Source organism: Lissotriton vulgaris, chromosome 4_1 (genome assembly GCF_964263255.1).
Source record: "Lissotriton vulgaris chromosome 4_1, aLisVul1.2, whole genome shotgun sequence".
NCBI lineage: Eukaryota > Metazoa > Chordata > Amphibia > Caudata > Salamandridae > Lissotriton > Lissotriton vulgaris.
In genome coordinates this window covers 375901214-375973302 of record NC_141691.1, presented here as the reverse complement: position 1 = coordinate 375973302, position 72089 = coordinate 375901214, and positions in this window count along the sequence as shown.

Sequence of the window (72089 nt, the reverse complement as noted above, 5' to 3'; positions counted from 1 at the left end):
GTTAACACCCTTCCCAAAACCGTTACTTTTTTTCAATCCCAGTAATAAAAAATTTGTTATGTAACATTTTCTTCAATTACGAGACAAAATAGGGGGTTGTGTATGGCATCTGAAAATATGACATGTTTTTCCTAGACGTCACAACATCTGATGCGGCACAGATGACCACCAGTGCAGGGGCCAGCAGTGCGGAGGGGTCCACTCTAGGGCTGGATGCGGCGGCGCCAACAGGAGGAGCTGGAGGGGAAGCCTCAGCAGCGGCAGACGGTGGTAAGTTATTATACTCCTTACTTCTTGAAATTTTTTTGAGTAGGCTCGCGAAGGAGTGTATGATGTCCTGTACAGTAGTACACAGTACACTAGTATAAGTACACTGTACTGTTAAGAACAGTTACTAGTTTAGAACTACTTTTTGGGCTATCACAGAGAAGACAGTCAACCTTGACTTGTAATAGCATTAGCGGCTGTACTTCTCGGGTAAGCAATGGCCCCCTCTATTTCACTTCAACTCAGCTGGCAAATTTTTATTGTGAAGCCAAGTCATATCAGATGTAGTTTAGGGATGTGAAGAACGAAAAGTGAAAGAAGGGTGAAACGAAGGACGAGCGAGTCTTAATATTTATGACTGTAAAGAATGTTTTTTTTAATGCAAGTCAAGATAAGAAGACGGTGGATTCCAAAATATAATGAAAAGGGTGTTAGTTGGTTGCTGACAAAAAGAAATTTTGGTAGATTTGAGACATTAAGAAGAATCATAGACGTACTTTGGAAGCCTAGATGTTATCTTCTTTTTCCTCATCGATAGTAGAGGTGTATGATGTAGTAGAGCAGACGCTGAGTGGATAAATATGGCCAGTGGCAGTGCCAACCCTATAGAAAAGTAAGACCTTCCTATCCCCACCTGCATGTACTGCTTAAAGTACTGCAAGTCTGCGTCATCATGGCTTGTGTCTGTATTTCTTGGGTGCAAGCTGAATGAGCTGCCATTATGCCGACTACCACAAGTTCACGTACTAGTATTTCTTTTGCAAAGCAAGAGAAAAAAGTAAAAAAGGACTTTTTTAGTACTCTCTGACTATGTATGGAGTTTTGAGTCCAGCCATAGTGCTGCTAGTGGAATTCCTGAAACTCCCAGTAATGTCACAGGCTTACAAAGACGGTGGAAAGATACATGCCAAAACATTATACTGTGTTTGCTACTTGCTGGTGTTATTGAGAGTCAACTTTCCGTTGAATTATTTTAACTTTCTGTTAAATACTATTGGCTACAGTATTTTTCTTTCTTTCTTCATAGATGCTACTCCAAAAAAGCTCACCCGCAAGGAGATGGCTGTCCGGGCCAGGGCCTGTAAACTGGAGGCTATTTGTGCCGAGTATCGGCGGCTGTGGGCTCGGGAGCAGGAGACAGCAACCACTATATCCTCCTCCAGTGCCCCCGGGTCCACCAGCCAGAAGCCTCCAGCTAAACGGAGCCGTGGCCCGACAGCCTCCCACCGCCGCCGCACAGCAGCAACAAAATCAGCTCCCCCCCCCGATCCTGGATGGTATGTCAGCGCCGGCTCCATAAAAGAGTGGAATACCTGGAGCGGTTGGGCAAAAAACATCAGCGCCAGCTACGGGACCTCGGCAAAGAGCTGAGGGACGTGCAGCACCAGCTGTCCACACTATGCCACCGCAGGAAGTGACTGTCCCTTGCCCCTTTTTTAAAGACTGTTGGAGGGGTGGGGATTGGGTTTTTGGGAAAGGGGACTTTTGGATTTTTGGACATTGGTTTGGTTAGTCAGGGGGGTGAGTTGGGGTAATTTATTTTATTTTTGTGACAACATCAATAATATATATTTCTTAATAATTATATTTTTCATACCAAAACACAGTATACACATTCATATTATTTTGTGTGGGAGTTGGCGGTGGTTACTGGACGTTTGGTTTCTTCAAACTTACCAGCATGAATGAAACATCTAGTCCTGAAATGTACCAAAATGCAAGTAACCGAGTTAGTGAATTCAGTAGCCCTACTTCTGTACTTTACTAGTAGTACTGTCAGTTTCTGCTCTCCTCCCAGTCCTAGCCCATTATTCGACCTCTCCAAAATGCTTATCTTACCTGTGATTCGTGTTTGAGAATAGGGGTAGCCACAGGGCTGCATGCATTGCAAATATTGATTAAGGTTAGTTGTTGACTTGAATCCGTGACGGATGCAATATCATTGTTGTGCTGGTAGCAGTAGTGGTACACACTGGCAGTAGCAGCATATCAAAAAATAAGGAAATGAAACATTGAGTGGCCTGAGCGTAGCATTAGAAACAGTACAATAGATAGTACGGTAGAGAACAGTGCCATAAATTGTAGCCTAAGCAGTGCTAAATTAATGTAAATATAAGTAGTAGTTGCGTGTAGTTTGACTGCTATGAGAAATTAAGCTAAGGACACATCAACGTAACGTAAGCATTAAGCATTTGATTCTTCACGTCGTGTAGGAGGAGAATGTTCTTGATGATCATCAATCCACAATGGCGCACATGAACTTCTGATTGGAATGACTTCGGTTATTTTGACCTTATCCTCCCCAGCAAGTGTGTGGAATTTATTGTTGTTGTCAGTCACACCTCAATGAAATACCACACAGCCCAGGGGAAGAGGGTTAGGGTATGCAAATTAGATGGGAATGGGGTTTTTTGGGAAAGTTTGGTAGAGACGGAAAAAAACACAGCATGGACAAACAACAAATGAAGAGAGACAAATCTTAGGATTTGAAGATATTGATAAATCTTATGGACATAAAGGAAGTGCATTATTGCATGCATGAAGTTGTTTGCTAAATGGATGGTTGAGTTACTGAAAAGTAGTACTACTACTTACTGCAACCTACTACGAAGAAACAAGTTGACAGTACAGGGCTGTAGTAATTACACAATTTCACTTGCCTCTCTGCCCTCAGAGAGAATAAAGACTTATTATTAGAACATTAAATTAGTTTTAAAAATAGCAAGGACGTATCAAAAAGCTAGAGGGATGAATCTGAAGCAGAGATCAAACAAACGCACAGAGTCACACTCGTAGAAGTAAGTTCAAGTTCACAACAATATCATTTAAAAGATAAGGAGAATTTAAGAGGATACTGTAACTGTATGTTGTAGTTGTCCTGTTGAATTTGTGTGAAGTTGATGCATCCAGCCATTCCTCTTATTCGCTGTACTCCTTTATTCCATCGGATGCTCCGTGGATCAATCTTGGTGACCAGACACACTGTCCATGCCAGCCTGATGCGGAATTGCGGATCGCTAATGGTAAGCCTGAGTACATTGTTCGATGGCACAGGCTAAAAGCCTGCCGGTAATTGTTGATGGAAAAACACAACAGTAAGCGATAACAAACACGACGGATTAATAACAATATAAGGTACGCTGTGTAGTGCAAAAATAACACTTTCAATTTCAGAGGTGACAGTATCACTCCCCAAAATCTAGAATACCCCACATTACCTCCCAAAAACATGCAGAATACTGCTACCTGCCTACCTCGCAGAGGCCTAATTTCAAATCGTGCCAAAACGTACTCAGAAAGTATGCCCAAAACCCCGCTTTCCCACCATGGATTTTCTTCAAACAACTTGCAACCAGAATAAGACATTCCCACGAGTGCTCAAAGACCCCAGAACCCAGTCGCAAAAATCTAGAACACCCCCAAACACATGCAATACTGCTAACCCTAACGAGCCCTAAGTTAAAAATAGTGTCAAACGCTTTCTGCAACTAGGACAAATCCCCCCTTTTCCACCATGGATTTTCCCCAAAAGACTTACAACCAAAATTAGGCATGCCCAGCATTGCTCCAAGACCCCCCAACCACCCCCAAAAACCAGCAACCCCTCCAAACAGCCCCCTGAAAACACGAAAGTGAGCGAAAAGTCTGAAAAGTGATTCAGTCCAAATGCACTCTGCAGCTAGGCCCTAACTCCCCTTTTCCACAATGGATTTTCTGAAAAACAAATGCAATCAAAATTAGATTGTGCCAGAAGTGCTCCCAGAACCCAAAACACAACCCCAATAACCTAGAAGCCCCCCAAACAGCCCCCCAAAAACAGGCAAGTGAGCAAAAACTGAAAACGTTTTCACCATGGATTTTGTACATATTAGACCTTCCCAGCTATGCCCCCAGACCCCTGCAGCCACCCGCAAAAAAGCAGAACACCCCCAAACAGGCAAAAAGCAAAAATGCAAAAAGGGACACTTAATAAAATGTAGGCCTAGTTCCCAGCTCTTTCCTTGCGCGCTCTGCTGCTAGGCCCTAACTACCCTTTCCAACCATGGATTTTCTTCAAACCGCTTGCAACCAAAATTAGGCATGCCCAGCATTGCTCCAAGACCCCCCAACCCCCACCAAAGACCAAGAACCCTCCAAACAGCCCCGCAAAAACACAAAAGTGAGCGGAAAGTCTAAAAAGTGAAAAACTTTTTCACCATGGATTTTGTCCAAACCACTTGATTCCGATATTAGACCTTTCCAGCTATGCCCCAGACCCCTGCAGACACCCGCAAAAAAGCAGAACACCCCGAAGCAGGCAAAAAGCTAAAATGCAAAAACGGACACAAAAAAAGTAGGACTATTTCCCAGATCACTCCATGCGCGCTCTGCAGCTAGGCCCTAACTCCGCTTTCCAACCATGGATTTTCTTCAAACCACTTGCAACCAAAATTAGGCATGCCCAGCATTGCTCCAAACCCCCCCCCAACCCTCCCCCAAACACCAGGAACCCCCCCAAACAGTCCCCCGAAAACACAAAAGTGAGCAAAATTTCTGAAAAGGGAAAGACTTTTTCACCATGGATTTTGTCCAAACCACTTGATTCCGATCTTAGACCTTCCCAGCTATGCCCCCAGACCCCTGAGGCCACCGCAAAAAAGCAGAACACCCCCAAACAGGCAAAAAGCAGAAATGCAAAAAACGGACACACAGATCACTCCATGTGCGCTCTGCAGCTAGGACCCAACTCCCCTTTCCCACAATGGATTTTCTTCAAACCACTTACAAAATTAGGCATGCCCAGCATTGCTACAAGACCCTCCAAACACCAGGAACCCCCCAAAACAGCCCCCCGAGAACACGAAAGTGAGCGAAAAGTCTGAAAAGTGAAAAACTTTTTCACCATGGATTTTGTCCAAACCACTTGATTCCGATATTAGACCTTTCCAGCTATGCCCCCAGATCCCTGCAGACACCCGCAAAAAAGCAGAACACCCTGAAGCAGGCAAAAAGCTAAAATGCAAAAACGGACACACAGATCACTCCATGTGCGCTCTGCATCTAGGACCCAACTCCCCTTTCCCACCATGGATTTTCTTCAAACCACTTGCAAACAAAATTAGGCATGCCCAGCATTGCTACAATACCCCCCAAACCCCCCCCAAACACCAGGAACCCCCAAAACAGCCCACCAAAAACACGAAAGTGAGTGAAAAGTCTGAAAAGTGAAGAACTTTTTCACCATGGATTTTGTCCAAACCACTCGATTCCGATATTAGATCTTCCCAGCTATGCCCCAAGACCCCTGCAGCCACCCGCAAAAAAGATCACCCCAAACAGGCAAAAAGCAAAAATGCAAAAACGAACACAGAAAAATTTAGGCCTAGTTCCCTCATCACTCCATGCGCGTTCTGCAGCTAGGCCCTAAGTCCCCGTTCCATCCATGGATTTTCATCAAACCACATGCAAACAAAATTAGGCATGCCCAGCATTGCTCCAGGACCCCCCACCCCAAACACCAGGAACCCCCCCAAACAGCCCCCTGAAAACACGAAAGTGAGCAAAAAGTGTGAAAAGAGAAAATCTTTTTCACCATGGATTTTGTCCAAACCACTTGATTCCGATATTAGACCATCCCAGCTATGCCCCCAGACCTCTGAGGCCACCCGCAAAAAAGCAGAACACCCCCAAACAGGCAAAAAGCAAAAATGCAAAAACGGACACAGAAAAATTTAGGCCTAGTTCCCTCATCACTCCATGCGCGTTCTGCAGCTAGGCCCTAAGTCCCTGTTCCACCCATGGATTTTCTTCAAACCACATGCAAACAAAATTAGGCATGCCCAGCATTGCTCCAAGACCCCCCAACCTCCCCCCCCCCAACACCAGGAACCCCCCAAACAGCCCCCCGAGAACACAAAGTGAGCAAAAAGTCTGAAAAGTGAAAAACGTTTTCACAATGGATTTTGTCCAAACCACTTTATTCCGATATTAGACCTTCCCAGCTATATCCCCATACTCCTGCAGCCACCCGCAAAAAAGCAGAACAACCCCAAACAGGCAAAAAGCAAAAATGCAAAAACGGACACTTAGAAAAATTTAGGCCTAGTTCCCAGATCACTCCATGCGCGCTCTGCAGCTAGGCCCTAACTACCCTTTCCCAACATGGATTTTCTTCAAACCACTTGCAACCAAAACTAGGCATGCCCAGCATTGCTCCAAGACCCCCCAACCCTCCCCCCAAACACCAGGAACCCCCCAAACAGCCCCCAAAAACACAAAAGTGAGCGAAAAGTCTGAAAAGTGAAACATTTTTTCACCATGGATTTTGTCCAAACCACTTGATTCTGATATTAGATCTTCCCAGCTATGCCCTCAGACCCCTGCAGCCACCTGCAAAAAAGCAGAACACCCCCAAACAGGCAAAAAGCAAAAACGGACACAGAAAAATGTAGGCCCAGATCACTCCATGCGCGTTCTGCAGCGAGGCCCTAACTCCCCTTTCCAACCATGTATTTTCTTCAAACCACTTGCAACCAAAATTAGGCATGCCCAGCATTTCTCCAAGACCCCCCAACCCCCCCCCCCCAAACACCAGGAACCCCCCAAACAGCCCCCCCAAAAAACAAAAGTGAGCGAAAAGTCTGAAAAGTGAAAAACTTTTTCACCATGGAGTGTGTCCAAACCACTTGATTCCGATATTATACCTTCCCAGCTATGCCCCCATACCCCTGCGGCCACCTGCAAATAAGCAGAACACCCCCAAACAGGCAAAAAGCAAAAAAAACACTTACAACGAAAATTAGGCATGCCCAGCATTGCTCCAAGACCCCCCAACCACCCCAAAAAACAGCAAGCCCCCCAAACAGCCCCCTGAAAACACAAAAGTGAGCGAAAAGTCTGAAAAGTGTTTCAGTCCAAATGCTCTCTGCAGCTAGGACCTAACTTCCCTTTTCCACAATGGATTTTCTGAAAAACAAATGCAATCAAAATTAGACTGTGCCAGAAGTGCTCCCAGATCCGAAAACCCACCCCCAATAACCTAGAAGCCCCCCAAACAGCCCCCCCAAAACAGGCAAGTGAGCAAAAACGGAAAAACTTTTTCACCATGGATTTTGTACAAACCACTTAATTCCGATATTAGACCTTTCCAGCTATGCGCCCAGACCCCTGCAGCCACCCGCAAAAAAGCAGAACACCCCCAAGCAGCAAAAAGCTAAAATGCAAAAACGGACACAAAAAAGGTAGGACTAGTTCCCAGATCACTCCATGCGCGCTCTGCAGCTAGGCCCAAACTTCGCTTTCCAACCATAGATTTTCTTTAAACCATTGCAACCAAAATTAGGCATGCTCAGCATTGCTCCAAGACCCCCCAACCCCCCCAAACACCAGGAACCCCCCAAACAGCCCCCCGAAAACACAAAGTGAGCGAAAAGTCTGAAAAGTGAAAACCTTTTTCACAATGGATTTTGTCCAAACCACTTTATTCCGATATTTGACCTTCCCAACTATGCCCCCAGACCCCTGCAGCCACCTGCAAAAAAGCAGAACACCCCCAAACAGGCGAAAAGCAAAAATGCAAAAACGGACACTTAGAAAAAATGAGGCCTAGTTCCCAGATCACTCCATGCGCGCTCTGCAGCTAGGCCCTAACTATCCTTTCCCAACATTGATTTTCTTCAAACCACTTGCAACCAAAACTAGGCATGCCCAGCATTGTTCCAAGACCCCCCAACCCTCGCCCCAAACAGCCCTCGAAAACACAAAAGTGAGCGAAAAGTCTGAAAAGTGAAAAATCTTTTCACCATGGATTTTGTCCAAACCACTTGATTCCGATATTAGACCTTCCCAGCTATGCCCTCAGACCCCTGCAGCCACCCGAAAAAAAGCAGAACACCCCCAAACAGGCAAAAAGCAAAAATGAAAAAAGGGACACTTAGAAAAATGTAGGCCTAGCTCCCAGATCACTCCATGCGCGCTCTGCAGCTAGGCCCTGACTCCCCTTTCCAACCATGGATTTTCTTCAAACCACTTGCAACCAAAATTAGGCATGCCCAGCATTGCTCAAAGATCCCTCAAACCCCCAAACACCAGGAACCCCCCCAAACAGCCCCCGAAATCACGAAGTGAGCGAAAAGTCTGAAATGTGAAAAACTTTTTCATCATGGATTTTGTCCAAACCAATTGATCACGATATTAGACCTTCCCAGCTTTGCCCCCAGACCCCTGCAGCCACCTGCAAAAAAGCAGAACACCACCAAACAGGCAAAAAGCAAAAATGCAAAAACGGACACTTAGAAAAATTTAGGCCTAGTTCCCTCATCACTTCATGCGCGTTCTGCAGCTAGGCCCTAAGTCACCCTTCCAACCATGGATTTTATTAAAACCACTTGCAAACAGAATAAGGCATCCCCAGCATTGCTCCAAGACCCCCCAATCCCCCCAAACAGCCCCCGAAAACACATAGTGACGGAAAAGTCCGAAAAGTGAAAAACTTTTTCACAATGGATTTTGTCCAAACCACTTTATTCCGATATTACACCTTCCCAGCTATGCCCCCAGACCCCTGCAGCCACCCGCAAAAAAGCAGAACACCCCCAAACAGGCAAAAAGCAAAAATGCAAAAAGGGACACAAAAAAATGTAGGCCTAGTTCCCAGATCATTCCATGGGCGCTCTGCTGCTAGGCCCTAACTCCCCTTTCCAACCATGGATTTTCTTCAAACCGCTTGCAACCAAAATTAGGCATGCCCAGCATTGCTCCAGGACCCCCCAACCCTCCCCCCAAACACCAGGAACCCCCCCAAACAGCCCCCGAAAAAACAAAAGTGAGCAAAAAGTCTGAAAAGTGAAAAACTTTTTCACCATGGATTTTGTCCAAACCACTTGATTCCAATATTAGACCTTCCCAGCTATGCCCCCAGACCCCTGCAGCCACCCGCAAAAAAGAACACCCCCAAACAGGCAAAAAGCAAAAATGCAAAAACGGACACTTAGAAAAATTTAGGCCTAGTTCCCAGATCACTCCATGCACGCTCTGCAGCTAGGCCCTAAATCCCCTTTCCAACCATGGATTTTCTTCAAACCAGTTGCAACCAAAATAGGCATGACTAGCATTGCTCCAAGACCCCCAAACCCCCAAAATACCAGGAACCCCTCAAAATCAGCCCCCCGAAATTACGAAAGTGAGCGAAAAGTCTGAAAAGTGAAAAACTTTTTCACCGTGGATTTTGTCCAAACCACTTGATTCCGATATTAGATCTTCCCAGCTATGCCCTCAGACCCCTGCAGCCACCTGCAAAAAATCAGAACACCCCCAAACAGGCAAAAAGCAAAAACGGACACAGAAAAATGTAGGCCTAGTTCCCAGATCACTCCATGCACGTTCTGCAGCGAGGCCCTAACTCCCCTTTCCAACCATGTATTTTCTTCAAACAACTTGGAACCAAAATTAGGCATGCCCAGCATTGCTATAAGACCCCCCAACCCCCCAAACACCAGGAACCCCGAAACAGCCCTCCAAAAAAACAAAAGTGAGCGAAAAGTCTGAAAAGTGAAAAAGTTTTTCACTATGGATTTTGTCCAAACCACTTGATTCCGATATTACCCCTTCCCAGCTATGCCCCCAGACCCCTGCAGCCACCCGCAAAAAAGCAGAACACCCTCAAGCAGGTAAAAAGCTAAAATGCAAAAACGGACACAAAAAAGTAGGACTAGTTCCCAGATCACTCCATGCGCGCTCTGCAGCGAGGCCCAAACTCCGCTTTCCAACCATAGATTTTCTTCAAACCACTTGCAACCAAAATTAGGCATGCCCAGCATTGCTCCAGGACCCCCCACCCCAAACACCAGGAACCCCCCCAAACAGCCCCCTGAAAACACGAAAGTGAGCAAAAAGTCTGTAAAGTGAAAATCTTTTTCACCATGGATTTGTCCAAACCACTTGATTCCGAAATTAGACCTTACCAGCTATGCCCCCACACCCCTGAGGCCACCCGCAAAAAAGCAGAACACCCCCAAACAGGCAAAAAGCAAAAATGCAAAAACGGACACTTAGAAACATTGAGGCCTAGTTCCCAGGTCACTCCATGTGCGCTCTGCAGCTAGGCCCTAACTACCCTTTCCCAACATTAATTTTTTTTAAACCACTTGCAACCAAAACTAGGCATGCCCAGCATTGCTCCAAGACCCACCAACCCTCCCCCAAACAGCCCTCGAAAACACAAAAGTGAGCGAAAAGTCTGAAAAGTGAAAAACTTTTTCACCATGGATTTTGTCCAAACCTCTTGATTCCGGTATTAGACCTTCCCATCTATGCCCTCAGACCCCTGCAGCCACCCGCAAAAAAGCAGAACACCCCCAAACAGGCAAAAATCAAAAATGCAAAAACGGACACTTAGAAAAATTGAGGCCTAGTTCCCAGATCACTCCATGCGCGCTCTGCAGCTAGGCCATAACTACCCTTTCCCAAATTTGATTTTCTTCAAAAAACTTGCAACCAAAAGTAGGCATGCCCAGCATTGCTCCAAGACCCCCAACCCTCCCCCCAAACAGCCCTCGAAAACACAAAAGTGAGCAAAAAGTCTGAAAAGTGAAAAACTTTTTCACCATGGATTTTGTCCAAACCACTTGATTCCGATATTAGACCTTCCCAGCTATGCCCGCAGACCCCTGCAGCCACCCGAAAAAAATCAGAACACCCCCAAACAGGCAAAAAGCAAAAATGAAAAAAGGGACACTTAAAAAAATTTTGGCCTAGCTCCCAGATCACTCCATGTGCTCTCTGCAGCTAGGCCCTAACTCCCCTTTCCAACCATGGATTTTGTTCAAACCACTTGCAACCAAAATTAGGCATGCCCAGCATTGCTCCAAGACCCCCCAAATCCCCCAAACACCAGGAACCCCCCCAAACAGCCCCCAAAATCACGAAAGTGAGCGAAAAGTCTGAAATGTGAAAAACTTTTTCACCATGGATTTTGTCCAAACCAATTGATCACAATATTAGACCTTCCCAGCTTTGCCCCCAGACCCCTGCAGCCACCCGCTAAAAAAGCAGAACACCCCCAAACAGGCAAAAAGAAAAAATGCAAAAACGGACACTTAGAAAAATGTAGGCCTAGTTCCCAGATCACTCCATGCGCGCTATGCAGCTAGGCCCTAACTCCCCTTTCCAACCATGGATTTTCTTCAAACCACTTGCAACCAAAATTAGACATGCCCAGCATTACTCCAAGACCCCCAAGCCCCCAAACACCAGGAACTCCCCAAACAGCCCCCCGAAAACACAAAAGTGAGTGAAAAGTCTGAAAAGTGAAAAACTTTTTCACCAGGGATTTTGTCCAAACCACTTTGTTCCGATATTAGACCTTCCCAGCTATGCCCCCAGACCCCTGCAGCCACCCGCAAAAAAGCAGAACACCCGCAACCTGGCAAAAATGCAAAAAAGGACATTTAGAATAATTTAGACCTAGTTCCCAGATCACTCCATGCCCGCTCTACAGCTAGGCCCTAACTCCCCTTTCCCACCATGGATTTTCTTCAAACCACTTGCAACCAAAATTAGGCATGCCCAGCATTGCTCCAAGACCCCTGAACCCCCCCAAACACCTGGAACCCCCCAAACAGCCCCCCAAAAACACAAAAGTGAGTGAAAACTCTGAAAAGTGAAAAACTTTCTCACCATGGATTTTGTCCAAACCACTTGATTCCGATATTAGACCTTCCCAGCTATGCCCCCAGACCCCTGCAGCCACCCGCAAAAAAGCAGAACACCCCAAAAAGGCAAAAAGAAAAAATGCAAAAACGAACACTTAGAAAAATGTAGGCCTAGTTCCCAGATCACTCCATGCGCGCTATGCAGCTAGGCCCTAACTCCCCTTTCCAACCATGGGTTTTCTTCAAACCACTTGCATCCAAAATTAGGCATGCCCAGCATTGCTCCAAGACCCCGAACCCCCCCAAACACCAGGAACCCCTCAAACAGCCCCCTGAAAACACAAAAGTGAGCGAAAAGTCTGAAAAGTGAAAAACTTTTTCACCATGGATTTTTGTCCAAACCACTTGATTCCGATATTAGACCTTCCCAGCTATGCCCCCAGACCCTTACAGCCACCCGCAAAAAAGCAGAACACCCCCAAACAGGCAAACATGCAAAAATGGGCCTACCTTCAATTTAGTCCAAATGCGCTTTTCAGATAGGCACTAACTCCCCTTTGCCACCATGGATTTTCTGAAAAACAAATGCAATCAAAATTAGACTATCCCAGCAGTGCTCCCAGACCCCCCCAGATCCACCCCCACAAATCTAGACTACCCCCAAAGAGCCCCCCAAAAACATGCAATAGTGGTATATTCAAAACATGGCAAAATACGCTGTTCACAAAAAATTGCTGTTTTCAGCACTTCCACTACTTCGATCCTCTTAAAACTTACCTGGACACTTGATCCAGCGATTCCCAAGAATCTCAGCAAGGAAGAACAAAATCGAACCACTGCACTCTTTGAAGAAGAAGAAGAAGAAGAAGGTCTACGACTAGTTTTCACTTAGTTTTCACCCAAACACACGCGCCCGCAAAACACCAAAAGTAATTTTGCGAGATTTGCGAAATACCGAAAAACAGCAAATTTCGCAAACATAACGGATGTTTGGCCCAAGCTTGAGGCAGTGCCATGCAGACAGTCAATCTGTAGAACAGTGAAGGTTTTGGATCCAACGTCTGCCCAGCCCGGATCTCAACAACAGGGAAAACAGAACAAGGTGGCTGGACAGGGAAATTAACAAAAACAAATTTCTGTCACGTAGTCAATATATACCACGTGACCACCGGGTAAGAATCCCAAAGTAAATTTATTTTCTTTTGACTCAAATTATTGCGAATTTCAAAGGCACGGGCACAGACAAAACAACTGTTACGACAGTGAATTCAGTGATAACACTATCTACAAATATACAAATTTTACAAATATACAACACTTACAACGATGAATCAAGCAAGACAAATGAGCAGGACACACCAAAACAATACAGAATTCAGTGAACAACATCAATTGTCATTATATACAGTGAAAAAACTTTTAAGTGTAAAGCAAATATGTGACCAGTCCATAGGAATATGAGACCATGGGACAGGCGGAGGAGATGGAATAAAATGCCTGCCTGTCAACCAATCCTGTGGTTAATTGTTTATAGCGGGTTTGCACAACTCGGATCCAAAGTGATTAATAAAATTCTATCCTAGGGACACCCTTAAGGTTTGCCACAGGGTGGAAGTGTCGACGCGTTTCGAACCAGCGTTATTACAGGTTCTCTTCAGGACGGGGACTGGGAGCTGTGATTCTGCACAATGGCATAGGAATAGCCGTGGTGTCGGTTAAACTCAACCAGGGAAGATTTCTGTGCTTCAACCAGGAATAGGCTGGAGGTGAAGTGCCCGAGAAGCGGTGCATGATTGAAGTCGGAGACAGCTCACATGTTGAAGCGTCTCTGTGTAGGAACTGAAGTCCCACCAATCAAGGAAGTCTAATCCGCGCCAGCAAGTGGTTAGTAACTTGAGCTGGTACTGTAAAAGAGGGAGTAAATCCGGCATTCCGAGCGGCAGCGCTGTCAAAAAGTCATTGACAGCGCTGCCGCTCGGAACGCCGGATTTACTCCCTCTTTTACAGTATTGATTGGTGGGACTTCAGTTCCTACACAGAGACGCTTCAACATGTGAGCTGTCTCCGTTATTACGCTGGTTCGAAACGCGTCGACACTTCCACCACTGAATTCACTGTCGTAACAGTTGTTTTGTCTGTGCCCGTGCCTTTGAAATTCGCAATAATTTGAGTCAAAAGAAAATAAATTTACTTTGGGATTCTTACCCGGTGGTCACGTGGTATATATTGACTACGTGACAGAAATTTGTTTTTGTTAATTTCCCTGTCCAGCCACCTTGTTCTGTTTCCCCCATGCAGACAGTCAAGGCAGGCACCACTGAGTGAAGCAACCTGATGTAGCATACCTAGGCTCTTTGACAAAGCATATCTAATTGTATGCAGCAAGCCACAAATCCCCAATTTTACATGAACTGCTGTCTGGCCTGGCATAACAACAACAGCACACTGCCTCGCCCTCGACCACTACATACCACGAATAGACAGACATGTAGTTCTGCTGTAGTAGTTGTTGTAGACTGGTTTACCTATTTGCCACTCACAAATTGGCCATAGTTCTTCCGTAAACCGACGCTGATGATCCATCCATCCCAGTGAGTGACTGTAAAGAAAAAAGATATATTATTTAATCAATCATCATGGTATATTTGCAAGTGAGTCCACTCCAAGGACATTTTGCATATTGTGAAATGCAACATAGTGGCCCCTGAATTTGAAGTACAATTGAATTAAACAAGGTAAAACAACAGAGTTGTTGACATGAGTTACAATTACTGTGTAAAAGATTAAATAATAACTAAGACAAGACATATGATTCATCATTTCATGCACAAAAAACAAACAGCAATTGGTGTCATCAGAGCCAGACAGCCATTGCTGTCCACTGCATGCCATCTTCTCAATTATTCATTACCTGTTCTACTTTTTGTCTGCATCTTCTTCGGAAAGTGAGGGCCCACAAGGCAGCCTCTCCTGTTAATATCAGAAGTAACTCTGTCAGCAATCAGCAAGCATGTAGTCAGTCAGTAATTGGAGTTAGTGCCTATTGACAGAAGGTGCGGACGTTTTCTCTCACTGAGAAACGCTACCACCAACATTATTGTATAGTCAGTAATTTCAGTCCTACTTGAGGGGACTCGTCTTAATCCATCCATCTGCCTTGAGAGAAATGGATAGGGGAAGTCTGGGGAAGTAGTATATAGGAGCATGATTGAGTTGTGAACTTGTGAACCTCATTAATGCAGACTACGGCACCTTCAAATCTATAAGGAATATAAGATGAAGACAGTGCTGCTGATGGACTTGTTGTGATTAGGTGATTAGAGTTTTGTTGTGGTAAAAGTTGTAAAACAAAGAAAGACACACAGGAATAAAAGTGAATAAGGACGAAAACAAGGAAGTCATTTTCAGGCCTCGGTGTCAGGGAAGTAGAGCTCGTCCTCAAACTCCATGAATTGAGACGGGAGTAGGTCAGCTAACAGAGAAGAACTTCAGTCACCTAAGTCGGTGTCCTCTTCTTCCTGCGTGCATTCACGTACTTTGTAATCTGGTGGTATGAAGTGCGGATTCATCTTGATCAGTGTTAACCTCTCCACAGTTTGAGCGAGAGGCGGGTCCTTTTTGAAGTTACAATGGCACCAGCAGCACTGAAAACACGCTCAGAAAACACGCTTGCGAGTGGGCAAGACAAATAATGTATAGCCAGGTTGGTGATCAGTGGCCATAGAGGCATTTTCCTGTACCAATACAGCAATGGGTTCTTATTAACAAAGACCTCTGTTGGGTCATCCAGATAGGCCTGCACCATTGACTCAAGGTTCTCCACGGTTGCTCCACTTTGCGTACCATCTGTGGCCTTTGCAGCACTGGAACGAGCAAACCATTGATGAGTTAGCCAATCCGCTTCCGACAATATTATGGCTGGGCCTGGTGCAGGTGAGGATGATGATACGGTTGCTGCTGGTGTCGTTAACGGCTGTGAGGGGAAGTGACTCCCTTCGCCCACAGATTCAGAAGTGGAACTTGACGCCGGAGGGCCTGCTGATTCAGTTGGACTTCTGCCGGCTCCTTGAATTTTCTGCCGATCTTTTTCGAACCGAGTGGCTGACACAGCTAGCCAATGTTTGTACTTTGAAACCTCTGCTTCATCGAAAGGAATGAATCCTATGCTGGCCACTGCCTTTTTGTACCGTGGATCCAGAATAGTGGCACAAATGTAATGTTGTTCTGTATGTATATTTTTAAGCCTTTCATTGTCAACTATTGTTATTGTTATTGTTATTTGGGATTTGTATAGCGCTAAATCACAGACAGGTCTCTTAGCGTTCAATAACCTCTCCGCCAACTGATATGCGTCTTGCATTTCATCATCATCTCAGAACGTTGAAGACATCACCTTCAGTTGGTGCTCTAGCATGACCAACAATGGGATAGCTTTGCCCATAGAACAGTCCTCCCTGCTGACTTAACGCGTGAAGACCTCAAAAGGACGAAGCATGTCTGTCAGGCTTTTAACTAGCTTCCATTCCTCAAACTCTAGCCTCATGTCTTTCATAGTAGAACCCCGTCGAAAGATATACTCATTGATTACCATTCACTGTTCAGACAGATGCTCTAGCATGTAAAAGGTTGAGTTCCAACGTGTTGCCACCTACTGGATGAGTCCTTTGACTGGCAGTCTATGTTCATGTTGAATGCCCCTCAGCTGCTTCCGGGCCTTAAAAGAATGGCTGAAATGTGTGCAGATTCTTCGGCAGGTGGTCAGTAGCTTGCTGACCGTGTTTTTATTTTTCAAGAAATCTTGCACCACGATGTTAATACTGTGTGCCAAACACGGCACTCTGAAATAGTCACCTTGCTGCATGGCCTTAACTATATTACTGCCATTATCCGAGGCAACATAACCAACTATGCGATTTCTTTGGATGCAGACATTCAGAGACCTTCCTATCAAACTCCTCCAAAAGGTAAGGTGCAGTATGAGTTTTCTCCATGGCAAACATGGCTAATGTGGCATGTTTCCGAGTAGGTTGAAAAAGTGTGTCCCAGTCAACACCTGCACTTGACTTGTCTCTAATCCCTGCAAAAGAGACCCAGTGTGCAGTGATGCACATGTAATCAAGGGCTTGGCAACTGGTCCACATGTCTGTTGTCAAGTGGATAGTGTGAACAGCACTCTTCTGCAAAGCTGCCCAAATCACCTCCAGCACATCTTGATGTAGTGCTGGAACCGCAACTCTGGCAAAAGAGGACTGGCTAGGAACCTTCCATTCAGGGCAGACTGTTGCCACAAATTATAGAAACCCCACCCCTTCCACAAAAGAAAAAGGGAGAAGGTCCAGCGCTAGCATTTTAGCCAGCTTTGCGTTATGCAGACGTACCGTTGGGTGGTTGCGTTCAAATGGCACCTCCGACCAAAGCATGCTTCTAATGGTGGGCTGGACCTTTTTACATGATGATGATGATGCAGACTTCAAACCAGTTAGGCTCATTGATGGACTTTTTTGCATTGGTGTCGGTCTCAGACTCTTAGTATGCCTCATACATGTTGCAGGGGTAGAAGGTGTGGGCGCTACCACTGCAGTGCTGCTGCCAGGGGTACTGGGTGCACCAGACAAATTGTCGCTCGGTTCTTCACTTCCCCCCTGCACAATCAGCCCCTCGTCATCATCAGATGCAATATGAATGGATACATTTGGATTTGTTTTTGTTTTGGCTTCCTGGATCTTCCTTAGGTGCGCATCCCAAATTATAATGTGATGTTTTTGGAGATGACCTCTCTGGCCTCCGGTACCATTGTTGGTACCAAGCTTACCCCGACTAACTACAATTTTACAAATCAAACAAACGACCATGTTTTCCGCCTTTTTGATAACACTAAAGAAGTCCCAAACTGGGGACGGGAGATGTCTGCTGGTGGTGGAGGTGCTACTTTCAGTTTCAATGCCAGATGAAGTGGAGGATGGGCGTGGCTGAATTTGTTTCTGTTGTTCACTTACAGCACCACTAATTGAGGTAATGGAGGTCGAGCTGGATGGAGGTCCCTGCCAGCCCTTCTGACTAAGAAAGATGGAAGCTGTAGGTCGTGTTGGTGTTGTAGTTAATAATACTAGAACAGGGGTACAGGGTAAGACACTTGACTGCACTCTATCTAATATATCTTGGTCTAGTTATATCTGTGGGTGCCAAGAACCTGAGGCCATATACCCCTAGGCCTCCAAAGTCAATGCCAAAGGCACTGTGTACAATTCAACAAAAGTGGTTCAGCACACCATACAATATATAGTGACAGTATTAATGAGGTTAATAATATCAATAAGCCATGGTGTTTTCTTTTCTTGTTTTATTCCAAATCTTCACATACAAGTAGCCAACGCGTTTCGTCCGAAGGACTTCTTCAGGGCGAATAGTAATGAAAATACTGTTTAGTGTTCTGGACTTTAACAGTGAGCACCAGTCTCCAGCTACTTTGGTGGAACCAGTCTCCAGGAACTTGGATGGCAAAGATCCTTTATTCTGTGATAGACTGGTCAAATCTCTGTGATAGATATATTCCAGCGAAAAGTAAGGATGTCACAATACACATCCGTGGGAGGTGATATCAATATTCACCTTCGGTAAGCAACATGTCTCCGTTCTCCTCGGTCTCCTCGGTCGTCGTCTCGAAAAAGTAGTTCCAAAAGGTGGTGGAGGTGCTACTTTCAGTTTCAAAGCCAGATGAAGTGGAGGATGGGCGTGGCTGAATTGTTTCTGTTGTTCACTTACAGCACCACTAATTGAGGTAATGGAGGTCGAGCTGGATGGAGGTCCCTGCCAGCCCTTCTGACTAAGAAAGATGGAAGCTGTAGGTCGTGTTGGTGTTGTATTTAACTGCGTTGGTGGTGGTACAAGTGCCACGCCGCCCACATCCCGCTCAGCAGCCTTTCGGGGTAGGGTGAAAATGTCTGTCTGCTCCATGCCCGCTGGGGCTGGAGTGAAGTCTGTGATGACTGGGTTGTCGTCAGACTGTTCATCAGCAGCAGAAGACACCACTTCTTAATTGTCGTCATCACACATAAGTCGAAGCCTTGCGGGAACCTTCCTTTTAGGCTTAGCTACCTTTGTCGGCTCATGGCGTGCCTCACTCTCAGACTGCATTTGTGGGTTCCAATCAGGATCAAGGTCATCAGAATGAAGGGGGCTTGAAGAAGAACTTGTAGTAGTAGTAGCACTCCTTGGCCTTTTTCTTGCTGGTGATATGGAAGACAATGGATCATCCTCAGGAGGAGTGGCTTCCTCGGATGATAACGCTTGAAAGCAAGGCAAACTGGGTGCAGGCCTGAGCACACTGCCTGGCTTTAAAAATGGCCCCTTGACCCCCACCACATGGCCAGGCCCTGCCTGTACCAGGCCTCAAAATGGCCCCCACCCACATGGCCAGGCCCCAACAACACCCCAAAAAGTCAAAAAACACACAAAAATCACCACAATCCAATGCCATCCATGCCCTCAATTATGTTTAAATTCAAGACACCTCACAGAAAGACTAGGTCCATGCACCACTGAGTACCCCTGGGCATAATGGTTGAAAGCAAGGCAAACTGGGTGCAGGCCTGAGCACACTGCCTGGCTTCAAACTGGTCCCTTGGCCCCCACCACATGGCCAGGCCCTGCCTGTACCAGGCCTCAAAATGGCCCCCATCCACATGGCCAGGCCCCAACAACACCCCAAAAAGTAAAAAAACACACAAAAATCACCACAATCCAATGACATCCATGCCCTCAATGATGTTTAAATTTGAGACACCCCACAGAAAGACTAGATCCATGCACCACTGAGTACCCCTGGGCATTGGGCATAATGTTTGAACGCCAGGCAAACTGGGTGCAGGCCTGAGCACACTGCCTGGCTTCAAAATGGCCCCTTGACCATCACCACATGGCCAGGCCTCAAAATGGCCCCCACCCACGTGGCCAGGCCCCAACAAAACCCCAAAAAGTCGAAAAACACACAAAAATCAACACAATCCAATGCCATCTATGCCCTCAAATATGTTTAAATTCAAGACATCCCACAGAAAGACTAGGTCCATGCACCACTCACTACACCTGGGCATAATGATTGAAAGCAAGGCAAACTAGGTGCAGGCCTGAGCACACTGCCTGGCTTCAAAATGGACCCTTGACCCCCAGCAGCATGGCCAGGCCCTGCCTGGACCAAGCCTCAAAATGGCCCCCACCCACATGGCCAGGCCCCAACACCACCACCGCGCTATAAAAATTGCTAAAACATAAACATAAACTCCCCATAAAGTCGGAAAACACACAAAAATCACCATAATCCAATGCCATCCATGCCCTCAATGATGTTTAAATTCAAGACACCCCACAGAAAGACTAGGTCCATGCACCACTCACTACACCTGCGCCTACTGGCTAGTGAGGCTTTTCACGCACCCCACAATTTAAAAAAAATCAACATATAACAGTGAGCTAAAATTCCATGTCATAAATGAGAATTAAGATTTAAAAAAACCCACAGAAACAGTTGCATCATGCACCCATGACTAACCCTGGGCCTACTGGATACTGTGGCTACCCACAATATATATTTTTTCAAAGTTGTGAAAAAAGTGTTAAAACTGTAGTTGCCTCAACTGCAATGCCCCAAACAAACAACACCAACTTACTTGTAAAATCTCAAGTCCAAAAGTGATCCAAACTCCAAAGTCCAAAAAGTCCTCAAATACAAATATCCAGCCGCTGCCACAAAAAGTAATCCTTCCAGCTCCAGATCCAAATCAAAAGTGACCAGGACATGGACAAAGCACTGGGAGGAGTCTGCTGGACAGGAACAGGAAGTTGGAGACTCTGGGGCACTTCCTTCCTCCCACCCCCCAAAAAAATTGACTCCTTGCACCAAAAAGTGCAGCCAAATGTCAATCTGAGGAGTTATTCTGATCAAAATCATCATTCTCACAAGGTTTATGCTTCCTGCGGTGGATTTCTTGTGCAGAATTGCAATTTTTGCAATTTCGGGAACGCGAGCTGTTCAAATCTCCCGCTGGAAGTCAGCTGCGCGCCGCATCTACGTGTTTGACATTGTTTACCCCAGCAATGCGTAATCGCGGGCCCTTATGACGTACTCGCGTTGTAAAACTCTCGTTGTGCAAGAAAAAACAACTAGGCGGACTCAGAATCACGGTAAGTCAACGCCGCACGCACGATATTGTATTTTTCAAGCGCGACCAAGCAAAATAATTTGCAGCTTGCGAATTTGCGGATTTTTGGGCAAATTCGCGCGATTCGCGGATCGTGAAATTGCCAAAAATCCGCAAATTGGCCCGTGAAACAGATTTTACGCCCACGCTTGGAGGTAAATCTCACCAGTTTTGTCATCCACAATTTACCAGGTGCAATTGGTTTTACATATATCACCTTTAACGAAGGTGAAACAGTGCCTATGGCACATAAATTGCATTTATATTCCGGAGCAAAAATGTGTTTTGCTTCCACTGAGAAAATACTAACTGATGTGCAAATGGCCCTCCTTAAAGGACAGCCACTTGCTTAAGGGAAACACATTATTGTCTTCACACCTGTGCCAGCCTTAGAGGCTGTCACAAAGGCTACGTCCTTCACAGCTGTTAATGTTGACTTTGTCTTTGATGTTTATTTGCAAACACAAGAATTTCTACAGTATTAGCATGTTGATCCTTTGCCATCTACTGTTCTGCTTTGTGGTCAGTATAAATATATTATTTACAATTACTGTTCAGCTCAACCTGCTAAGAGTTCTAAACAGCAATATTTTAACCGCATGCACCATCGTTATTGGTGATATGTTGGTTGGCATTTTCCAACCTCAAATCACTCACAAGCATTCTCTAAGAGACTGCAATAAGCAGCTGGCTGAACTGAAGGCTTTGCTTCTTGCTCTTGAAAATACGGATCCTGGACTCTTCATGCTTATTGTATGTGATTAGCATTACTGTGTACAGTCTTTAAATGACAATCTGCACTATTGTCAGCAAAATGTATTCAGAGATTTAATGGGAAGCACAATTAAGCATAAACTGCTTTGGGTTAAAGTGGCAGACCTTAAAGATAGGTTGCCACAAACATATGTAATACAAACACTGAGTCATCAACATGTGGGAGCACACTCTGTAATGAAATCTCTGGCTGATGAGGCAGCCAAATTTGTAGTCACCACAGCAGAAGTAGCAGCAGTTATATGCTCTAAGGCTCATGTCTATAATGATATATTGGCCGCCGTGAATGCAGTTAAAAATGACATCACTTTCCACAGGGTTTTCCTTCTTAATACACTTATCATATAAATGACCAGAATGTTCTCTTTGTAACAGTTCTTGGGGTTAGGGATTGCGTAATTCCCTACAAAAACTGCAGAAATGCTTTGGTTGTAGAGGAAAATGAATAATGTAGCTTCATCCCATGCTGGAGTGGCAGCCACAATTTGGTTGCTACAGCAACATTATTGGTGGCAAGCCTTATACCAGCAGGCAAAAAATGATGTCCTGTGTTGTGACATTTGTCAAAAGATTAAAAACTTCATACTGGCTCGCCCACCCAAGACACACCTCTTGCTGTGCATTAACCACCCTGATTTTTCCACTTCGTGCTGGCCATCGGAACACACAGATGCACTCAGATCTTTACTATCGGACTTACTTGAAACACGCCACTTGCATACACATCTCAATACCATCAATTTGGCCAACCGTATTTTACCAGGTGCCATTGGATTTACATATATTGTAGTGTAGTTCTTATATCCCTAATAGGCTCTGCGCATTGGAATAATAGACACTATAGATTTGACATAGGACTGAGGTCAGTATGTCTCTATCGAGTACATTAAACTTAATTGTGTGTACCAGCTAACTCAGAGGTCACTAGAAATGTTCTTGAATAAACAAGAAGGGATTAGTCTCTGACAACCGCATAAACATGACAACTTTGTTTCCCTTATAGTCGGAACAATATCTTCAGAGTCTTGGAAACAATAGATAACTATTTCACTAAATCAATCGTGCATGCTTTGTTTCTACAGAGTTTCTACATAAAATAGAGAGACCAGCATTTCTGTAAAAGGGTTTATTGAACAGTCTTCTTTCTCATGCAAGAGAGGTGAACTGCTACAATTGTTAGACAGAATGCGAAGTATAATGCGTGCAGCGTAAACAGTAATATAAAATAATACTGTAATAGCATTGTCTGTTGCTATGACATTTTTAAAAATACATACATAAAACCTCAGGCTAAAATACTCAACTGGTGCTTCTAAAAAATGCCTCCCCCAGTGTACCTAACCTAGGTCTAGTACAAGGGAAGAAGTAGGTGCTGTCTTAGCTATAGTTTAGTTTTGCCAAGAATTTCCAAAAGTTTCTCTAGGTTCTAATCAGCTCCACGTGAATGCTCCTTGGCCCAGTGAGTTGTTAAAACCTGAGCCACAGACAAATATTCAGGCACTATGTCTCTGTCCGAGCAGATAATGGAACTGAAGTTATGTATGGTATCTGAAAGGGTTGGGATCAGCCTAGAGGGTACGCCATACTAACCCTCACTATATCAGGTCCCGCATGAGAAGGTAATGAGACACCCCGGTATACATTCACAGATGACTAAGCACCGATTGTGGCCTTTAACTTTATCATTATGCGGTATACTGTGTCAATAACACTACTCTCTGTATGCATTGGGCACCCAACATCGGAATATTTGGACACATTGGTGTCTTTAAATGTGATAACCTGAAGTACTTTAAAAGATCTGCCACCGGGACCTACATAGGCTGAACCCAATATACTGGGTATCGAACATCTGAGTGTCCTCTTGCACACTCAAGGCAGGTATAGTGTACCGCATGAAACAGTAGCGCCCCAGCAGATTTCAAGTTGCACCCATGCTTACCATTCTAAGATGGCCCCCATATTCACGCGTATTGTTATAGCAGGTTAATGTGCATCACGATATAAATCTCGTTTGGGATACATTTAATGAAAATAGCAGCACATAAACAATACAGGGAGCGATTAAAAACGAAATGTACTATAAGACTGTTGGAGCTCTGTAATTTTTAAGGATGAAAAGACCTCTGTTGAAAATGCGTAAATACTCAAAATGTGGAGTCACCACGCAGAACGAGGTGGCGCCGCCCTTCTAGAAATATCATGACTAAAAATAACTACAAGAACCTTTGGTACACAAGGGTTTACTTTGGCACAGGGTCCGTTCTAACATGGCCGCTGTTGTCATGTAAAGAGATGACCTAGTCCAATGACTAAGACAACAACCAATAAGAGAGCAGGGAAATCGGCTTGACTAGCAAAACAATGTGACGTGATGAACCAATCAGGGAAGCCGATTTTCGACCAATGAGAAACCTCGAAAATCGGCACTCATGTAAACAAATAGACCGGCTGTGTCAGTCGTTCGGCGTTCGAGTAATGAGAAGAAGCCGGACGACTATTCTCTAAGGGTGAGATCAGAAGGACCAGAAACTAAAGGGTGAAGCTTTGCCAAAACAGAAGTAAGATCGCGCTATGTAGGAGGCGAATCCCTCATGCCTTTTTTATTTCATTGCAGTAACCACATGGAAGGGAGATAGGATTTTGCTCACCAAAGGGGGCATTCTTCCTAGTTGTTTCCTCTCGGCTGGTATGAGAGGGTGAATTACGCAATGGGTAATTATAACATCCCGTATTTGGAATAGCATGATTGTTAGACTGCATGAGTGTTAATGTTCACACTCCAGTTAGGTGGCCAGGAATGTAACCCTTTATATCTGTGTCTGTTTTTATTACAGCGCTGGCAGCACAGTGCCTCTAGCAGTGGCATTCAAATTGAGTGGTCCTGAGGAAATTGCCTGATCAATACCACGGCAATGAAACATGTCGGCTGTAAGTGGGGTGTGAAGCGATAGGTAGTCTTCACACTCTTCTGTTTTATATTTAATTGTTCTACTGTTTGCAACTAAGAAGGGAGCATAAGTAAAGTTTAATGCCCTGGTTGCTCAGTATCTTATATGTGTAATTGTTTAAATGTTTGTTAGTTTTGTTACATATAAGTTGTGTTCACTGCATCACGCACTGTCATTTTGGGTTTGAGACACGTTTCCGTTAAAGCTTGATGGCACCAATGATGATAACAGGGCCATCCTGGTGAGTACCAGCCAGGGGTCCCATTGGTGGTGCGCCCGTGAGGTGCCATCTCGCTCTTCACACATTTTTTGTCCGTCCAAAGTGTTTGTGAGTCCTGTGTTGTCTTGTATTGTCGAGATCAGAGTAAGGTTGCCTTTTAAATAAGCAATAGATTGAGATGTCGCGAGTATCCTTAGAGGAAGGAACTCCCCTGGTGTGATTTATGAGCAACCATTGATATCTATGTATCACTAGGAAGTATTGCAGTGGGAACTAGGACTCTGTGTGTCTGATTATTTCTAATCAGCTCCATACCTTAGAATGAGAGAGGTTGGTGTTTCTTTCCCGGGACTCGATTTCCCAACACCCGGCAAGGGGAGTCAGTAACACTGGAGCTGGATTCTCGGCAGGAAGATGACAGCTTCTGGTCAGTGCGTCAGCTGGGGGGTTAGCTTCCTTCGGTACTTGCTGGGGCGAGCTGCGTTGTGCAAGTAGGTAGTTGAACTGCACCGAATCACACTGTTCTTTGCCATAGCAAGTGAGGGTATATTTATACCTTGAAGGTGTTTAGGAATGCCAGTATTGACGTAAAAGTCGGGCATATGAACGTCACAAATGAACCCCTAAGGAATAGATGTTCATACATAATAAATGAGTATTTAGAGAAATCAATATTCAGGCAAGGGGAAGTCCCTAAACTTAAGAGTCTGGTTTTCCAAGAAGTCGTTGTGAAGTAGATGAACTGATGTAAGTAGCCATGCCTGTATTTGGGTAGCATGGTTTATGCCTAAATAAGGACTGTATTTCTATGCCTATATAAGGGCAATGTGATTTATACCTATATAAAGGCATGAATCGGAAAATGCATACAGAATCTAAATAAAAAAAACAATAATATCACCTTTATTGAAGGGTGAAACAACACCTATAGCATATAAATCACACTTATATTCTGGAGCAGAAATGTGTTTTGCTTTCATTGAGAAAATACTAACTGTGGTGCTGATGGCCATCCTTAAAGAACAGTCACTTGCTCAAGGAAAACGCATTATTGTCATTACACCTGTGCCAGCTTTAGAAGGTGTCACAAAGGCTAGCAATTCTAATGCTAAAGCCCTCCACCCTAGATGGATACAATGGACACTGTCCTTAACAGCTGTTAATGTGGCTTCGTCTTTGATCCTTATTTGCATACACAATAATTTCTACAGTATGAGTATGTTGATCTTTTGCCATCTACTGTTCTGCCTGTAATATATACAGTGGAGCTTCAGCTCAACTTGCTTTAGGTTCTAAACAGAAATATTCAGCCACATGCACCATCATTATTGGTGTTATGTTGGTTGGCATTTTCCAACCTCAAATCACTTGCAAGCAGTCTCTAGCACACTGCACTGTGCAGCAGGCTGAATAGAAGACTTTCCTTCTTGCACTTGAAAATATGGATCCAGAATTATTCATGCTTATTGTGTGTGATTCGTATTACTGTGTACAATCCCTTCATGATAATCTACAGTATTGGCAACAAAATAAATTTCAAGGATTCAAACAGTAGCCCAATTAAGCATAAACTGTTTTGGGTTAAAGTGACATAACTTAAAGCTAGGTTGCCACAAACTCATGTAATACATACACTGAGTCATCAATGTGTGGAAGCATACCCTCTAGGTAGGCTATCTGGTTTTAGGTTTAAACCTATAACAAGTGATGAAACCCCACTGAAAGGGAAATAGCCCTCACCAGTGTAAACAGTTCAACAACTGAAAAACCATCTACAGAACCACAAACTAAATGCAATTCAAAGAAAGGAAAAAGAGAGTGAAAGCCATTTTTATTTCTTCCGTCCATCATCTCCTTGTGTTTGCTTTGTTCATCCTAAGTTGGCAGGGTATGCCAAGATGTGAGTCCCTAGCTCACTTTGCCCCTGGATTCAAGTTAGCCTGGCTGATGAGGGGTGTTACCCCAATACCGGTCCCAGAATGCTTGTTTTCAGTCCAGGCAAGACATGGCTTAGAGTTCGGGCTGGACTGTTCCCATGAGGCACAAGGTCAAGACTGATTTGCATGTAGCTGTGTCTAAACTGGGGTGGCGAAATGAGCTAAACAACGATGATGAATTCAACCCATATCTGTGAATGGGGGTGAGTGTCTAAAAAGTTTCAGCGCTCCTTTCATCATCTCCTTGTGTTTGCTTTGTTCGCCCTAAGTTGGCAGGATATGCTCAGACATGTGTCCCTTGCTTACTTTGCCACTGGATTCAAGCTAGCCTGGCTGATGAGGGGTGTTACCCCAAAACTGGCCCCATGATGCTTGTTTCCAGTTCAGGGAAGACATGGCCTGGCAGTTCGGGTTAGACTGTTCCCATGAGGCACAGGGTCAAGACTGATTTGCATACAGCTGTGTCTGAACTGGAGTGGTGAAGTGAGCTAAACAACGATGATGGATTCAACCCAGATCAGTGACTAGGGGTAAGTGTCTGAAAAGTTTCAGTGCTCCGTCCACCATCTCCTTGTGTTTGCTATGTTTGCGCCATGTCGGCAGGGTAATCCCAGGCGTGGGTCCCTTGCTCACATTGCCACTGGATTGAAGCTAGCTTGGCTGATATGGGGTGTTACCCTGAAACATGTCCCAGGATGCTTGTTTCTGGTCCACGGAAGACATAGCTTGGCAGTTCGGGCTGAACTGTTCCCATGAGGCACAGGGTCAAGACTGATTTACATATAGCTGTGCCTGAACTGGGGTGGCGAATTGACATAAACAATGATGATGGATTCAACAAAGATCTGTGACTGGGGGTGAGTGTCTGAAAAGGTTCAGCGATCTGTCCGTCATCTCCTTGTGTTTGCTTTTTTCACCCTAAGTTGGCAGGGTATGCCCAGATGTGGGTCCCTTGCTCACTTTGCCACTGGATTAAAGTTAGCCTGGCTGATGAGGGGTGTTACCCCGAAACCGGTCCCAGGATGCTTGTTTCCAGTCCAGGGAGGACATGGCTTGACATTTCAGGATGGGATTTTCCCATGAGGCACAGTATCAAGTCTGATTTGCAAATAGCTGTTTCTGAACTGGGGTGTCTAAATGAGCTAAACGATGATGGATTCAACCCAGATTTGTGACTGGGGTGAGTGTCTTAAAGCTTTCAGCAATCCGCCCATCATCTCCTTGTGTTTGCTTTGTTTGTACTAATTTGGCATGGTATGCCCAGACGTGGGTCCCTTGCTCACTTTGCCACTGGATTCAAGCTAGCCTGGATGATGAGGGGTGCTACCCTGAAACCGGACCCAAAATGCTTGCTTCCGGTCCAGGGAAGACATGGATTGGCAGTTCGGGCTGGATTGTTCCCATGAGGCAAAGGGTCAAGACTGATTTACAGATAGCTGTGTCTGAACTGGGGTGGTAAAGGGAACAAAACAACGATGATGGATTCAATCCAGGTCCGTGATTGGAGGTGAGTGTCTGAAAAATGTCAGCGCTCCGTCCATCATCTCCTTGTGTTTTCTTTGTTCGCCCTAAGTTGGCAGGGTATGCCCAGATGTGGGTCCCTTGCTCACTTTGCCAATGGATTCAAGCTAGCCTGGCTGATGAGGGGTGTTACCCTGAAACCAATCCCAGGATGCGTGTTTCCCGTCCAGTGAAGACCTGGCTTGGCAGCTCGGTCTGAACTGTTACCATGAGGCACAGGGTCAAGACTTATTTGCATATGGCTTGGTATGAATGGGCATGGCAAAATAGCTATAGAATGATGATGGATTCAACCCAGATCTGTAACTGGGTGTTAATGTCTGAAAAGTTTCAGCGCTCCGTTAATCATTTCCTTGTGTTATCTACCTCATTACATGCCATAAGTGATAGCCTTTGTATGGGAGAAGGTAGATATGTCATGTTTGGTGTTTAAGGAATTGCAATATTAAAAAACCCTCTGTAATAGTAATTCTGAAAATGCCACTTTGAGAAACTTGTATCCCTAAGGAGATAGGCCCATAGACACATGGTTCAGGCTAGGCCCTATTTAGATATGCTACACGAAACTTGCCTGGACCATACTTATTTAGAGAAAAAAACTTTTTAAAGGAATGGAAAAATATGTATTTAATCCAACCTGGCCATTTTATTTATTGCCAATTATTTTGTTATTTTTCGAACATTACATTATGCTGTAAATGACAGAAAAAACACGATGCAATACAAAATTTCTGAGATTCGATACATAGAAAAACACACAATATCAATAAATCATATATCAACATCAAACAAAAAAATAATACTTTAGACAAAAAACATTAGTACATACAGAGATAATTAATAACTGAGATTAATCTACTGTATGGGGAATGATATCCAATCAATGAAAATGGTTCAATTGTATTCAAGGACTACTGAGTCTCGATTGTCTTAGTGAATTGTTATTCCACCAGAAAGCTGCTGACGCGTTTCAAGACCAGGACAGTCGTCCCTGGTCTCTCATCAGGGCTTAAATTCTTTGAATCTGTAAGATGCAAAGAAGAGAAGCGTTTTACTAATTTGGTTGCTCGATAGCCTCTGAGCTTATAATCACAAGTATTGTGTATTGCGTAATTTAAAAGTATTTACATACCAGGCTTTTCATAGGAAGGAGGAGGTGACATGTTAGGGGGCGACGAGGGACTCAATTGTCTTAACCGGACTGTCTAGAGAATGAAATCGGGTGTTTATGAATACCACGTTCCAAAGCATATTCGTTACATTCGCTATTGTTTTTATCAATCAATCAATCAATCAGTGCATTTGTATAGCGCGCTACTCACCCGGGAGGGTCTCAAGGCGCTGGAAATATAAAAAGCGAAAGAATAGAAGGAGACACTAACCTTCGATGTGCCGTTTAGCGGCTTGTTAATGCAAAGGCGTGACCATCAGTGTGTGTCCTGAAAGGGAACGTTTTAAATAGTGTCACTGCAAAGCTCAAAGGGGAGCCACATATTTTTTATCAGGCGCGGCACAAGCAGAAGCATATCTGGAGCGTGCTTTATTTATTCGCAAAACTCGTTAATTCTTAAGCGTGCTTTGTCTGTTCACAGAACTTGGTGAATCTTCTTTACACGATCACTTAGCAAACAGAGACAAGGTCTTGTGAGGCTTGTGGCCCATTTAGACGACTAAAAGGCCTAAGCTAGTGTAGAAAAGAGAGACTGTTACCTCCACTTGAATGTGCTGTGTCCGCACAGTATCGGTAGGGATCTCAGTCAAGGTGGCTGTCTAGCGTCCGGCTTCCCTTTATGTATATGCAAGCCCAATGCATTATCAGCGTTGTGGTCTCCACGAGCATATCAGGCTCATTATGCGCAAAATAAAGATTTTGTTCAGAACAAGAAAGGGGTAGCTAAATCGCATATTGGATCTCACTTTATTCCATTATAAAAAAAGGTCCTCAACCCTACGCATTTATAGTTGGAATACCGCGCAAAGCAAGCTGCGGTGTGCTCGTGCCTTGTAGAGGAATTAGTTACAATGTGTGGCGCTTTGTCCAAATGTGACTCTCAAGATGTAATGACACTGGTCTAAGCATGGGAGCAACCCGGTTTCTAAGTGTCTAGGTACTTGTAGTCCCAAAGCGCTTGTGTGGCATGATTATTATTATTAGAAATGGACAATTATTACAAGTTTTAAAGGGGGCAGAGCCCCTTGTTATGCTGGGGAAGTCACTGTTTGGCAGAAACCGCTCATGGGACGGACGCTATTTCTGAAAGGTTGTTAAGCCCAGTCTGAGAGCTATTGAATTCCAAAATTAAATAAGCCTCTTTTTTCAGCAACATACGTTCAACATCTAGGCATCGATTTGAGGAATGTATTGAGTCTAAAACGAACCATTTAAAGTTGTGTTCATTATGGCCCTTCTCCAAAAAATGCTCGACCATAGGAGCTGTCGTTACTTTTTTCTTGATGCGAGACCGTTGTTGGCTAATGCGATGGTTGATCTGTTGGTTAGTCTTACCAACATAAATCTTTGAGCAGGGGCACAGTATCACGTAGACGACGTTCTTCGTCTTGCAGTTAGTGAAGTCGTTGTGTGACCATTTAATGCCTTGGTGGATGAATTCTTTCCCCTCGATTGTATTGGGGCACGTGACACAGTTGCCACACTTATGATGGCCTTCAATGGGTATTTACCCCCATTGTGACAGCAAATCATTCTTTGGCTTAGATATGGCAATGTCAGCTCTGACCAGCTGCTGGCCGATACTCCGGTTGTTTTTAAATGCGGAGATCGGCTAGGGGAAAGGGCAATCAAGCCCCTCCCACAGGTGCCAATTCTTCAGCACCGCCTCTCTAGGTTTCTGGGTATCAGGACAGAATGTTGTGACACACACAAGTTTCTCTAGTGGTGTGCATTTCTTAACTTGCAAAAGGTAATCTCGGGGAGTATACCTAGCTCATTTAAAAGAATGCCTAAGGAGCTTCTTGGGTTAACCCCTTTGTTGCATGTCAGAGTAGAAATTGCCAGCGTGTCTGTCATAATCTTCTATGTCAGAGCAATTCCTCCGAATCCTGAGCAGTTGCCCATAAGGCAAATTGGTCTTAAGGTTTCTTGGGTGTTCGCTTCTATGATGTAAGATAGTATTCCTATCAGTGGATTTTTTGAACAACGATGTTTTAAGTTGTCCATGGGCGCACGTGAGCTCAACATCCAGAAATGTCATGCGGCTGTTGCTGTGTTTAATGGAGAATTGTATGTCTCTATGTCGGGTGTTGAGTCAGGCATGGAATGTCAACAGTTCGGTCTGGCTACCCTGCCACAGGAGCCAGACATCATCAATATAACGGTACCATTGTGTGATATGGTGCTTAAAGGGATTATTTACCTCTACAAACTTCTCTTCGTACTGTGCCATGAAGAGGACTGCTATCTCCGGGGCATAAGGACACCCCATGGAAGTCCCTTTCACCTGCATGAAGAATTCACCATTAAAGGTGAAATAGTTATTTCTTAACGCTATTGAAGCCGGTTCCAAGATTAATGATGTCGGGACCCGATGGGGTCTGTCTCTTTTTTCAAGGTAGAGCTGCATAACCTCCAGGGCCTCTTCTTGTGGAATTTGGGTGTAGAGGGACGTGACGTCCATAGTGACTATTATTTGGGACCGGGCATCAAAAGCGGTACCTTCGACTTTGAGAAGAAAGTCGGTCGTGTCCCTAAGGTAGGACCTAACTTCTTTGATGAAGGGCTTCAAAAAGAAGTCGACATATTGGGCAATGGGTTCCAAACAAGAGTCACAACCCGAATCAATCGGGCGTCCGGGTGGCTCATGCAAACTCTTGTGAATCTTCGGCAGAAGATAAAGGACAGGAGTCCTTGGGAATTTTTTAAGCAAATAGTCAAATTCTTTATTGCCTAGAAAACCTGGGCAATCTGTCCCTGAATCTGTTTGACAGGATCCTCAGGCAATGCACGGTACCAGGTGGTGTTTCTGATATGTTTCTCCCCCTCTAGTAAATACAAAGGGCGGGGCCAGATAACTACCGCCCCACCCTTATCTGCTCGTTTTATTACGATAGAGGGGTCGTCCACTAGAGATCTTATTATGGCATGTTGTTTTTGGCTCATGTTCTGTTGGGTATAGCTTTTATTTTTCTCCATTTTGCTGATGGAAGATAACAGCACCTGTTCAAATGCTACAACTTGCTTAGGAATGCTGTTATAAGGTACAAACCTGGACTTGTTCCTCAAGCCAGTAGGCTCGACATTTTCTATTGATGGACTATTCGCAAAAAAGGCCTTCAGTCTCACCTTGCGGCAAAACTCCATAGCCTCCATCTTAAGCTTTGTGTAGTCGGTTTTCATACAAGGGACAAATTTAAGGCCCAAATTCAGTAATGACTCTTCCTCAACAGTGAGCACCCTAGATGATAAGTTAACTACAGTGCTTGGGCCACCTACGATTTGTAGTGGCTGCTCCGTGTTCGCATATTTCATGGTACCTTGTATCTGGGTTTGGATTGTTTGCCCTGTTCTAAAAAAGAAACCCCCTTCATTTTGTTTCTATTGTCAGATCCCGAAAAATCTGATGAGGATGTGCTAGAAAAGGTTGTGAACCTGTTCCTTGATCTCCCTTGGAAGCTCGACAGAGCCTATCGTGAGTCTGACTGTGAGTAATAATCGTCTTGCAAAAAGGGGTAGACTTGGTCTATTTTAAATGCCTTGATGTCCCTTTCGTATTTGTTGCTTTTGTCATTAATTGTGTTATGTTTAAAGACCTGGATGTCCTTCTCGATCTTTTCCAAGAGCGACTTCGCATCAGTGACCACCTGGCTATTTTGTATGGCCTTGGTAAGTTCCTCAATCTTGTCCTCCTCCTTCCTACAGAGCCTTTGTGCAGTTTCAATCGTGTGGACCATGAGGTCCTGACTGCACTTTGTGTTGATAAAACCAAAACCCTTCCTGTATTCTAGATCTTCTGTTAAAATCACAGGAACATTCTTAACCTGAAGACCCCATGGGATTGTGCCTCCCTTGAGGTGTTTCAGCAAGAAATGTCCGTGCAATTCAGTCCTTATGTGCTTTTTACGCAGCCTGATCAATTTGTCAGACTAATTTTGTTGCTTTGGACTAGTACTGAGTGAGACCGTAGCAAAAGGGTCAGAGGCTATCAAGTTCTGGATGTGGCTTTCGCTAAAGGACAAAGTGTCCTTTTCTGCCATACCTTAGAGAGACCCAAAGTCTCACAAAGATAGTATCTAGATGACGTTTAAGGACTATTTGCTGTCCTCAATCTCTCGCGGATAAACACCCGCTCTGACATTGTATCCCTAAGGAGATAGGCCCATATACACGTGGTTCAGGCTAGGCCCTATTTTGATATGCTACACAAAACTTGCCTAGAACACACTTATTTAGAGAAAAAAACTTTTTAAAGGAATGGAAAAATATTTATTTAATCCAACCTGGCAATTTTATTTATTGGCAATTGTTTTGTTATTTTTCAAACATTACATTATGCTGTAAATTACAGAAAAAACACGATGCAATACAAAATTTCTCAGATTCGATACATAGAAAAACACACAATATCAATAAATCACATATCAACATCAAACATCATACAAAAAAATAATAGCTTAGACAAAAAACATTAGTACATACAGAGATAATTAATAACTGAGATTAATCTACTGTATGGGGAATAATATCCAATCAATGACAATGGTTCAATTGTATTCAAGGACTACTGAGTCTCGATTGTCTTAGTGAATTGTTATTCCACCAGAAAGCTGCCGACGCGTTTCAAGACCAGGACAGTCGTCCCTGGTCTCTCTGCTTGTGCCGCGCCCAATAAAAAATATGTGTTCCCCTTTGAGCTTTGCAGTGACACTATTTAAAACGTTCCCTTTCAGGATACACACTGATGGTTACACCTTTGCGTTTACAAGCCGCTTAACGGTACATCGAAGGTTAGTGTCTCCTTCTATTCTTTCGCTTTTTATAAAAACGATAGCGAATGTAACGAATATGCTTTGGAACGTGGTATTCATAAACACCCGATTTCATTGTCTAGACAGTCCGGTTAAGACGATTGAATCCCTCGTCGCTGATGAACTAGAAATCCTCAAACTCCTTCTCAGGGGTCTTACCAATAAGTAGTCCATTCAAAAACAGCAAAGAAATCAACAGAGAATCTGAAATATGAAAAGACATCTTTATTAAAATTAATTGTGAGGCTACGTCGCCCAGTCACACCTAAAGCAACTGAATTAGGCAGCCTGCTGAATGGTCTCAGCACAGACCTTTTATACCATTTATTATGCCCTAGGCACACATTTTCTCTTTGAAGTACATTATTGTTGGTCACTCCCAGGACGTGCACACAAAGCACTGTATGATGACAAACCCACTTTCAAGATAAGTCCAGGCCATAAACAATGTCCACATAATGCGTACATTCTCTAGCTGACAGGCCGGATAAACCCAAAACAGTAAGATCACAGCCCATGTCATAAATAGCTCGTGGAGGCAGGAACAGCAACAGATGGAAGTAAGATAGGCACGTTTGTGTGTAGTAAATCTTTACAATGTCCTGTGCTCTGATCTATAATCTTGATCAGCTAAAGGGCAGGAACTGGCTTGGCAAGGTTAGCCTCAAGCAACAGGGTCAGCTTTCGCCAGGTCATGCAGGAGTCAGCACAAACCCATGCTAAGGTTATGTCCTTAAATACTTGTTCTGCCACAGTGAGGGCCTACTGTAAGGGCAATCCACAAAATGGCTGCTATGCACAAGATGGAACCCGAGGGTTCAGAACAAAACCTTCAAATACACAGTGAATCCATTGGTGTAACATGACGAAAACTCTCGCACTTGCTGAACTCACTGTTTACGGTCTGCTGTTACCAAATTCATAACAGAATCATGATATTTAAAACACAGGTTCAGAATTCAAGGAACCACATCGCCCCCTAACACCTCACCTCCTCCTTCCTATGAAAAGCCTGGTATTTAAATACTTTTAAATTACGCAATACACAATACTTGTGATTATAAGCTCAGAGGCTATCGAGCAACCAAATTAGTAAAACGCTTCTCTTCTTTGCATCTTACAGATTCAAAGAATTTAAGCCCTGATGAGAGACAAGGGACGACTGTCCTGGTCTTGAAACGCGTCGGCAGCTTTCTGGTGGAATAACAATTCACTAAGACAATCGAGACTCAGTAGTCCTTGAATACAATTGAACCATTGTCATTGATTGGATATTATTCCCCATACAGTAGATTAATCTCAGTTATTAATTACCTCTGTATGTACTAATGTTTTTTGTCTAAGGTATTATTTTTTTGTATGATGTTTGATGTTGATATATGATTTATTGATATTGTGTGTTTTTCTATGTATCGAATCTGAGAAATTTTGTATTGCATCGTGTTTTTTATGTCATTTACAGCATAATGTAATGTTCGAAAAATAATTGGCAATAAATTAAATTGCAAGGTTAGGTTAAATAAATATTTTTCCATTCCCTTAAAATGTTTTTTTCTCTAAATAAGTGTGGTCCAGGCAAGTTTCGTGTAGCACTTTGAGAAACTTGGCATTTTGTTGTCCTAACCATTTGGTGCCTGTAGCCTGTTTTCTTCATCAAATGACTAGGTGTAGTTGGTGGTTGGCCTTTGTGTATTATTCTCAGAGAGTCACACAAAAGGGATACTAGGTGTTGGTAGGATTGGCCATCCGACCAGGACAGGAGGGGCAAAGCTTTGAACAGCCCCACTTGCACTTCAAAGAAGATGCCTCAGCCCATACACAAAGAACTTCACACTAATCTTGTGTGCCCCCAGAAATACTGGGACTAGAACACCATCAATGGAGAGAAACTCCAGAAGTTTCTTCCACTTCAACGCTGACACCAGATATCAAATTAGGATCCTCAGATCCACTCTTCAGTACACTTTTGGACCTTTGGAGGACTGCCTTGCTGTCTGTGGACTGCTATGTATTTCAGAGTATTGCCCTGATTCTCCAAGAGGACTTCCTAGCTGTCTGAAGCCTGTCCTGTGCCATCAGAGGACTGTCCGTCTGCTTAAAACCTGCTTTTGTGCTTGAACCCAGGACTAACAGAGTGACTCCAAGGGCTAGTTGGCTGGCCTCCTGATAAGAGCCTCAGGGACAAAAAAGGCTCCAAAAATCTTAAACCTGCATCAGGACCCAGGGTGAATGCATCCTGACCCTCCAAGTGGTGCTCCTCCAGTCCTAGACCCTTGGAAGTGGTCATAAATGTCCCCAGATAGCCCAAATCCAAACCATGGGACTTGAAAACATGTTCAGTCAAAAAGTGCACTGAAAATCGAGAGGAGACTAGGACTAATCTGGTCACCGATCTGCCCAAGGTTCATCGCCGGTCAGCCAGACTTCATGGTAGCTCCTGCTATGTTCTTTCCCATAACAGCAAATCCTGTTCAGCGGCTTCTTGCAGAAGGGGTGTCAGTCCTTCTGTATTTCTCATTGGCTACAGCCTGCAGCTTTGTCCCACTGGAGTTTTCGACTTGCAAAACAGAGGCTAAGTACAAAAGTAGAAATCTTCACTGCAACTCCCTCCAGCAGCTCTTCGACACCTCCTCCTCATACACCACCAGCTGCCTTGCCTGTCTGAACTTTACCTTCGAAGACATTTTTTATAAAAATTCTTCTAAGTCCAAAGGTAAGCAGAGAGTGGGCCCAATATACTTTGTGTATCCAAACCACACTGCATTGCGGCTGGCCATATTTTTTAATTAGCCACAGTCTCCACGGCTAGATGTCTGTGATTTGCGCTTTGATCATTTAGGTACTATTTTTCACTTTAAACTTAAAAAATTCATAACTCCAGTTCTACTGACCAGATGTTTGTTATTTTGGTGTAAAGCAATTCATTATATTTGCAGTTCATGAAATATGCATCACTGAGGTGGGTAGTAAAGTCAATTATTAGCTCAAAGTACGTCATTTCAGTTTCCTTGTATACCTAGTTTCAGAAAACCATTATACATTATACATTAATGCCTAATTCATACTTTAAATAACACACAGCTCTCTTTGAAGATGTACTATCACTGTTCCTCACATATATTACTCTTGAAATGCATCACAGGGAGGAAATCTAGAAGATTGCATCTTATATAATACAGATGTTTCCAAACATTTGAATAAAGTTCTCAACTATGCTCCTCTGTCCTTCTCTCAACAAAAACATTACTTTAATATTAGAAATTCCATTCTAAACAAGCACTGGCAAAACCAAAATGTTGCTAGCTTTTGGGCTTGGTCAATGCTAGCTTTCTTTTGTTATGATTTTGCAAAACGTCATTGATGGGGGTGCCGACTCATCAATATATAAAAAATGCCTAACAGCAATGGTCTCAAAAAGTACACATTGCCACAGTAGTCCCGCAAAAGGGAATTACTTTGCGTGCAGAGGTGCTCCTTGTGAAAGAGCAGAATGCCATAACTCACAGTGAAGTTAGCCAGTGGACGAAGTGGGCTGACACACTGTGCCACTCTATACACTGTAGTGACGGACTTAAAATGTGAATGACCCAACATAGACCAATGGATGAAGACGGATGTTTGAAAGCCCCAAAAGGGAAGTATATAGTGGGTATGTTTTTTGTAAAATGATGTGGTCTTGGTGAACGCAGACATAGCAGGCATTGGGAAAATCAATACTTCAGGCGTTCACAGCCAGCATTTTGGCTTTGTGAGTGCTTTTGCTTTTGTATTTGTTTTGTCATGGTGTTTTGCAAAACGTTATGGTTGGGGGAGCTGTGTGACCCTCTCCAATATCAAGAAGATTACTTGGATGTGAGCAAAGAATTGTTTTGGACCTCAAAAGCAAGCATTGCCCTAGTATTTCCTGGCGCTGAACGGAGCTACGTTGATGTGGGAAGGAAAAGAATGCCATTTTCTAACACCTACCTAACATCTGCGAGGGCTCCAAAAAGACGTTTCATGACATAGCTCCTTTATGTTAACAGATACATAAGCTGGGTGTGCCATCTTGTGGCACAAACGAAGAACTTCAGCATGGGCCTCTACATTTGGACTACTGTTGTTTTTTTTCTCCAACATATCGTCATTATTAAAAGGATATGTTATATCAGGGCCATTTGAGTTATACAATGTGCTGCCACAGCGATTTTTGCATAGTTATAGATTTTCCACACAGCCCATCACCTGCTCCATAACCTGTAGATTTGTATGAAACAAAACTGTTTCTACATCAAACGGTACACAAGTAACTAAACAAAGCGACATGTTGCTGCACAGGTAGAAGGTCCTTTGCAAAGGCTGACTGGTTACCTTGTAGTTTATTGCTGTATTTGGGTGTTAATCTGATGCTAATGAGTTGTAACTAATGCCTAGACAGTGTTAACAAGTTTTAAAAACACAAAATAATGAAGTAATACTATTCTAAAATGTGCTGCATAATTGGCCTTTTCTTGTCGCATTATTTACTCAACCCTGCCGCATAATTTGGCCTTCCACTGCTGCATGATTCCGGTGGCCCTGGTTATAATTAACATGTAACACACAGCAAAGTGTGTTACTGTGAGTAGCAGAGCAATGGGGTTTTGAATAGCTAAGACAGTCAATGCGGAAAAACATCAAAAGCTTAGTCTGGTGAAGGGAAATGCCATTTAGACTCTGATGGTTTAAATATCAAGGTTCAATTTCCCAAGCACTACAGAGAAGCTGTGGTGGAAGTGCATAACAAAGTATGGGAAGTGTGTTCCTGAATGCAACGGGGTGGGGTCAGAGAAGTGGCTAAAAAGAACTGGCGCGCACACTTTAAATGAAAAATAAATGCCAGTTGTGGCCAAATTTACTCTTGTACGTTATGATACCACAGTTGGTTAATGCACTCACTGCAGATATGTCTGTTTGTGGAACATGCAGTCATTTTTAATACTGTCCTTTAGTAGGATGCATTACAGAACTCAGTCCGTTTTTGTAAAAGCTGAATTTTCCTAGCAAAAATATAATTAGAAAGTAGTTTCAATCAAGAACAAGGCTGCATTATAATAAAAAAAAGTATGCATATACTCAAAACAATGAACGTGCTGTCCTTATGGTGATTGATTATAAACGCACATCTAATCAGTGCCACTCATCACAACACCATCCTTTATTATGCCCATACAGTTGAAAGAAGCACTTCAAATAGGTTGTTCTACTGCTCAATACATTTTCTCTTCTCCCTGCCATTCTGAATCTTGTGGCTTTTCACGATAAAAATACCAGTAACCCATACATGCCAACCCTCCTGATTCAGGTGAGAGTCTACCAATTTTAAGGCTAGTCTCCTGCCTCCAGAATCCTGCATGCTGAAACCTGATTCCTTGGTGGGCCTCATCTGAAAAGGACCGGTCTTGTGTGATCCAGATATGCGTTGCCAGTAACCTGCTCGTCCAGGCCAGTGCACAACACTTTTGTCACACTCTCTCTGCCTTCTCCGTGCTCCGGACGAATAAGGAAAAAACATATATTTTCCTTTCTGATATCCGATCCTCCTGCAGCACACTTGCAAGTTCCATAATGCTAGTAGACCCAATTCCGGCCTCAAGAGGCATCAATGGGAGACATTCGTTTTATTTTTTTGAATCCCCCACATTCCTCTTCCAAAATGTTGGCATGTATGATACACCGGAGGAATTTGTGCTAGGTAAGACGCTGGTAGTAGGAAAAATGTGTGGAAATTGAGTGTGGCAATGAGTGTTAGAAAGTTATACACAAAGACCTACTAGAATCATTGCCGCAATGTCCGCAGAAGAAGCAGCGGATCTAGCCTCCACATATGACTCTCCTCCCACAGCCTCACCTAAATCCAAAATTCAAATGATCACAGGCTTCAGAAGAGACTACCTCTCTACTAAAACCTCTAGACCCCCCGCCCCTCCTCACCACCATACCCAGGGCCCCACCTGGAAAGAATCTCACCAAAAAAGAGCTCTCCACCAACTGCATGCTCATTAACTGCAGATCAGCCACTAAGCATGCAACAGAATTAGCAGAAGCCATCTTCTCTCAAGACATAGACATTGCGTTCATCACACAGACTTGGCTAAATGAGATCTCCCCACCATGCTTAGATATGCTTGCGCCCCCAGGTTTTACTATCAACAAAGATAGGAATGATCAACGAGGTGGAGGCGTAGCAATCATTCACAAGGACTACATCAACATTGTTGAAATGGATTCATGTAAATATAGCTCCTTTGAATGCCTTACTGTCAACAATAAGACTTATAGTTCAATACTCTGTCACCTTCTCTATCACCCACCAGGTAACACCCCCACATTCGGGGAACACTTCTCCGACCTGATTGCACATTGCTCACTCTGAGATGCTAACAACCTAATCCTTGGTGACCTTAACCTATGGTGGAACTAAATGAATAACACGCTAATTCAAACTCTAAACAATATTCTCTGTGACAATAATCTATCCCAACACTGTTCAGAGGAAACTCACAATAAAGGAGCAACCTTGGATGCCATGATCGCTCTTTAAGACTCAATCACGATCAACTACATTCTACCTGTGTACTGGTCGGATCACCACATCATCTTATTCCACATCAACCAAAGAGTGCTATCCCTGCCACCCGCACAAGAGCCACCCAAATGGTCTAGAAATCACACCAAGATTCCCCTTGGCATCATGGAAGAAAGACTAAGCTCGCTCCTCCCCGCTCCTCCCAAGCGGCAATGAACACCTCTCCACAACAGATCTCACCATATGGTGGTCTTGCTTGATCAACTAGCACCCCTGAAAGAAAAAAAAAGGAGAGCTATTCCATCCAGATCATGGTTTGATTCAGACATCAACGAAGAAAAGAGACAATTAAGAGCCTCAGAAAGACGCTGGAGGAACAATCCTACTAGTATCCACCGCAATCAACTCAGAACAGTCCGGAAGAATTACAACAGTCTCATCAAGATCAAAAAATTCACGTTTTTCCACTCCGCACTAGATAGCGCAAAGTACAGACCAAGGAGCTCTTTAACATCACCAGACAACAAATCTCCCAACCCGCTACATCCTTAGTGCATGCATCCAAAGAACTTGCGACAACTTTGCCAACTTCTTCAATGACAAGATCTTCAAGATTGAGCACTCACTGGTCATCAATAGCCCCTCCTTTCCAATAGCAGCCCGTCTGGGGCATATGACAGTGCTCCTCTACCGCACACTAAACCCTGGTTACTCTTTCACCCCATTCTAGAAGCTGAGACAAAATGACCTCCACCTCAAAGCTTTCCTCCCACGTCCTAGACCCTCTACCAGCGCAACTGACCAAAAAGCTGAAAATCTCCTTAGCCCCACTCTGGTGCAAGATTATAAACAGCTTCCTAAAAAGCGGAATCGTTCCAGACTGCCTCAAAGTGGGGCAAGTCACCCCACTGCTGAAAAAACTTGGCCTGGATACAACTCATTTGAACAACTTCAGACCCGCCTCCTACCTTCCTCTTCTATCCAAAATCTTAGAAAGTTGTGTACTCCAACAATTTACTCAACACATGGACAGTATCAACCTCCTTGACTCCCATCAGTCTGGCTTCAGGAAAGGCTGCAGCACAGAAACCACTATCCTCAACATCAGCGATGAAATCCACAAATCACTTGACTCAGATCAATGCTGTCTCCTCATTCTCCTCGACCTATCGGCAGCATTCAACACTGTAGATCACAAACATCTCATCAAGGCTCACCAACAAAGGTTCAGACTTGATGAGGTTATCCTCAAATGGTTCTCCTCCTTCTTACACAATCTCTCCCAGAGAAAAAAAATCAAAAACTTTGAGTCAGACCTTCTCCCAGTCAGCAGGGGAGTTCATCAAGGGTCAGTGCTCTCCACCCAACTTTTCAACATCTACATGAAACCTCTCACCACCCTACTCAAAAAAGCTAACATACCCTTCCACCTTTATGCTGACGATACTCAGATTTACTTGGAAATCTCCTCTGTTAAAGACATTCAAAGACTCAATGGCATACTGAGGGAAGTGCAACTCTGGCTTTCAAGTAATCACTTAAACCTGAATCCTGACAAAACAGAATTACTCCTCATATCGAACAAAGTAGGGACCCCCCCAATGGTCAATTGGTAAAAAGCTATCGATGCGCTCAATGGAAACCTCACTCTGGCTGACTTTATTAAATCACTAGGCATCACGCTAGACCCGAAACTCGACATGACCAAACAAATTAAGAACTCAGCTAAGAGCGCCTTCCTCAACCTGAAGCTATTGAACAAAATAAAACCTTTTTACCCGCCCAATGATCTCAAACAAGCCACCTAATCATTGGTGCTGTCAAGATTAGAGGATGGAAATGCAGTCCTCTCAGGAATAGCTAAATCACATCTTGCTCCTCTTAAATCTACTCTCAACGCGGCTGCCGGAATGGTTACCGGAATCAAGAAATTTTATCACATCTCACCTGCACTCAGAGAACTCAAGTGGCTCCCAGTAGAAATGCGGGCAACCTTCAGAACAGCCTGCCTCACACACTAAGCCCTACACACTGGCAAACCCGAATACCTGGCTGCCAAACTCAAAAAAGCAGATCAGAACAGGAACCTCAGAAGCTCTAACACCCTACTACTCATCCCGCTGAAAGCACCAAAACAAAAAAACGCGGCCAGGTCCTTCGCCGGAAATGCACCCAAAATCTGGAACTCTATTCCCCCCCACCTCAGAACTATTTCCTCCTTTGCTAAATTCAAAAGTCAGCACAAAACTTTTTTCCACGATCGATCCCTAGTGAACCGATAGGAGCAGTCGGAGCGCTTAAGTCGACTCCTCACTCCGCTCCGATGCTACGCAAGCTAGACCACGAACCTGATCTCTTTGTCATTGTCACCTATTAGTATTTTTATTACGGGATTTTCCAAATCATTGTATTATGTTTTGTCCTGCTCTGTAACTGATGTAAAGCGCTCTGATACCCCACGGTCAGGTCAGTGCTATATAAAACTTCTCAAATAAAAAAATAAAATAAAACATTCACAAACTGAGCTATAAAAAACTCAGAATGGAGTGGCAAAATCGGAATGAGGTAAAAAACTGAAAGGTGCAGTGATGATTTTACCCTGAGATGATTCTAATACCCAATAATTCTAATATAATTGGAATGAAGGAAAAAAAATTGGGCAGTACCATCTTAGCAATTTTTAAGGCCCAGATCAAGACACTTTGGGACCAATTGCTCTGAGCAATACTGACTTTTTAACAGATTTTATAGCCCAATTTCAGTTAATTGACACCCTGGTAATGCCAAACAACATTGAATTATACATTAAACTTTCTGAAATGGAAGCAAGCAAAAATAGATGAATGGTCCAGCTGCCCAACATCAGTCAGTCAAACAGTAAAACAAACATTAGCAAAGCCAATAGGTTTCACCTATACCAAATCTATTGGCTTTGTCAAAGTTTTTGCATGTTGCAGTGTAGCACTGCTAGTGTCACTCTGTCATGTAGCCCCTTTAGACGTGACTCAGGCATCCCATTACAGACTGTGTATGCAGTTTTTAAACTGCCATTTCAAGCAGGCAAAATAATCTTTTGCTAGGCCCAAACCTTCCTTTTTAATACATATATGTGACCCCCAGAGTAGGCCCTGGCAGTCCATTGGGCAGGGCAGGGCAGGATGCATTATATTGAACAAGTGGATCATATCATTTAACATTTTACATGTCCTGGTAGTGAAAAACGCTTAAAATCATTTTTCACTACTGCAAGGCATACTCTCTCATGGTCTAAAATTGGAGTTACCTTATTACCTTTAATAAGTTCAGATTGCTCATGCAAATGAGGATCAAAATTCCTAACTGTTGAGGTGGTCCACCAGCCTACAGAAAATTGACTTTATGGTGTAACACAGTCCTGGGTTAAACCATGCCAATGCTTAAGGTCTATCCCCATTCTTCCGCCTTAGTGATGAGAACTCCCAAGACGTTGGGTAATTATCCCTACTTTCAGGTGGAGGGGACACATGGTAGACCTGTCAACCTTAGTAGTCCTCCTTCATTTTTGTCTGAACTCTTTTTTGATGGCCTTTGAACTCTGCACACGTTATCACTGCTAACCAGCACTAAGGTGCATGTGCTCACTCCGTGAAACAGGGTAACTTTGGCTTATCTCCAATTAACATATTTATTTTACAAAGGAGTCCCTAGTAAAGCGGCACTGTATGCATCCAGGGCTTGTATATGACATGCTAGTAGTGGGCCAGCAGTACTGCTGGTGCCACACACTCAAGTAGCTCCTTTAAACATGACTCAGGTCTGCCATTGCAGCCTATGTGTGAAGTTTTTAAACTGACATTTTGAACTGGCATAAACCTTTTGCGAGTCTCAAACCTTCATTTTTAATACATATGTCACCCCTACATCAGGCTCTGGATAGCCCATGAGGTAGGGTGCAGTGTATCTAAAAAACAGGATGTGTAATTTTAAGTTTCACATGTCCTGGTAAAGAAAACTCTTAAATTCATTTTTCACTACTGCCAGCCTGCCTCGTCCATGTCTAACATTGAGGTTACCTTATTACATTTAATAAGCTGTAGTTTCTGCATGGGAGCAGATAACCATGTTTGGTCTTTTTGGAATTGTAATGAAAAGTCCTAACTTATGGTAAAGTCGGATTGTAAATTACAATTTTTTAAATCCACTTTAGAAAGTTAGCATTTTTACTACCTTAGCCAATTAGTGCCAGTAGCCTGTCTCTGGGTCACATGACTGGGTGTAGCTGAGAGTTGAGCTTTGTTTATTCCTCCTAGACAGCCACACACAATAGAGAGTTTAGGTGTGCCCGGATGGGCCATCACTGACAGGATCGTAGGGTGGAGTCTGGCCATGCCACTTACACTTGAACAGGTTGCGTCCTGGTTCCACACAAAGTAATATATACCCCCTACAGCTAGTCTGGAGCCAGAGCAAGGAAGGCTGGTGTCAAGAATCCAACCACCTGCTTGGCAACGAGTTCAAGGAGCATGAAAATAAATGCCATATCTGATTGACACAAGAAATATCCCCTACGGAAGAAGTTATATCCATTCAGCAGCTGGCTGTTCCAAATGTTGAACAAGCTTTGGCAATATTGACTTAGCGAGAATCCCAAGATGGCCGCCATCTGCACCACAGAAGAGGGGATGTGCTTTAGTCTTTCAAGAAGTCAAACAGCAGAGAGTGCACACGTGTTTAACGCTTGTCGCACTTCAACTAATCATACTGAAGAGACAGTAGTGTCTCATCCTTGCACCTGAACAGAAAAAGAGTTTTCTGTCAGCAGTTTGACATTTCCTTGATTGCGCAGAGAGCAGAATGAAACCATCCTAGTGAAAGTCGACTCCAGAGACAAGCATTCAACCTGAGGGGAATTGCCAGTCAGAGAATCTCTGTGTGACGAGGGTTTGTTCTTGAAGGAGTTTTCAGTCAGAGTTCCAGTGTGAGTAGAATTAGTTATTTTAAGAGAGATACTCGGAGCGAGGTAAGGCTCAAGGAAGCCTATCATGCTAATCACGGGGGTACCCAAACGCATAGCGCTCCCTAGTGTATGTAGGTATTTTCACTGTATGACACTCTAAGTGTCTTTTAGCATAGCACTGGCTCTAGGCCTGGTTAGTCAGAGGCAGTTACCACCAGTACCCGTCTGAAAAAGTTGTGGGTTCAGGATGATTTTGCAACAAGGCCTTTTTCTGCTCCTCTGTTGGTTCTTTCTACACATGTCTTGCTTCTTCCTGCACTTTTCTTTGTCTTTGTGATGTCATCAGTGATGTAATTTGAGATGTCATCAGTGATGTCATGAGTGATGTCATGTCACTAACCATGTCATTAGTGATGTAATATGTGATGTCATCAGCAGTGCATTGCGGGCGTGCGAGTTGTAGTGAGCTGGATTAACTATAACAGGGGGATTCCGATGGTTTTGTATTAGTGAAATGTCCAACTAACTATAACGCCCTTGAAACCTATGGTTTTGTCAGTGAACATATATATATATATATATATATATATATATATATATATATATATACACATATATATATATATATATATATATAATCTCACACACGAATTGCCTCGCAAACTGAATCAGAACCTTGAAGGGCGGCCAGTGTGTCTGTCACGAGGCTTCCAGTCCATAAATCACACTAATCCCGCCTTGTAGGACAAAGAGGCACACCGACTCAGGCTGAATTACTGCATTTCATTTATTGATGGAATTAGCACGAAGGCAATATGGCGTCCTTTCCCAACGTTTCTGCTTCAACAAGCCTTGATCACGGGAGGAGTCTCTGACTTTTGAATGACCCACGTGGTTCTTTATACACACTGCAGGCCGTATTCTCATTGCAGAGTGTGCAGGGGGAAAAAAGACTTTTCACGTTTAAAATGAAGCACTTAAATATGCGTGTAATCTTCATCCTTAACTCACTACCTGGACTCTGCCATCTGTAGGTCTACCCAGCCAAGTGGTGCCACGGTGCCACCCCAGTCCTGGATCCTTGGAAGGGTGCTTAATCCTCTGAGGACCAAGTGGAACTGATGCATCTTCTCTGCTGCGTAGGGCAACTCTGAGCAGAACCGCTGCTGCTGGGTGGGTAATTCCTACATAGACCTGCATATCAATTCAGCCCATCACCACATAAGAACCGCCGCTGTGTGATGCATCCTTTGCGCAGGACCTTGTATCCCTCAACGACTGCAGACTCAGAACAAATGCATTGCCCCGATTATGCGACGCATCATTGAAGCCAGATTTTGCATCGTAAGCCCTCATCAACAGGATCCTTGACAAAGACGCAGGAGCTTTCATCTCAATCTCGCAGCACCTCAGAACCAAGATATTGCATTCACTGTGCATCAGGTAGCTGGGTAACTCATTTTGACCAGTGTCCAGCACATGTATTTAAAATGGTTTGCCTGTTCACTTGTACTGGCAGTAATTGAGCTGGTCAGCACAGGGGCATATCTGCTACGTAGATATGTCCACACACACTAATATAATCCACTCTGCCATAGGGCTGTAAGGACTGCCATTAGTGTGACTTGTAAATATTACATGCAGTGTTAGGGGACGTGGCACAAAAGGGTGTGTCATGTTGTGTTTTCACTTCTTAGAGCACCTTGTCACACAGCCTGCGGTGGCAGTCTGAATGGGTTTGGTGTTGGGTCCCATAGAGTGGCACAAGATATGCTGCAGCTCTTTAGTACCTTTGCCCTAGGTACCAGAGGTGCCACTTAACTAGGGGCTTACAGAGGTGATAAATGCCTGTTCACTTGGGGATCAAGTGACCAGTTGCCTTGTTTTGGGGAAACAACAGTGGATCTGGGGACCTGGTTAGCATGAATCCAGTGCACTAGTTACATTTTCATCAAAAGCCAGGCAAAAAGTGGAGGGATTACTGCAAGAAGAACCCAGTTTCCAACAGTGCTTGTAAGTGTTTTTTTTTACCTAAGAACATATTTCATATATGTGTCTTATATTGTAAATGTTTTTTACTGCATATGTTCTGCTAGGTATGTTTAGCTTACAAAAGTGTTGTTAATGTTTAATTGTAATACTGCAACTGCCATGATGCCTTTTTTTGTTTTGTTAAAATAATATTGCAATGTTATTTTGGTCATTCTCTATTTTCTTTATTATTTTCACATATGTTAAAGTGTTATGTATTTATCAATCTCCATTTCATGCTTGTTTTGACATTTTGTTTGTATAATTTTGATGGTTGCCATTTTATTTTTATCTCATTGAATTGATGTTATTTGTTTCACAAATCAAAATGTGTTGACCTAAAAAATGTTATGTTTTGTATTTGGTATGTGAAATATAAGTTGTTCTTTTTATAAATGTATTTTGCAATGTGTATATGATGACTAATGCTATTTATCCTTCTATGTTTTTTAGTTTTCAGAATTTTACCCTGCGGGTCCTTGAAAAGGTGTATTTCACATTTCTCCTCTACTGTGTTGTGTTGAATGTTTGGTATATTTTATGTATGCTTTCTGTTAGACCTGGCATCTTGGGCGTGTTTCTCTCCTGTTTTTTTTGCTTCTGACCTCCATTTTTTACTGTGTTCTGCATTTCATTTTTGCTGGTTTTAGAGCTCTGGGCACTTTACCAGCGCTCCCTGTGTAAATTGTGATTGTGATTGGTTATCCATGATTGCCATAATTGAAGCTACTATTGGGCCTGCAGCACTGATTGTGCCACCCATATGAGTAATCCTGTAACCATGTCTCAGACATGTCACTTCAATGTCTGTGTGGCTATTTTTAAACTGCCATGTAGACCTGGCAAGTGTACCCACTTGCCAGACACAAACTTTCCCTTTTTCTACATGTAAGGTACCCCTAAGGTAGGCCCAGGGTATCCCGATGTGCAGCCTGTAGTATGTGTGAAAGGAAGGGCATGTATTGGTTTGCTTTACATGTTCTAAGAATGAAAAACTGCCAAATGATGCTTTCCACTATTCAAAGTATTACCTCTCCCTTAGGTTATCATTGGAGCTGCCTTATAACCTCTTACAAGTGTAGCTTCCAATTGGGAAGAGATAGTGGTTTGGAGTTTAGGGGTCCCTGACCTCACAATTTAAAAATACACCTTTTAGTGAAGTTGGTTTCGAAATTGTGTGTTTGAAAAGATCACTTTTAAAAAGTGGCATTTTCTTGCTCTACCATTCTGTTCCTCTTCCTGCCTGTGAAATCCAAGTCTGAGGGAGGGTGGCAGTTGGGCTATTTGTGCATTCACTCTAGACAGTCACACAAAGGGAGCTGAGGTATGCCCTCCGTATCATGATGGCTCATCACCAGTCTGATGGCTTTTCCTGAGCTAGAGTGGTGGAAGGAGTTGTCACTGACAACTGATAAGGGCTGTACCTATCCTCACACAAAGTTTCCACATCCCCTTGTAGTGAGTCTGGAGCCAGGTCAGGGAAAGCATAATCATGTGGACTACAAAGACTTTCCTTTGAAGTTTGCCCAAATCAAAGGCAGACACTGGTAGAAGTACAGGAGCTGTGACACCACACTTCAGAATACCTAAGGTTCTCCAAGGGTGTTTGTATGCTTGCCTCCTATTAAGAAGTCTCGTGGCCATCAAAGACTTCATCTGCAGCCCCTTAACTCCTCTGCTGGGAGTTCTGATCTGCCAAGTGGTGCCTATGCCAGTTCTGGGCCCTTAGAGGTGGCTGTTGCTGCAAAGTAGCCCAAACATCCATGCACTGACTTCTAGAGTCTGTTTTGCCTGACTGAGAACAGCCGTGCAGCTGAAAAACCAATGCATCGCTGCGGCCAAAGATTCGTCACAGCGCCGGTAGCACTGCTAAAAGATTGCTGCAGCCCTACTCCTGAGCACAGTCTCGGTAACATCCTAGGCACGTCTCCAACTCTGACGTAGGCCCTGTTGTGTGGCTCAAGAAAGTGAAGCATGGGGACCTGGCTTGCAGCCAAAAAGAATGGGTGCACATTGAGTCGGCTCCTCTAACCGCCATTATCTAAACCCTCAAAAATCCATTAGAATCCGGCTTCACCAGAAGTTCCCCACCCCAAATGATAGGGTGGACCCCACCAAGAGTTGTAATACTGGTCCAGATGCTCTTGGGGACTAATCAAAAAGCCTGCTTAGAATGCAGTGGACATGAATGAGGCCAAAGATGGCGGCCACCGGCCCCTGGGCCCCGGAGTGAGGCGGTGCCCTGACATTTGTGTTATCTGTGGAAAGTTACCAGCGGCTTGTGAAGCACGAGAGATCTGCCTGCGACTGCGGTTCCTGGGAGATGTGACTCCAGTTGAGCGGCGATCACCGGATCCGGAGAATCCGGGAGCAGGGGAGGAGTCGGCTGCACAGCAGACAGGTGAGGAGTGTGCGCCGAATCGGACACCCGGCTGCACTCCTCCTTCAGAGCGGAGGTGTCGGAGAGACTGCTGATGCTGAGGGGCTGGCTGTGAACCCCAGACGTAGCCCCCGGTGGAGCAGGGCTTGATCCTGAGAGAAGGTAGGAACCCAGCATGGCACACACCGGACTCACCCTCCCCCCCACCCTGGTCAGATACAATCGAGGTGGGAGGGGGCCTGATGCACTGCCAGCATGGATTTGCCCCTGCCTGAGGTGGAGACTGTTCCCTCATTGACTGGGGCCTTTTAAGGCTGGAAAGCCAGCAGCCATTCGGGTGCCCTCGGAGCTCGGCTCTGAAGGAAAGGTACCAGCGAGAGCCCACCAGTTGGAACGTGCGGGCTGAAGAACTGAGTATAGCTGAAGGTTTATCATAGAACATACTACTCTTGCAGCCTAATATAGAAGATGGAAAGGGCGGGTGAGCCTCTTTGTCTGAGGGGATGCTGACAGGAGGGGTCCTTTTTTCATACCCTCTGGGAGTGCCCTCTGATCTGCAGAAACTGGGGGGCAGCGGCTACGATTATGCTGTGAGTTCTTTTAGTAGAAGTCCCACTTGAGGCGAAGGGATTGCTGCTGTTGATACAGGGGGAGGAAGACTGGTTGAGACACACCAGAATGGGAGTGGTACTAGCCGCAGGGGTAGTCAAGAGGAATATACCCCGAAACTGGGGATTGAGGCATCTGCCAGTGGTGGCTTACTTGGAGAAATATTTAAACTGGTGCCAAAGGGCAGAAGAAACAATATATTGCTGTAAGGGGTGGATTAAAAAAGGGGAGAAAATGTGGGGCCCATGGCAAGTAGACCATGCACTAGACCCAGAGTAAGGATGACTGTGCGGAGGGGGCAAGTTTCATCAAGGATCCTTCGTGATGCGAATGCCAAAAAACATATCTATGGTTTATTGTAAGTGAAACTGTACAGGATCTACCCTTACGTGATGTAAAATTGTGCATTGAAGATAGTACAATATGGATGTCTTTGTAAGCGCTACCACGTGTCTACTGTATTGATGAGTGATGAGCACCTGGAGTTTTTAAAGAAAGTGAAGCATCACCTGTGTTGTGACTGTGAAATTGATGCAGCATCTGTTTCAGCACAGCTGCATTGACCCAGCGCATCTGGAGTTTCAACCCATCACAACTGTGAAACACGTTCCTCATCTAAATGGCCACGCGGTAAGGAACCAAAGTTGGGTATCCACAGATTGAAGCATTACCTCCCTTCACAGTAAGGAACCAAGGCACCACCTCCCTTGACAGTAAGGAATCAATGCATCACCTCCCCTGCACTTCAGTAAGAAATCAATGCATCACTTCCCCTGGCAATAAGGAATCAACACATCACTGTCCCTGGGAATAAGGAATCAATGGCTCACTTTGCTTTTATGGCGCCTCACCTCCCCTGTGCCTGTGTTCGTCTTTGATTTTGACACATCCCAGATACTTTGTGTTAAATCATGACACATCCATAGTTTCCTATAGACTGAACCAGTTTAAACATTTTAAAAGTGATATATTTTCTTGTGTATGTTGGATTTTGTCATTTTGGCCTTTTTTAATTCAGCTACATCTTGGGCAATTTTCTAAACTGGTGTGGTGTCATTTTGTAGTGTTTTCACTGCAATAATGTGTGTGCATTTACAAATGCTTTACACATTGCCTCTAAAGCTACTAGGGTAGAGAGCAGAGGTTATCTGGGGAGTGTAACTTTCTAGAATAAGGGTCTTTTCTTGGACAGGGTGCACGCCACTGCCAACTACAGATCCCCATTTCTAACACGTTCTAATTTTCTTTTTCATTTCAGGACATCATTTTACATGCATTGTAAGTAGTTATGTGTGTACTGTTTTTGTAATTTATTATAATACTACTGAAATGTATAATTGTTATATTCATTTTCTTTTTCCTTTTAGGTTGCTTAATTTTTTACCTCAAACTCATTCGATGTATAATCCAGACTACCATTTTCTTTTGTCATTATGATTGGTTCAACACTCAGACTATGCGGACAATCATCTGACACTACTACTGATGGTACTTCCACTCCAGACAGGAACAAGCCTTCAGTGAGCAATCCATTCCTGCAAGTCCAGATGATGAGGAGAAGACTGGTCCATCTGGTTTGCCTGGGAGGCAGCTCCAGGGAGCATCACTTGGCCCACGCCAATACCTTCCACCTTGGCAGTCACCAAGCCTCAGCCTCTGGATACCTTCACTTCTTGTGTCCAAAGGAACATCATGCCAATCTTGTGCCCATGCCCAGTCCTGGCTGCTGTTGTACCAACACCACCACACCAGCATCAATTCAGCCAGGACCCAGTGGGATGGGGCATACTGGGTCAAGAGTAGTGGGGGTAGGGTTCATGGGAGGGAATCGGTGTGTCAGCAAAGTTGGGCCATTGGGTTCATTGTCATCCACGCCCCATCGACCAAGTCTTAGGATCCCTCAATCAGTCCCAAGCTATGATGGGCCAGGTCCTTACAGAGTTCCGGGAGAGGAAATAGTTTCAGAGGGAGCACAATGTTCAGATGGACAATCTCAACTTGAATTCGGGATCCCTGATTGGGATGCTGCTGGATTGTTTGACCCATAACTGTAGCACCATCTTCCCTTTTCTGTGGTCCAACATCTTGGCCTACTACATCTGCATCAGCCACCAAATTAGAGGCCCTCACACAAGAGGAAACACCTGGCACCCACTTCAGTCCCTGCATCTGTAAGATCCACGGTGATTCCTTAGGATCCGGGCGATGCACAAAGGGGTCCACCTCCCGACGTCCCTAACTCTGAATAATGCAACACAGAGTATTAAGGCAATCAGGCTAGGAAAAGGAACCAGGGTACGAACAGCAGGGATGACGATACCTGTAATAAAAGAATACAAGGTTAACACCAATCCTATTACATAGACTACACACATATGATCTCACTACTCGTGCCTATTACCTGCTAACGTTTTGGGAATGTCGCTGTATTAATGTATATCAAATCAGAGAAACTCCTCTCAAATTGTACAGCTGTATACCTACAACAATAAAGCAAAGAAAGGTCAAACCCCAAATATCCAATTCCAGCAGCCAAAACATGAACACACGTAATCATACATACCCAAAGACATTCCTTTCACCCTCAGAAGAAAAGAAAAGAAAAGTAGAGAGTTCCAATGTTAAATCCCCAATCAGCTTTCCAGTAGCGTATCAATAAAGGAGCAAAGAATAATGTATTCCAATAGAAGGTTTTGCCAAGGTTGATAAAAAGGAACAGTACCAAAGTCACTGAAATACAGTTCGAAGTATGCAGTGGGAAGAACGAAGTTCCAGAACAACTTCCAACTCGGTTAACTATTCTCGCAGTCTTTCTACTATACTCAAGCCCAAGAATAAAGAATTCAAAATTTGCAAACATTTGTGACAAGAATTTTCAATTCTATTAAGAACTAGGAGGCGAGGATTATGCTATCTCATTTCTTTAATGAAATGCCCAGCAGCCATAGAAATAAAAGAATTACAATACCCAGAAACACATGGGCAACAATCATAGAGTATGTGGTATAAAAGGTCATAGAGACAGTCACTCTTCCTCTTTCTTTCGTGAGAACAAATCCAGGAAAACAGAACAAAACCAATCCGGAAAGTCAAACAAGGAAAACAGCATTACCAATTCAGGAAGGCCAAAGAACATCCCAAAGGCCACCAGGTGAAGGAAACTGAAGGAAGAAGACTCCGATGGAGCAGGAAGGTTGACACCAGACAGTTCAGAAGACTCCTCATTTGGGATCAGATCCTGAAAAGAAGACAAAGCCGTAATACCAAGCTACGCAAAATAGTGTGCATAAAAGCAAGGGAGGGTGAGTAAACAGTATGCATATAAGGAAAAAACATCATGAGCATAAATGCAGAATATGATTCACTAAGAAATGCATATAAGAACGGGTGGGATAATCCTCGCCTCCTAGTCCTTAATAGAATTGAAAATTCTTGTCACAAATGTTTGCAAATTTTGAATTCTATTGCAGGACAGGAGGCTCCGATTATGTTTGTTCAAAGCTGATCCACCACATCAGAAGCAACAGTAGCAATAGGTTTAAAATAAAACATCTTGAAAGCAGAGTCTGAGGACCAATCAGCGGCCTTCATAATGTCAAACAAAGTGACCCCCATGCAATAAGCCTTAGAAGCCATGGCTCCACGAGCTGAGTGTGCTCCAAACACAAAAACATCGATCCCAGCCTCAGCCATGAGCCAGCGAACCCATCGAGCTAGAGTAGCAGGGGTGACAGGACGGAAAGGCTTTTGCAAAGCAATTAACAACTGACCCTGCATATCTGAATGAAAAGAAGCTGTACTTACCTCATAATCCTTGAGGCATTGGACGACACACAGATTAGGACAAGCAGGGAAAGCGGGATAAGAAATAACTGCGGTGTTTGTCTTAGTACGCTTGGTAAGGTGAAAGGTAACGCCATCAGGCGTGAATCGGCGGCCTGCCAGATCCAAAGCGCGGACATCAGACACTCGCTTGCAAGAGATCAAACACAGCAACATAGTCAATTTGGCCGACAGTTGCTTATGGGAGAGCAAAGAGTTAACAGGCCAGGCCTCCAGAAAGCGGAGCACAACCGACACGTCCCATAACGAGACGTATTTAGGACGCGGAGGGTTTGCGAGACGAATACCCTTCAGTAGCTTAGAAACCAGTGGGTGTTCACCTGCAGGCTTACCGTCCACCGGGAGGTGGCCCGCTGAGATGGCCGAACGAAAACTGTTCACTGTGCGATATGCCAAACCCGAGGAAGCCAGTGAAGCCAAGAAATTGACTATGACAGAGACATCCGCCGAAGCGGGATCAACTTGTCGTGGAACACACCAGTCACACCAACGCTTCCAGGATCCCCTGTAACGTTTGTGGGTGCTGGAAGACCAGGCGTCAGTAATGAATCTGGCAGTGTCTGCAGAAAGGCCTGAGACCGACCAGCGTTCCCCGAAATCCGCCACGCTAGCAGGAGGAAAGATTCTGAGAGAATCAGGGGATGCGGATTCCGAAGAGGATCTAACAGGAGATTCCACTTCTGGGGAAGAAGGAGCGGCAGTGCACAACTCATCTCCAAGAGAATCGGGAACCACGGTTGAGCCCGCCACAGCGGAGCAATCAAGATGATCTCCGACTGGAACCGTTTTGTGTAAGCCAGAACCCTGGGAATCATCATGACAGGGGGAAAGGCATAACATAGAGTCGACGGCTACTGCTGAAGAAAAGCATCCGTGGCCAGGGCCTCTGGATCCGGTCTCCAACTGAAGAACAGAGGGAGTTGAGTATTGAGCCGAGAGGCAAACAGATCCAGGTGACACGGACCCCAAGTCCGTAGGAGAGCGCGAAAGACGCGGGGATGCAACCTCCAGTCGCTGAAGTCTTTCAGGTGTCTGGAGTGCCAATCCGCAATCTGATTGTCGCGGCCGGGAAGGTATTCCGCAATAACTGTGATCCTGTGCTGCAGACAAAAATGCCAAACGTCCTTGGCAATCTCCGCCAGAAGCTTCGAGCGAGTACCGCCCAGCTTGTTGATGTAACGGACTGCAGACACGTTGTCCATGCGGAGAAGAATGCAGCACTGGGACTGAAGGGGAGAGAAGCACTTGATCGCAAAGGAACCCGCCAGGAGTTCCAGACAATTGATGTGGAGAGAAAGCTCCTGAGGAGACCAACGACCTCCCGTTGAGACGGAACCTCATCGGGCTCCCCAGCCCCACTGACTGGCATCCGACTCGATCACCAATTCCGGAGAGGTCCCAAAGAGGGCTCGACCATTCCAGGCCTCCATGTGGTCCAACCACCACTGCATCTCCCATTTCGCTTCCTCGGAAAGTGGAATTTGGTCCGAGTAACGAAGACCTTTCCGGAGATGACAGATCTTCAGGCGCTGTAGAGCCCTGTAATGCAGGGGTGCTGAAAAGATCGCCTGAATGGAGGAGGCCAACAGACCGACAACACGTGCTAACGACCTCAACGACGCAGTCGGTTTGGAAATAACAGTAGTTAGCTCTCTCTTGATATAACGTATTTTCTGCGCGGGTAAGAGAAGTTGACAGGTAAGAGAATTCACCGGGAAACCCAAAAAGTCCAACACCTGAGTCGGGACCAAGACAGACTTCTGGACGTTCACAAGGAATCCCAGAGACTGCAATAGATCTATGGCCCAGTCCAGATGGGTCAACATCCGAAACGGAGAGTCCGCCAGAATGAGGATATCGTCTAGATAAATTATTAGACGGACACCCCTCGAACGGAGGGACTCTACCACCGGCCTCAGAAGCTTCGTAAAGCACCAAGGTGCTGACGAGAGGCCGAACGGGGGAACTCTGTACTCGTACCATTCCCCAGCCACTGAAACTGAAGAAAGCGCCGATGAGGGGGAAAGATCGGAACCGACAAGTAAGCGTCCTTGAGATCCAGACGAACCATCCAGTCCTTTTCCCGCAGAAGATCCCTCAACAGATGGATGCCCTCCATCTTGAAATGCCTGTAAACCATGCCCCCAATGAAATCCTTTAGGTTGAGAACCAAAACGGGATCCCCCGCCTTTCTTTTGCACGAGGAAAACCGTGCTGGCGAACCCTTGTAGATGACGCACGGTCGGAACTATGGCTTCTTTTGACAGAAGAGCTTCCAGTTCCGCGGAAATGAATTCCTGATCCTGCGTTGAAAAAGAAAGAGGAGAAGGCGAGTGGGTCTGATGCGGGCGCTGATAGAATTCTATTTGGAAACCCTGAATAGTCTCCAGAACCCAAGCATCGCTGGAGATTAATCGCCAATTGTGTAGGAAATACTGTATCCTGCCCCCAAGAATCACACTGCATGCAGGAATTAGGCTCACCTGATGTGTTGGAATCCTGGTATCCACCATAGGATCCTCCAGAACGACCTTTCTGGTACTGGCCACGTCCTTTCTTTGAAGGGTAGAACTTGGACTTGTTCGAATAACTGGAGTCCTGCTAATGGCCTCTGTGGGACTGGGTTCCCCTTTGGGTAAGCTGACCACGGCCGGACAGACGTCCCCTACCACGTCCGGCCCTGCCAAAAACCGGACAAAAGGCCCGGCGTAAAGAGGCTTGAGCTTTGTCCAAGCCACTAAAGGTGTTGACAAATTTTGTGAGCTTCTTTAAGAAAGGTTGGCCAAAGAGCAAACCTTGGGCCTCCGGACCAGCCTCAGAAGTGCACAGCTCAGCAAGTTTGGGATCAAGCTTTAGTAATATCGAACGACGACGTTCGCTAGAAATGGCACGATTTGCATTGCCGAGTTGGCAAATGGCTCTCTGAGCCCATTCGATTAGTTTGTCAGGGTCCACCATAGTGGAGGACTCTTGCCACAAAGCCAAGGTCAATGATCTTAGTGAGGGGACCCATAAGGTCTAAGACCTTATCTTGGCAAGAGCGCCAAGAACGGTCCAGCCCTTTCTTAGGGTCTTTTGCAAACTTGCGTAGGTACGTAAGCATCGTGGGATCCACTTCAGGAGTATCAGCCAGGTGATCCACCAGGTCTGGACGCGGACACTCAGAACGAAGATGGGCCCTCACGTCTTTATCAAACGGCTGACGTATGTGAGCCTGCACGTATTGTGCCACCGCAGGTGAAGGAAGCCAAGCAGAAGAGTTAGGGTGGAGAAAATGTCCGAAGGCTCAAAGGATAGGACAGGGGGATGCGTGGGCGCATCCACATAATGTTCTTTGCAGACCTTCTTTTTAGGAGGGGGACCTGCATGGTCAGAGGAGGATGAAGAATCTTGATCATCCGTGTCCGCAGGGGAAGCAGCCGTAGATGCCTCAACTCTGGGCACTGGTTTAGCAGTTTGCAATGCTTTAGCCAACTTCCGAAAATCCGAAGAGTGAGGGTTATTAGGAGAGGTAGCAGACTTGCGCGAAGCAGGAACCCATCCCTGCTGCTGCGCATACTGGGTCAAATGGCGCTTCAAAGGCGTGATGGCTCTCACCAAGGCTTGGTTGACCGAATGCTGGACCCCTTGGTCAAGCGCCTCTACCAAATCATACTCCAAGGACTCTGAGACGTCATCCTCCTCATAATAGTCATCCCCATATGAAGCACTCATTGTTTCCCTGAGTGAGAAAGTAAATATATAGCCCACTGGATGACTAAAATCCTGTATGCCAAAGGCAAAATGCATGGGGAGTGCAAAAACCCCAACAGCAAGCCAAGAAGCAGGAGAAAATACTGCTAAATTCGATTTTTAAATGTGGAGGGAGGGCTTGCTGAGCACCAAAAACACACTCTAGGCAGAGCATATGCCAAATTTTACTACCCAAAGCGTCTCTGCAACAATGGGCGTCTGAGGGGTTAACACGTTGGCTGTGGGCGTTGTGACGCTGACTAGAGGCATCTCTCAGAAGGCTCCGTAATGCCGAAGAGCCAAGGAACCAGGAAATGCCGACCGCGCATGCGCGGGGTTCCAGGAAGCCAGAAGCGTGAAAGGAAAAGCTCGCGCTGCAGCGCGCGAGGCTCTTAAAACCCCCATTCTCCCGCTCCACACTGAAAGACACACAGGCGCCGAGCGCCCGAGTCCCTAGGATGGCGTACACGCGCTTCCAAACAAACGCCGAAGAAGACAAAAATCGAAGCGCCGAGAGGACGGGCAACAATCATTAAATGCGTGCCGAAGAAGCAAACAAAGCGCAAGCAGTGTAAACAACAAAGCGCTGCGAAGCACAAAGCAAAAATAGTCAGACAATATCAGCAAAAGCGATAAGGTAAGACAAAATGCACTTAACTGGCTGCGGAGCAGCAAAGAAAGAGGAAGAGTGACTGTCTCTGTGACCTTTTATACCACATACTCTATGGTTGTTGCCCATGTGTTTCTGGGTATTGTAGTTCTTTTATTTCTATGGCTGCTGGGCATTTCATTAAAGAAATGAGATAGCGTAATCGGAGCCTCCTGTCCTGCAAAAGAATTCCTCAACCTTCAATCCGCGGAAGCACTGAGCGGAAGGAACAGTCTTGCAATACTCAACTACTTAAGTCCTTATTCCAGCAGAAAGGCGGAACAAGGAATCAGTGTAACGATAGCGCTTACGTCAGCGCCATCCCCAGTTTCATGAAAAAGATTAGAGCACCAAAGTAATCCTTGAAAATGTTAGCGCTTACCTCAGTGCGATATAAGCAAACGAGTTCCCTGCCACTGCAGCGCTAACATCAGCGCGATATCAGAAACAAATGCAGCCCAACGAGGAGACGCCTCGCGAGCCACGGGAGGAGCAGAGATCCAGGAAGCTGAGAAACCTCATGGCAACAAACAATGGCCAGAATTACGCGCGCTGACTGCTTGTGCTTGCTGAGTGATGACGTGAATACCCCGCCCATTCCTGCGGCAGGGTACCGGGAATTTGTAGTTCTTCTCCCAGTGTTACGGTAGGCGCCTAGGCTCAGCGCCTGAGAGCAACTGTAGATTCTCCAGTCCCCCTCAGGAGGGGACGTTCATCTGGACCATTCAGGAGAGTATAGCAAGAACTCCACCACCACCAGCAAGAGAAGCAGAACCAAATGTCCTCCACTGTGTGGCTAGCATTCACACTGTGGACAATTTTCTGGACACATTTACCTTTTTGATGGTAGTTGTATTTTGCACGTTGGATTTCAAACATTTTGGCTCTCCAAGAATAGTTTCTTTCACCACGATTGACTCTTTTTTTGATTTCAACTTGTTTCTGTGTATTTTGTTTTGTTGAATTAAATGTAAAGTCACAAATTCAAACACTGGTGCTGTATTTCTTTTCTCAATTTGTTAAATTTATTTTGTTTCATCATACATTTTAAAAAGCCTATTTATTCATAAATAAATTACATATAGGTAATGCTTTTCAGATTGTTTAAAAATGACAAAAATAAAAAATGATGCGTATGTGTATTTCACTGTATCATCGGATGTTCCCTAAGTACTTGGTCACAGCAGCATATAACTGCAAATCAAATTTCACAACTTTGAAATGGCCAAATGAAGATCACATGGTGAGGGAATCTAAAACAGAATAAAAATTAATTTTAAAAATGTATTACATTACAAAATAGACTTATTATAAATGACAAATTTTGAGGACATATTTTCTAAAAACAATCAAAAATAAACCATGTTAATAAACACAGTAGTCAATGTGCTCACACCTACTCATAACCAGTGCAACATCTGTCCCTCAAATATATCCATCCGTAAATGAGTCTCACTCTCTAGTGCATTCAAGTGGAAGCACAAACTGCACCAGCATTTCAAACGGCTGCACAACTCCATTATATGCTTGTAAATGTAAAGAACGCCAGACTAATAGACAAAATCCAGAAATGTGTAATTTATATAATACAGATCCAAACATGTTCCAGTATTTATCAAAGTTATCACCCACGGTTTCTGTTCTCCTCCCAAGAAACCCATTTCTTTGGATTTGAAAACCTAGGGCCAGATGTAGGAGCCTTAATACAGGTCGGAAACGGCCGATGTCGGCCGTTTCCGACCGGTATTAGGGTTTTCAGATGTAGGGGGCTGAAAAATACAGACTCGGTATATTTACCGATTCGGTAAATTACAGAATAGGTCAATATACCGATTCTGTAATTACAAATGTAGGTGGCACAGTTTACAGTGCCACAGGCCCTTAAGAGTCGGTATTTTACCACCCAATCCAATTGGGTGGTAAAATACCGAATCCAGGTGTGCATGCACATGTGTGCATGCACACCTATGCCATGTGACAGACAGACATGCCCTTAGGGCATGTCTGTTTGCCATGCACACATGCCTGTATTTGGGGTGCTAGAGGGTGTCAAAGTGACACCCCCTGCACCCAGCTGGAATCAGTATTTACAGAATCGGTAAATACCGAATCTTAACGAGTCGGTATTTACCGATTCTGTAATACCTACATCCCCTCCCCTCGATTTTACCACTTCTTAAATACCGAATCGGTAAAATTCGGTATTTAAGAAGTGGTAAAATAAAATTACCTCCATCTAGGCCCTAGTCTGGAAAGTTTACAATGATTGCTCCGAATAGAGTTTTTTTGCGATATCACCTTGCTGTTAGCAGATACGAGAGTTTACGTCTGCCATCTTGTGGTACAAATGAAGAACTTCGAAATGGGCCGCGTATGTTTTACCTACTATTGGCCAGATGTAGGAAGCCTAATACCAGTCGGTAACAACCGAAATTACCGAATTTTGGCCGTTACTGACCGGTATTAGGCTTTTCAGATGCAGAAGGCCACATTTCAGGATTCGGTAATTTACTGATTCGGTAATTTAAGAAATCGGTAAATTACCGAATTCTTAAAATACCGATTTGGTAAATTACCAAATCCGTAATGTAGGGAGCACTCAAGTGAGTGCTTCTTACATTTAAGGATTTGTTATTGAGCACCAACTATTAGTTGGTGGTAAATAACGAATTTCTTTTAAAAAGCAATGTTTTGGTTTTTATTCAGTGCCATGTGGCAGACATACATGCCCTTAGGAAATGTATGTGTGCCACATGTGCACCCATGTACTATTCAGGGGTGCAACAGGGTGTCAATGTGACACCCTGCCACCCTTGAAAGGGTTCCCCCTATTACCGATTCGGTCTTTACTGAATCGGTAATTCCCATTCATTCCTATGGGATGAATGGGAATTACTGAATCGGTATTTACCGATTCGGTAAATACCGAATCGGTAAATACGGTTTCTTAATTACTGAATCTTACTGATTCAGTAATTTTTACCGAAAAATTATCTACATCCCATTTACCTATTCTTAAATACCGAATCGGTAAAATTCGGTATTTAAGAATAGGTAAATTGAGATTACCTACATCTGGCCCTGTGTGTTTTCCCAACAATTCGTCATTCTTCAGAGACTCGATGATTAACAAAACATGAAGGGCCCGATGTAGGTAAAAATATTTTACCGGTTCATAAATACCGAATGATACCGAATCGGTATTTAAGAACCGGAAAACCATATGTAGGTAAAAAGTCGGAAAAAAATACCGATTCGGTATGAATCGGTATCCACACTCGGTAATTACTGATTCGGTAAATACCGAATCGGAAATCTCAGAATTGGTAACACCCATTCCCCCGTATGGGCCTCCAGTGTCGGTGTCTCCCATAGGAATGAATGGGAGACACCGAATCGGAGATTACAAAATCGGTATTTACCGAATCGGCATTTACCGAATCGGAAAAATCCGATCTCGAAAATTCGAATACATGACATGTGACCCAGTGAACCAATCAGGGAGACACACCACACCCCACAACAAAGCCTCAGAGAAACCAACCAATCAGATGCCTGTACCACACCCCAGTACCTGGAGGTGGCCACACCCATGCAGGTGCAGAGCAACAGAACTGCAGAGAGAGCTGGAGGAGAGACAGAGGAGCAGGCTGCACTGAGACCAGCATAGCCAAACCATGGAGTCCCAGGAGCCACAAAAGGATGGAGGTGACAGAAAGAGAAAGGTGAAATTCAGCCCAACAGAGCTCCAGGTGCTGGTGGAGGAGGTCGTGCAGCACTACAGTCAGCTGTTTGGGAGACAGTCCCTGCAAGTAGCAGAGTCTGTAAAGAGGAAAATCTGGCTGGCAATACAGAGCAAGGTCAATGCCCTGGGAGTGACTCATCGCAAAATTGAGGACATGAAGAAAAGGTGGTATGATCTGAGGATCACCACCAAAAAGAAGCTTGCCACCCATAGGAAGGAATCAGCAGCCACAGGTGGGGGAAAGAACCGTGCTCCAAGCCTCATAGAACTGGAGCAGCTTGTGGAATCCACCATGGAGCCTGAGAGCATACATGGGATTGGGGATGCTGATAGCTCAGCCAGAGCTGCAAGGAAGAAAGGTAAGATGCATGGACATGTACCCCACCCATTCCCTGGCCCCTTCCCCAATGTGGGTGGCTCACTCACAATCCAGCACACAAGACAGTAGTCACCAGTAATGCATCATGGTAGTCGTAGTCATAGGTACATACATCAAAGCTGACAACACTGAACACTGCATGCCATGCCACACTCCCCATACAGAACCAGTTGAGGCATAAGAAAATGTGTATTAGGAATATGTGTGATGAAAACACACAGCTGATCATTGTCTATGTCTCTCCACAGGAGAGTCATCGCGCAGAGCAGCGCAGGGAGGGGAGTCAAGTGCACCAACAACGTCACAGAGGGAGAAGCCAACAGAGACAGCAGGACCTAGCACTGTCCCTGAGGACACAACAACAAACCACACACCCACACCTACGGAGAAAGACACCACTGCACAGCCCCTGTCACCCCTGCTGTTCGAGACACAGACTCCGGCAGCACCTGCAGGTGCAACTACACCAAGCTCTGGGTCCCCTGTGCATGTGAGGCCAAGGAGGCAGGAAGTACCACCATTACGTATATTGGAAAGCTCCGATGAGGAAGTGGTGGAGGCACCCAGACCGACCACACCACTACTGGCTGGCGACGCATGCCACCAGAGATCATTGGGATCTGGCCATGCAAGTGACCGTGGCCGTAGGGCACGTGAGCAGGATGAGGGGCATAATGTGCAGGGGGTATTTGCAGGGCTGGAAGCGACAATGGTGAGGGTGCAGTGCATGCAGGCCAAAGGAATACTGTCAGTGCAAAGACAGGTGCGCATCCTGAACAGCAGGATGCCGGACATCGATCGGGGGATAAGTGGCATGGCAAAGGGAATGGAGTCCATGGGCAAAGGAATGGAGACAATTGGCAAAGGAATGGAGTCTATGGCAGAGGCGGTGAGGGACATGGGTGGGCGCATGGGTTCCCTCTGCGACAGCCTGGAGAGTGACCACCAAGAAAGGCGCTGGTATAGTCGCGAGGTACAGCAGCTGAATCTTTCAATCAACCGTCTGGCTACTTCTACCACACTGCTATGTCGCCGGTCAGTGACCATGCAAACTGAAATTGTGCACTGCTGCAGTGGCCTGTCCAGGGGGATGGGGAGGGTGACCTCTGCTATGGAGGTTATGCTGACACGGCAGACAGCCACTGATGGCAACACATGTGTGGGGGACACAGAGGAGTCCACTAGCAGGAGTGGAGCCAGCACGCCTGTAAGGGACATTCGTCGGAGCAGCAGAATCCATGCAGATGGCACCGCTCCCACTGCGCAGGTTGACCCCCAGCCCCGTGGCTCCCACAACATCACGCGTAAGCGCAAACTTTAGGAAATCATAATGAACACAGGACAGGTCACAGTGATTTTAACTTTGGCCACCCAGTGTGCAAAGTGAATTTCATTTGATTTTTTTGGTCTTGAATAGTGCAGTTGTGCAAATTAAAGTGAGTGTTCCAAGACATGAACATGCCTGTGTGTCATCACTCTATTAAAAGTATCTGTTGGTGATTTCTGCACGTCGCAGTCTGCCATCTGTAGCAGGTGCTGCTCCTGCTGCAGTGTAATTGGCTGGTACAGTCCCATCATCTATGTCCTCATGATATGTCAGTTCAATCTCTGTGCCCTCCTTGGTGGCAAGATTGTGCAGCATGGCGCAGGTAGCTATTATCTTGCAACAGATAATTGGTGTGTATTGCCGTGCACCTCCACTCTTATGTAGGCACCTAAATCTACTTTTCAGCAGTCCAAAAGTGCGTTCCACCACGCAACGTGTTGTCCTGTGTTCCATGTTATATCGCCTTTCTCTCATGGTGGATGGGTTCAGGTAGGGGGTGAGCACAAATGACCACAGGGCATATGCACTGTCACCTGGGTGGAAAATGGAAAATTTGATTAGTGAAGTTTTCCCTATGTTTCCTTCTGCATGGACTATCAGGGTGTCTCTCACATACTTACCCAGCAGGTCTCCATCACCAAAATCACCTGCCACAAGGCGTCTGTATATCCCACTGTTGGTGATTATGTAGGAGTCGTGGGTACTCCCTGGGTATTTGGCTCCAATGTCCGTAATTATGTTGCCAGCGTTGCAGATCACCTGCAAATTTATGGAATGTGTGGACTTCCGGTTTCGATGTATGTGTTCAGTTGCTGCAGGTGGGCATAGTGGAATGTGCGTCCCATCGATACAGCCTATGATGTGAGGAAACTGGGCAAGTTGATAGAAATTGGTTTTCGTCCTTGCAAGTTCTGCAGGTGTGTCAGGGAACTCGATGTAGTGTTCCATCCTCTGCATCATGGCGTCTAGGAATTTTTGAAAAAACCGTGACAGGCAGCTCCGAGACACCCCACCTACTGTGGCTATCACGTGCTGGTAGCTACCTGAGGCAAGAAGGTGTAGGCAGCACAGCACCTGTACATGGGGTGGGATGGCGTGTGCTCTTGGGGATGGGTGTTCCAGATATGGGTGAAGGTCCCCAATCAAGTCCAGGATGGTTCTGATGTGGAGTTGGTACCTTTGCAGGATCTCAGCTTCAGTCAATTGGAAGAGGGTGATCCTCTGCCTATACACCTGCTCCTCCCTTAGCCAGACCCTCTCTCCTGCTGCCTGTATCCGTAGCCGCCTTGCAATAACGTAAAACGCCGCCATTGTGGTTGCACTATTGCATTTTGGGGCCTTCTTATATATACTGTTCCTGGTTACCACCTGATCCCAATCCATGGTAAATACAGATTCTTAAATACTGATTTTCATGGTATTCGGTATTTTTAGAATTAGCTACATCTCAACAGCCCATTTTTACCATTTCTTATTTACCGATTCGGTAAATATGAATTCTGTATTTTCCGATTCGGATATTTACCATTTCTTATTTACCGAATCGGTAAATCTGTTTTTCGTAATTTCCGATTCGTTTAATACCGAATCGGTGTTTTACCGACTGGTATTTACCGATTCGGTACGTTTTTGGTCACATACATCTCGTTTTTCATATACCGGTCGGTAATGGCCGAAATTACCGAATTTCGGCTGTTACCGACCAGTATTTGGCAACCTACATCGGGCCCGAAATCTTAAGACACAACGAATGTGTCACTTGCGAGTGGCAGGTTTTAAATAGATTTGATAACCAAGGCAGAAAAACATCAACATCATTTTCTGTTGTAGGAAAACTGGTTTATACTGATATTTTAAACATGAAGGTGTAAATACCCAAACATTACGGGAAGAAGTAAACAGAATGTTTTGGAGAAAAGGTTCACTTTTAAGCAACATTTCTATTATTCAGTTCTCACACTGAATACAAATATCACGGGTAGCAAAAAAATTATTTGCAAGTAAAGGTGGACTTTATTAACGAAAATGTATTTTCAGACTAGTGTAACTGAGAACATTACTGCGTTACAAAAAAAACTGCGTATATGCTCAAAAAATCAACTTCCTGCAAGTGTGGCTATTATTTATGGGAATTTTAAACTTGAACATTTAAATGACACGTCTAACCCAGGACCATGAGGCACAGTAACTAATGCATTATAAACTATGCCATGGGGAGTGTGCATCACTAATTACGGGAAAGAAGTTCTACATTGGCAATGCTTATTTACCTTCTAATCAATGTTACGCGCGACACAACACTATCTTGTACTAGCCCCTTTACAGGTGAAAGATGTTCTTCAAATAAGTTGCCCTAGTGATCAACACCTTTCCCCTTCTATGGTCTTCATTCTGAATTTGGAGTTAGTTCTGGACTGGGGTGCAAGGCGGTATTTGTGCCTGAATCTGGATTAATATGAGAAGTACGGACATTTTTAACCTCCTGCCTTCTCCCTATGAAAATTCCACTAACTGTAACCTGTGTTCGTTGGTCCTGCCTAAAAAAGTCAGAATGAGATGGTGAAATTGACATGGGGTAAAAAGAAAACTGAAAGGAGGCTACATACTGAGACGTTCACAAACAGAATTAAAATAACCCTAGAAATTCACTAAAAAAAACAAAGGTTACAGGGAAATTATAGTTAGGCTCATATTTCACTCATACATAACAAGTGAAATTCAGCAGTTGCGGTAACTATAATCAACACCCCCAGAAGGCACTGCTTGTGACTTCACATATTACATCACTTACACAACCACTCACTCACCTAATCAGCCTCACAACACAGCCACTCACCAGTGGTGTAGCAAGGGGGGGGGGGGGTGGGGAGGGGTGGTCTGGCCCAGGTGGCATGAATTTTGGAGGGGGGGGGAGGGTGGCCCCTGCTCTTACATGAGTTATAACGGGCGGCAAATGTGGGAATCACCAGCACCCCACCCGCTCTTCCATGAGGCCACCAGAAAGACAGGGCAGCAAAGATAGGAACCGCCATGGGCGGTAAAGTGTGTTGCTACACCCCTGCCACACACACTCACATAACCACTTACATACCTATTCACACATCTATACAAGCACTCACACATCCACGTACTCACCCTGTCAGCCATTCAAACAGACACCCCCTCTCCAATTCAGCCACACACACACCAAGTCACTTAACAAAAAACCCATTTAAGCCGCAACTCACTCACCCATAGAGCTACTTACACACCGAGCCACTAGCTCATCCAGTCATTCAGATATCCACTCACTCACCCATAGTCACTACACACGCACTTACCTACCCAAAGAGCCACTCACACTGCCAGTTACCCACCCATACAGCCACTGACACACCCTCTCACTCACCAATGCAGCCACTCACACAGCTTGTCACTCACTTACACAGCTGCTCACACACCCACGTATACACCCACACAGCCATTCACACACCCATATGCACAAGGATACATACAGTCAAACAGCCACTCACATTATTGTTGTAAATAGAAGATCCTTGAACCGGGTGTACAAAACAGGTTACGTTTATTCACCCTTTGTTCCAGGTTAAATTCATTAGTGGAAGTAAGGTAGGTGGAATAAAAACCCCACCAGGAGTGACCTCCCTGTTGTTCAGCCAGCCTCATAATGCAGAGCTCAGGAGAATAGGCTTCGTGTTGCGGTAATAACAAGTGCCCTAATCTTGACCCAGGGTGGCATAGTATTCCAAATACGATGACAGCAGAGTCCCAAAAAAGATCAAAAGCACCCTTCCTGAGTAACTGATACTTCTGGTTCCTAACGGCGTCATCCGCGTAAAGTAATTTCGGGACTTTGACATCGTTAATTTTTGGAGCATCTGCTACAATGGTTTTTAGGGTGGAATCCACTTGATTAATGAAAAGGGTAAAGAGCAGGGGGGCGAGAACACACCCTTGCCTAATACCCCGCCCAATCCTAAACTTAGTTGTACACTCACCATGGGTACCGTAACGTACGCAAGTACGTAGTTTGGCGTAAAGGCATGCTAAAAATATAAACAATACCCTCCCGTGCTCCCATTTCAATCAACTTGGCCCAAAGAATTTCGTGGTCCACCAGGTCGAAAGCACTACTCAAATCTGCAAAGCAGAGATAAATAGTGCCCGGCTTGGCCTGCGTATACTTTCCCATCAACAGTTCAAGATTTAGACACTGTTCGATCGTCCCGCGCCCCTTTCTGAACCTAAATTGACATTCTGACAAAATGCCATTGGCCTATACCCATTCTTCCAGCCTGACCAGAAGCACCCTACTCATAACTTTTACTGAAGAATCTAGCAAGGAGATCGGGCGGTAATTCTTCACATCCCCCCGGTCTCCTTTCTTGTATATAGTAATTATGATAGATTCTTCCCAAGTAGGGGGCACCCCATTATAAACTGCTGCGTTAAAAATTTTAACTAAAAGAGGACCCCATAGCTCTGGTACTAATTTATAAATATCAATAGGCACCCCGTCTGGGCCCTGTGCCTTTCCCCCCTTTGCTGGCCCTGATGCTATCCAGAACTTCAGTGACAGTAATGTCCAAAGGCATGATAGGTCAACTGTCCTCTTCCAGAGCCATAGCTTTGTCAGAATCAAAAATACTAGAAAAATGAGAAATCTAAGTTTCACTGTTAACCTTGGATGTTAATTCTGGGACCTTCTCATCTTTAAGGAACGGACAGTTCACTGTGGCCCAAAACAAAGTACAAATATTAGTTTTGGCTGCCTGAGCCAAATTGTCCCAGACCTCCTACTGAAGTTTCGATTTCCTTCTTTTTATGTTAACCCTGTAGCTAGCTTTAAGTTTAAAAACCAGGCTCTTATCTCTAGGTTTGGCTGCCAGTGCCCTTTTTAACTCTTTATGTGCAGAAGTACATGCTTGGTCAAACCACCCCCTTAAGAGGTCTGACTTGCGCTTAACTGAGGTAGTAATCTTGTAATCAATAACAAAGTTAATTCGAATAAAATGCTGAATAATTTCGGGAGTGACGTCAATATCTTCAAGAATCTCAGTGATTTCAGATAAGCAGCTATTTATAATAAAATCAGACGTCATTTCTGCTTTATCCCCTTTCCACCTTAGTCTTGTCCCGTTAGGTCTATAGGGTTCAATATTCTCAATAAGCCCCATACTAGATATCCTGTTCTCTTTCCAGAGAAAGGCCTCTATAGTTATACAGTTATGGTCGCTGAGCAAAATGTCAACGACTTTAAGGGCCAAAGTCCAGGGCGCAAGGCTAGAGGATATACAAATAAAATCAATCACAGTGTTGGCCCCCCGACCTGTAAAAGTGGGGATTGTCTCACCTAGATCATTTTTCTCATTGGCCAAAATAACCATGTCATATGATGCTAAGAGATTGTTCAGGGACTCCCCATACTGATTGTGTTGAAAATGGAGATCTCCGCCTCCATAGCGATTGACCACCCCACAAATATTAAGGTTAGATAGGTGGCAAACAGACGTATTAAAATCCCCTGCCAAAAGCAAATCAAAAACAACATTTGAGCAAATTATGAAGTCATCCAGGGCGCTTGCTAGAGCATTAACCACATGTACCCTGGTGCTATCAAATATATTATTATAAAAATTAATTAAAAGGATATTTCTACCCTCCTTCTGGGAGAGCCATAACATCTGGGAATGTGCCCCAACCAGTACATGTTTTTTAACAATAAAAGGGATTTTGACAGAAATCAAAACCAAGAGCCCACCTTTAGCTCTACCAGATGTAGAAGCCGTGGCGGGTAATTGATATGAGACAAATCCATTATATACTTTAAAATCTTTGCACCACGTTTCCTGGAAGCAGACGATATCAAAAAGGGCCATAAATTCTGACCACCCCAGACAGTCAGATTTGGACTTTAAACCCGCGATAATCCAGCTAGCAATATGGCAACTGGAGAGTCCAGTTGCCATATTGTTACAATGATTACCCCGTAAACTGGTTATAGATGGGTGGATGATGCTTTGTCTATCATCTTCCGGCAATTCCTCGTTACATTCCCCTATTTCACCCTCTAAACTGGCTATCATGCAGACTGCATGGGTCAAAGTTTCTTTAACTACAGGTCCTAAAGTTGTTACAACGGGTCCTTCTCCTGATATTACAGAATCCTCACAGGATAAAGAAGAGGCAAGACCATATTCCAGTCAACCGTTAGAATTTAAACCACTTAAACATTGAAAACGATTGGAGGTAACCACCTGGAATCCGCTCGACATACTTGACTTACTGGGACCTCTCCCTCTGCCCCACCGATGATCATTATTAGGCTGGCCAGTATAATGTCTATAAAAATAACCCAAGGGACGGAGTGAGATACCCTGGTCGTTTGGTGGACGGAAGGTGGCTCTGATCAAAGAAGTGGTTGCAAGATGGGGACTTTTAAAATTGACAATTACACAATCACCCAAAATGTTCTTATGTGAAGTTCCTATCCAGTTGGTTCTGGTGGTGACCAACATCTGGTCTGCCAAAGCAACTGGAAAACCACATTCTCTGTTAAGCCAGGCCACAATCTTATTCTTTAACGATGCATGTATTTCATGGGTACCATCTGGTCCCTCCTCCCTTACTGGTGGGACATTAGTCAGGACTGCCACATATGGTGCGCAGTCAGGTGGTAAATCAGGCCGTGAATAACCATAACGCTTTGTCTTCACAACGTGAGTACTTGGTATATTCCCTACAGACAAAGTAGAGGGTATAATTTGGGGCACAAGGTTGGTAACCACTACCGTATCAGTGCATAAGTCCCCCATAGGCGGCTTCAATGGCTCGCTGGTGCTGCCCTGAGCCGTATCAGCAGATAGCACACAGTTGTTAAGGCCAGGATGGGTTTGCACAAAATCTCCTAGACGTTTCAGTTCCCCAGAAACAATATCAAATTTGTCAAGTAGGGGTTGTAATTTTTTTTCGAACTTAGCATCAATAATACCTATCAGCAACCCTAACTGCTCAGGTGCTAGTTTCAGGCGGGTATTATTCGAAACAGTATCAGAGTCATTGATAGTCTCTTTAGGAGTTGGTTCGATGTTTTTTTTACTTTTACGATTACCCCCCCCCCGTTTAGACAAAGCAGGCCTACTTAAATTTCTTCCAGACCTTAACACCCTCTGGACTTTTGGAGCCGGTGAACAAGGCACCTCAGAATCGTTAAGAGTCTCATTCACCGCCAAAGTGGGCTCTAAACCAAAGGATGTCGGCATGATAATGGGGTCTGGAGAGCCTGTAACACAACTAACATCCACAGAGGGGGTAGACAGAGGAAGAGATGCCTGAGTTGTAATAGGGAGAGGGTTTGAAGAACTCCCCCGTCCTAAGGATTGTCGACGTTCCTTATTAATTTTATCTACCACTTTGACAAGATAGTTGTCAA